General features: G+C 36.1%; 6 protein-coding genes and 1 pseudogene across 7 annotated transcripts; 5 read left to right on the forward strand and 2 right to left on the reverse strand.

Moving 5' to 3' along the window:
• Positions 1–12322: 12322 nt before the first annotated feature.
• On the forward strand, positions 12323–14173 carry LOC140818479 (protein Brevis radix-like 4). The gene is made up of 4 exons (XM_073178438.1): positions 12323–12522; positions 12616–12962; positions 13610–13915; positions 13989–14173. Exons 1-4 carry the CDS (start codon positions 12427–12429, stop codon positions 14065–14067), a joined length of 828 nt encoding a protein of 275 aa, XP_073034539.1. The 5' UTR covers positions 12323–12426; the 3' UTR covers positions 14068–14173.
• Positions 14174–16508: 2335 nt separating this feature from the next.
• Positions 16509–22818, forward strand: LOC140818179 (omega-amidase, chloroplastic-like). Its single transcript, XM_073178066.1, has 10 exons — positions 16509–16857; positions 17225–17341; positions 17819–18043; positions 18139–18232; positions 18454–18528; positions 20219–20297; positions 20973–20988; positions 21456–21536; positions 21674–21756; positions 22182–22818. The coding sequence occupies exons 1-10, from the start codon at positions 16582–16584 to the stop codon at positions 22267–22269; spliced, it is 1134 nt and encodes a 377-aa protein (XP_073034167.1). The 5' UTR covers positions 16509–16581; the 3' UTR covers positions 22270–22818.
• Positions 22819–22929: 111 nt separating this feature from the next.
• LOC140818180 (protein BIG GRAIN 1-like A) lies at positions 22930–24783 on the forward strand (annotated as a pseudogene).
• A 3336-nt stretch (positions 24784–28119) lies between these two features.
• Positions 28120–31133, forward strand: LOC140818235 (vacuolar protein sorting-associated protein 2 homolog 1-like). Its single transcript, XM_073178138.1, has 5 exons — positions 28120–28355; positions 29342–29472; positions 29657–29761; positions 30549–30809; positions 30905–31133. The coding sequence occupies exons 1-5, from the start codon at positions 28319–28321 to the stop codon at positions 31040–31042; spliced, it is 672 nt and encodes a 223-aa protein (XP_073034239.1). The 5' UTR covers positions 28120–28318; the 3' UTR covers positions 31043–31133.
• Positions 31134–31617: 484 nt separating this feature from the next.
• LOC140818749 (RING-H2 finger protein ATL52-like) lies at positions 31618–32133 on the reverse strand. Its single transcript, XM_073178800.1, has one exon. It carries the CDS (start codon positions 32131–32133, stop codon positions 31618–31620), a length of 516 nt encoding a protein of 171 aa, XP_073034901.1.
• A 3296-nt stretch (positions 32134–35429) lies between these two features.
• On the forward strand, positions 35430–35991 carry LOC140817795 (uncharacterized). The gene has a single exon (XM_073177584.1). The coding sequence runs from the start codon at positions 35517–35519 to the stop codon at positions 35871–35873; it is 357 nt and encodes a 118-aa protein (XP_073033685.1). The 5' UTR covers positions 35430–35516; the 3' UTR covers positions 35874–35991.
• LOC140817794 (replication protein A 70 kDa DNA-binding subunit A-like) lies at positions 35842–39007 on the reverse strand. 2 transcript variants are annotated; one of them, XM_073177582.1, is made up of 2 exons: positions 38650–39007; positions 35842–37783 (listed from the first exon to the last, which is right to left on the reverse strand). In XM_073177582.1, the coding sequence occupies exons 1-2, from the start codon at positions 38907–38909 to the stop codon at positions 36109–36111; spliced, it is 1935 nt and encodes a 644-aa protein (XP_073033683.1). In that variant the 5' UTR covers positions 38910–39007; the 3' UTR covers positions 35842–36108. The 2 variants fall into 2 exon arrangements, with proteins under 2 accessions (XP_073033683.1, XP_073033684.1); XM_073177583.1 differs by lacking the exon at positions 38650–39007 and adding an exon at positions 38114–38614.
• Between the last annotated feature and the right edge of the window lie 33082 nt (positions 39008–72089).

Here is a 72089-nt window from a genome sequence, read left to right on the forward strand (position 1 = left end):
AAAAATTTTAGGGAAACAAGAACAAATTTTAGAGAAAAGAATGAAAATAATATAATTATTTATAGCTTCTTGCCCTTTAAAAAAAATAATAATGGGAGCAGCTGCACCACCCACCGTCCTCAATAATTATTGAGGTTATATGACTAAGGACGCATCTAGAAGATCTCTTTATCAAATAAGTTCTATTCAAAAAAGGCTCTCATCAGTTACTTTTGGTTAAAAACTTATGTGAGACGGTCTCACGGATCTTATTTGTGAGACGGATCTCTTATTTGGGTTATCAATGAAAAAATATAAATTTTTATGCTAAAAATATTACTTTTTATTGTGAATATAGGTAGGGTTGACCCGTCTCACAGATTAAGATCCGTAAGACGGTCTCACTCTACTTCAAGTGCTTTCCTTTGAGCTAATCATCTTGCAAGATTAAGGTTGAATATTCAATAAGTTATAAAACACACAATATATATATATATATATATATACTGCATTTCCTATCTTCCGTCAACAACGACGGTATATGTTGGAGTACCATTTGCTCAAACTCAATATGCAATGTAAGTTTAAAATTTTTAGTTTCGACATTTGAAACGTTCATTGGGCGTCCTATGAATTAAAACATTCATAGGATATTTAGAATTGTTAACATTTACGTATTTAACGTCGGCTCCGAGCATTCCGGTTTTTAAGCGGATATAACAGTTCTTGTAAATCTATTTGAAAAAAATCTTCATCCTTTTTATCCTCTAATCAGGTCCACGATCAGAGACCGGATTCCTTGTTTATATCGCACTAGATATCTAAACAAAATTTGTGTTGAGACTAGGTCGTTGAAGTTTCAGAGATCGCGATGATGATGGCCGTGAAATTTTTCTTCAAAAATTTCAAGGTGGCCGAAATTTTGAGCGTGGAAGGAGAGGGAGACAATTTTTGGTAAACAAAATTTGTGTGCAAAATAATCTTGTTCCATATGATCCTCAATGAAATATTTATGGAGTTTTTGATTCACGTTCACATCAAAAGTCCTTCTCCACTATGATTCATAATCTTACTCCCATTATGATTCTTTATTTTCATTAATTAAAATTTTCATGTTTAATATATCACGCAAAATCAACTCTGGATGATGCATGATATATGTGTGTGTGTGTGTGTGTATTTATATTAATGTATCTATACATAAATATACACACATGTACATGTATACACATATGTAAAATATTTAATTTATCAATTAATTTTAATCAATTCTAGATCCTTCTAGAATATTCCATGTAGTAGCCCGAATGCCGAATTGGGTAATTAACGGATTAATGGTGATTAATCATGATCGGAAGGTCCGAAGATGGTTCGGAAGCACCGAAGAGTTCGGAAGGTCCGAAGTGAGTTCGGTGGATCCGATCATTAGGTGTCAAGAGTTGATCGACACGTGGGAGTTCGGACGTTCCGAAGTGTAGGTTCGGTGGATCCGATCATGAGGTGTCAAGAGCAGCTGGACACGTGCATGTTCGGACGGTCCGAAGTGTATGATCGGAGGATCCGATCATGAGCTGTCAAGAGCCAGTGGACACGTAGCGTTCGGACGTTCCGAAGTGGTGTTCGGAGGATCCGAACATGGCCTATAAATAGTGGTCGGATTTCCTCATTTTGACTCGCCAATTCAGAGAATTTCATAGCATTTCAGTCGTTTCTGACAGGTTCTAGTCGTGTTCCGAGATTTGGGCACTAGCGGGGAGCTGCTGGTCTTGTAGCAGAGCTGTGCTCTAGTTGGGAGCTAGCGGCATCAGCGGGCTAGCGACGGACGAAGGTTTGGAATTTTATCAGTATTTATCTCAGGATTATCTAGTTAAGTCTGGTAGATAAGTTTAGTGATGGTTTTCACTTGATGAATAGGCTTGGATTAGACCTGTTGTCTGGTTGTTCCAGTGGATTAGGATTGCTGTGATAGAGGTACGAAAGTACTATCCGAGATATCCTGGTTGAGTATACATTCATATATGTGTTGCATGATTATGTGGTGCATTGATATATGTCATATGATGCATGCTATTATGTCACGTTTATTACTGCACGTTGCATTTCATGTTGAGCCGTATCTCCTTCGAGATAGCCTTTGCTGTTGAGCTGTATCTCTTTCGAGATAAGCTATATCTTGGGGCCGCTCAGCCCTGTCTTGTGGACGCATGGACACCGAGAGTACACAGTGGCCGACGGGTCGGGAGGGCTTCGGTGGTCCGGGACATTTTAGGTCCACGTCTGTCTTGTAGTGGATGCAGTGACCCAGAGGTTGGACCGCGTGGCACTATCCACTTGGCGCCTCTAGACTGAGCATTGTTGAGATCCTTTTGTGATTCCTGTTTCTTGACTACCCCGGTATCATGATCATAGCATGTGCATTTCATATAGGTCTGTATACTCATACTTTTGTACTGGGCGTTCTTATCGCTCACGTCCTCGGTTTTGTTTATCTTGGACACCCCCATTCCCTCGGGGCAGGTCTCAGGTTGGATGGTTCCGGAGGAGCAGGAGGAGGACGTTGAGTAGCTGGTTGGTTTAGTTTCGGTATCATTTGATTCGATATGGTTGTACCAGATATTCTTTACCTTATTTTGAGTTGTTCTAGAGTTCGTTTGGGTTGTATAACTATCATTTGTTAGTTGTTTCCGCTATTATCTCTGATTAGTAATTATTAAGTTAATTGCATGCTTAGTTTTCAATTAGTAGGTGATTCTGGAACGGGTCACTACATTTATGGTATCAGAGCATGCGTATGATTTTGGGATATAGATTTTGTTTTGGGATTTCCGTTGACCATTTTTTCCCTATTCTATCTTGTAGCGATGGCTGACCATTTTGATGACGGGAGTAGTCAGGGGAGTGTAGGTCGATGGGGTGACCAGGATGATCTTAGGCGTCACCATGAGCATCGTCATCGTCGGGATGGTCCTAGGCGTTTCGATATGCATCGTTTCATGCAGATGGGGCCTAAGCCTTTAGTTGGCGGTGAGACTCCCGATGATGCGGAGGATTGGTTAGAGCGCATGGAGAGTTGTTTCCGCGCATTCCAGTGCACCGATGAGCAGAAGATGGAGACCCTTAGTTTTCTTCTTGAGGGCCGTGCTCGCAGGTGGTGGCGATCGACTTCTGCGCCGATAGTTCAGTCTCAGGGTAGAGCGACTTGGGCCGATTTCCGTGCAGCGTTCATGCAGCTGTACTTTCCTCCAGCCCTTCGCCAGGCCAAGACGATTGAGCTCTTGAACCTGAAGCAGGGGAGTATGTCTGTTGATGAGTATCAGCAGAAATTCTTTGAGTTATTACCCTTCGCTCCTCATATCAGTGGCAGTTCTGAGGCCAAGTATGATCATTTCCTCCAGGGCCTTAATCAGGAGATCTTTGATCGAGTCACTGTCTGTGATAATCCTACTTCGTACGATGGGTTGGTGAACCGGTGTCGTCAAGCAGAGATCAGTCTCCAGCGTGGTAGGGCTATTCTTTCTTCTAGACCTCCGAGTACTTTGAGGCCTCGATCTCAGTCGTTCAAGAAATCTGGTTCGTCTTCTTCTGGATCTAGATCTCGATCTAGCGGTGTTTTCCGCTTTGGTAAGAAGAAGGAGTCTTGTGCGCATTGTGGGAAGAACCATCCATCGGAGCAATGCCGAGTAGCCGCAGGAGCTTGTTATCAGTGCGGAGAGATGGGGCATATTAAGAAGAATTGTCCTCAGTTGCGAGGTGGAGCAGGATGTGGTTCTGGATCTCAGGCGACTGTTCAGCAGAGGAGGCAGGGTCAGGCAGTGGGTAGTTCGAATCTTCGACCTCGTGCCCAAGGTCAAGTTTTTGCGTTGAACCAGGATCAGGCTGCAGACGAGACCGAGAGAGTCATAGCAGGTACTTTTTGTTTATGCGGTATTCCTGCTTTTGTTCTTATAGATACCGGAGCATCTCATTCATTCATTTCTGCACGATTCGTTAAACGTCATAAGTTACCGTATGTTTCTCTAGACGTCATTCTTTCTGTTTCTACCCCGATGGGTCATTCGGTTTTAGCCAAGCGTCTAGTGATGGGTTGTCCTTTAGATTTTGAGGGTAACGAGTTGACTGCGAATCTTATGATTCTGGAGATGGAAGATTTTGATTGTATTTTGGGTATAGACATTTTGACTACCTACCGAGCTACTGTGGATTGTTACCAGAAGCTTGTTCAGTTTCGTACGACTGAGAGCTCTAGTTGGTTTTTCTATGGTGAGGGAGCGCGACCTCCGATGCCAGTAGTATCTGCTCTGAAAGCCTGTCGTGCTTTAGAGGCGGGCGGGGAAGGCTACCTCATCTATACAATTGATACGTCCACAGGTAGTGTTGGTATAGAGGATATTCCAGTGGTTTGTGAATTTCCTGATGTATTTCCAGAAGAGATTCCTGGTTTTCCTCCGGTTAGAGAGGTGGAGTTTGGCATTGAATTAATGCCAGGGACTGCACCGATTTCTCGTGCCCCCTATCGTCTGGCTCCGTCAGAGATGAGAGAGCTGAAGCAGCAATTGCAGGATCTTCTTGATAAGGGTTATATTCGCCCGAGTGTTTCGCCTTGGGGAGCTCCAGTCTTGTTTGTCAAGAAGAAGGATGGATCGATGCGGTTGTGCATTGATTATCGCCAGCTGAATCGGGTGACGATCAAAAACAAGTACCCATTACCCCGTATTGATGACTTGTTCGATCAGCTTCAGGGTACTTCTGTTTACTCCAAGATCGACTTGCGATCAGGTTATCATCAGATGAGAGTCAGAGATGATGATATTTCCAAGACTGCATTTCGTACTCGTTATGGGCATTACGAGTTTCTAGTTATGCCATTCGGATTGACGAATGCGCCAGCGGTGTTCATGAATCTGATGAACCGAGTCTTCCGAGATTTTCTGGATCAGTTTGTGGTGGTTTTCATTGACGATATCTTGATCTATTCTCATAGTGTGGAAGAGCATGTCCGGCACTTGAGGATTGTGTTGCAGATTCTTCGCGAGAAGCAATTGTATGCTAAGCTGAGTAAGTGCGAGTTCTGGATTGATCGTGTAGTATTCCTTGGTCATGTGATTTCCAAGGAAGGAATTTCTGTGGATCCCAGCAAGATTGAGGCAGTGCTAAATTGGTCACGACCTACGACGGTGGCTGAGATCCGTAGTTTTCTAGGTCTAGCAGGGTATTATCGTCGCTTCATCGTGAATTTCTCCCAGGTAGCTAGACCTTTGACGCAACTTACTCGGAAGGATGTTCCATTTGAGTGGTCATCTGAGTGCGAAGATAGTTTCAGAGAGCTTCGTCGACTTCTGACTTCTGCACCTGTTTTGGCGTTACCGTCAGGATCTGATGGTTTCAGTGTTTACACCGATGCCTCTTCTCAAGGCTTAGGGTGTGTGTTGACGCAAAACGGTCATGTGATTGCTTATGCTTCCAGACAGCTGAAATCTCACGAGGAGAAGTATCCTACTCATGATCTAGAGTTGGCAGCTATTGTGTTCGCGCTGAAGATTTGGCGTCATTACTTGTACGGGGTTAAGTTTGAAATCTTTACTGATCATAAGAGTCTGAAATATCTGTTCACTCAGGCTGAGTTGAACATGAGGCAACGTCGTTGGATGGATTTGCTGAAAGATTATGACTGCGAGATCAAGTACCATCCAGGATCTGCAAATCTCACAGCTGATGCTCTTAGTCGCAAAGTGAGAGTTTCTGCACTTCAGACCAGTGCTATGATTAGTACTATTCAGGATTGTTGTTCGTTGGGATTTAATTTCAAACATCGGAAAGGTATGGAGAGCATTCGTGTTGCTACCATTTTATCTGAGCCAGCCTTGTTCGCTCGGATTCGAGATGCTCAGATGTCTGATCTCAAGACTCAGAGATTAGCTCGGTTAGCGGGTGGAGATAGCGGTTTCCATTATCAGTCTAATGGTCTTCTGTGTTTGTCTAATCGAGTTGTAGTACCAGAAGATGATAATTTGAGGGAGGAGATCTTATCTCATGCTCATCGAAGTAAGTTGAGTATTCATCCAGGAAGTAATAAGATGTATAAAGACTTGAGGACACGATTTTGGTGGAAAGGGATGAAGCGCAGTGTTTATCAGTTTGTTTCCAAGTGTCTTGTTTGTCAACAGGTTAAGGCAGAGCACCGTCGACCTGGAGGATTATTGTTGAATCTACCTATTCCTGAATGGAAGTGGGAGCATATCGCGATGGATTTCATTACTCACTTGCCATTATCGTCGAGGAATAGTGACGCTATTTGGGTAGTGGTGGATCGACTCACCAAGTCTGCTCATTTTCTGTCTTATAACCGGGATTTCACTTTCGATCGTATGGCTCGATTGTACATTCAGGAGATTGTACGTTTGCATGGAGTGCCTGTCAGTATTGTCAGTGACAGAGATCCTCGTTTTACCTCACGGTTTTGGGGTAGTTTCCAGTCAGTTTTGGGTACTACACTGAGTCTGAGTACTGCTTATCATCCGGAGACTGACGGTCAGTCAGAGAGGACTATCCGTACGCTTGAGGATATGTTGCGAGCCTGTGTTATGGATTTCGGACCCGCTTGGCAGGATCATTTGCCTTTGATTGAGTTCGCGTACAACAACAGCTACCATCGTAGTATTGGTATGGCACCATTTGAGGCGTTGTATGGGCGACGTTGTCGTACTCCTTTATTCTGGGACGAAGTTGGTGAACGACATGTTGAGGGACCGGAGTTAGTCCAGCAGGCTATTGATAAAGTTGCAGTAATCAAGAAGAGGATTAAGATTGCCCAGGATCGACAGGCTAGTTATGCGAACACCAAGCGGCGACCTCTTTATTTCCAGCCAGGTGAGAAAGTGTTTCTCCGAGTTTCGCCTTTTCGCAGGATTTTGAGATTTGGTCTCAAGGGTAAGCTATCTCCGAGATTCATTGGTCCTTTTGAGATTCTAGAATGTGTGGGAGATTTAGCTTACAGGTTAGCATTACCTCCGTATTTGTCCGGTATTCATGATGTGTTCCACGTATCTTTGTTGAGACGATACGTAGCAGATGAGTCTCACATCTTGCATCCCTCTGAAGTTCAACTTGAATCAGATTTGTCTTACGTGGAGCGACCAGTTCAGATTCTCGATCGCAAAGACAAGGTGTTGCGGAATAAGATCATTCCTCTTGTCTTAGTACAGTGGCAGCGCAGAGGCACTGAAGAAGCCACTTGGGAGTTAGAGAGTCGTATGCGTTCAGAACATCCAGAGCTCTTTTGAGTTTTGCTTTGTATATGTTTGTGTTTTTCAATTGTAATCGAGATATCAGTTGTATTCAACAACAATTGAGATATAATAGCGATGTTGTTATTTCGTTTTGTTCATTCTCTAAGCCTGATTTCGAGGACGAAATCTTTTAAGGGGGGGAGAATGTAGTAGCCCGAATGCCGAATTGGGTAATTAACGGATTAATGGTGATTAATCATGATCGGAAGGTCCGAAGATGGTTCGGAAGCACCGAAGAGTTCGGAAGGTCCGAAGTGAGTTCGGTGGATCCGATCATTAGGTGTCAAGAGTTGATCGACACGTGGGAGTTCGGACGTTCCGAAGTGTAGGTTCGGTGGATCCGATCATGAGGTGTCAAGAGCAGCTGGACACGTGCATATTCGGACGGTCCGAAGTGTATGATCGGAGGATCCGATCATGAGCTGTCAAGAGCCAGTGGACACGTAGCGTTCGGACGTTCTGAAGTGGTGTTCGGAGGATCCGAACATGGCCTATAAATAGTGGTCGGATTTCCTCATTTTGACTCGCCAATTCAGAGAATTTCATAGCATTTCAGTCGTTTCTGACAGGTTCTAGTCGTGTTCCGAGATTTGGGCACTAGCGGGGAGCTGCTGGTCTTGTAGCAGAGCTGTGCTCTAGTTGGGAGCTAGCGGCATCAGCGGGCTAGCGACGGACGAAGGTTTGGAATTTTATCAGTATTTATCTCAGGATTATCTAGTTAAGTCTGGTAGATAAGTTTAGTGATGGTTTTCACTTGATGAATAGGCTTGGATTAGACCTGTTGTCTGGTTGTTCCAGTGGATTAGGATTGCTGTGATAGAGGTACGAAAGTACTATCCGAGATATCCTGGTTGAGTATACATTCATATATGTGTTGCATGATTATGTGGTGCATTGATATATGTCATATGATGCATGCTATTATGTCACGTTTATTACTGCACGTTGCATTTCATGTTGAGCCGTATCTCCTTCGAGATAGCCTTTGCTGTTGAGCTGTATCTCTTTCGAGATAAGCTATATCTTGGGGCCGCTCAGCCCTGTCTTGTGGACGCATGGACACCGAGAGTACACAGTGGCCGACGGGTCGGGAGGGCTTCGGTGGTCCGGGACATTTTAGGTCCACGTCTGTCTTGTAGTGGATGCAGTGACCCAGAGGTTGGACCGCGCGGCACTATCCACTTGGCGCCTCTAGACTGAGCATTGTTGAGATCCTTTTGTGATTCCTGTTTCTTGACTACCCCGGTATCATGATCATAGCATGTGCATTTCATATAGGTCTGTATACTCATACTTTTGTACTGGGCGTTCTTATCGCTCACGTCCTCGGTTTTGTTTATCTTGGACACCCCATTCCCTCGGGGCAGGTCTCAGGTTGGATGGTTCCGGAGGAGCAGGAGGAGGACGTTGAGTAGCTGGTTGGTTTAGTTTCGGTATCATTTGATTCGATATGGTTGTACCAGATATTCTTTACCTTATTTTGAGTTGTTCTAGAGTTCGTTTGGGTTGTATAACTATCATTTGTTAGTTGTTTCCGCTATTATCTCTGATTAGTAATTATTAAGTTAATTGCATGCTTAGTTTTCAATTAGTAGGTGATTCTGGAACGGGTCACTACATTCCATGAGAATAATGTACATGTAGTAGTCATCAATACTAACATTATTATTTAATTAGTAGATTCTAAATTTATTAAATAAATAATTATGAACTCATTATAACCTCGATCGACGATCAGACAACACCGAAGTACTGATGATACAAATGTAATTCATATAATAAAAATTAAAATTTCAAAAATTAATATTTTATTGATCCATTTTTGCAGTTGCTTGTTTAGTAAACTCTTTCACAAAAACAACTAGCTCAACTCTCCTCACTTAATTAACAGTTAAGCTAACTTTCACAACTTTCAATATATGGATCCACTTATAAACTCTTTTATAAGCAATTTATTTGATCTCAATCAAACTACAGTCGTCAAATTCAACTCTTAAACTTGACTATCTTAACGAAAACACAAAATTCGATATTTATGTGACCCTCAACGGTTCAGAGATACAGATAGCTATGGGTTCACAACTTCTTGTGATTCAAAATAACATTTATTCTTATTCGAACTTACTCTGATTAGCCTCAATCTTTTCATCAACTCCTTGATCAAAAATGTCAGAACTCAAATTTGATTGCAGCCATCGGATCACGATAAAAACATTTAGTAACATCGTCCAGTGATCCACTAGGTATCACTGATAATGCCTGGAAGGACCTTAAGTTATATTTAGAGTACAATACGGTATCTTCAACTCATATATCTTGATCGAATCTGTAACTATTGGTATATCAAGAGTTGCATTTGAATTCGATAACGATGTGATGTATATTTGAGTCATAACAGTGACATGATATGTGCAAATGAGGAAACACATTTTCAAAATGTGCACGTCTTAAATTGTCCAGTGATTTTTTACACTATTAACTCGTTAGATTATATATGATATCTTGTCCGCAGGCAAAGGATGAATCCCCAACTATAATCTATTGACCCCTAATTATTTCGAAACTACAACAAACCTCGCCACTTGGTGACATTCAATGGAATCGTTAAACGGATCAAAGTGCATGCTAGTGCGTAGAGCCTCTACGTTGTCTCGAGTCAAAAGGGTTAATTGTGTACAACCATAACTGCGGACTATTCCACTCGATAAGTGATAACCACTTGGACAGTCCGATGGAGGGTTGTTCAGTGCATCATCATATTATCATTCATCTGTAAACATGATGTTTACATCACAGATATTAGTCTCAAGCGACCTTTATCCTCATTTTAAATGATTGATTCAACTATAAACCTGTTTAGAATATATGAAATACTTCTAATGAGTTTAATGATCTTACGGTGTGAGGCAGACCTCATGGTACATTTAGTACATTCAAGGACCTTATCTATGCAGCTTACATGAGTATACAGATAAAATAAATATCAAAATTTGATAAAACTATAAAATGTTATTAAAACAAATATTGTTTTATATAAGAGTCAATAAAACTCAAACCACAAGTTGATTCGTCGGGTGCTTACTCTAACAATATATTGTCGGCGTGGCGTTTTTGTCTTCTGGCAACGGGGGCGACAACGGATAGAGAGGAAGTTGGGTAATCTTGTGTGTGAAAAATGTGTTCTGAATGTATATATTCCAAATTTAACTGCGGTTATTTAAAAATTCCAAACTTAAATTAGGGACTTTAAGTAGATCGATTAACCGTTAAAACAGTTTCTGTATGTTAAATTTCGTCTCTAATAGAGAGAGAATGATTTTTAGAAAAAATATTTGCTAAATTTTAGGGACAATTTAATAATTCCTGTAATTAATAAGTAGCCGAGAATTTCCGATTAAAGTTTTCTGCATCTATTAGCAGTTAGCGATGATTTTACTATAAATGACACAAAAATTAACGACAGAATTAATAAAACCGTAGTTACTAGCCACATTTTCTTGTAGTTACACATGAAATAAAATTGAGATAGTGTATGCAACTTTTGAAAAATTGATTTAATATGTAGGGCGATTAACTGGTGTAATAGTTACAATAAAAAATATAAAATAGTATAATGATTGCTATATAAAAAAAGTAAAAAAAGTGGGCATTGTATTTTAGATAGTGGAGTTAAACTATAAATAAATACAAAAAACAATTGAGAGAAAGATGTGCAAAGATATTTGGATTTTGGACGTGGAAAATATTTTTTCTCCGTTATGTTAATTTGTTTTATTTTGAATTTTGGTTCATTATGTATTTAAAACTTAGTTTTGTTGCAATAACTTCGATTGATTTTGACTTTTAGTCTTATTTTTTCGGAATTTTGATGTTTAATAAGAAAATACCAATGTGTGGGGCCAAAAGACGTTAGTATGACATTGAAAATTGCCGAATTATCTAAAAATAATTAAAAATTAGTAGATTAAAAATAAATTTTGAATACTTATGGATGAAAACCAAAATTAGGCAAGTTGTGGATTAAATAAGTTATTTTCCTTTTTGATGTTGATGCAACGGTGGTGGGATCTTTGCATGCACTAGTCGACAAGTTTTGTTTGTTTGTTTGAGAGCATAAGTATGGTACTGTTTCAGACCAAAAGATATAATATAATTGTCTGTACTACTGATGTGACTTGAGCATGGATACGAGACATGCTTATCTCGGGAAAGAAATACAAAGAAACAACTAAATCTATCTAGATAAATCAGGAAAAAGCACAAATTAACAATACGACTCGAATCTGAAACCAACAAGTCTCAAGGTCAATTGAATCAACTTAGCTTTAAATATTTTAAAAAAATATTCTAAAATTATATAATATAAACCATAAATACAGTATGATCTCAAATATTTGATACCGACCGAGTACCAATATAATCAAGATAGTTTTCAAACAATTTAAAATCAACATATTAAAATCAAAATCAACCTATTCGCATATTATTAGACGGGGCGCAACTTATTTTTTTCATCTTATTTGATCATCATTTTTATTAAATTTTTTCAGGGAAAATAACTTTTTGAGTCCACTAATTTTTCTCATTTATGGTTTTGGTCGATTAAGTTTTCAATTTTGATTTTAGTGCACTACATATGATTTTTTTGACTTCCAGCCATATTTCATCGAGGTGCTGGCATGACAAAAAAAAATATGACGTGACACTAAAAAATATGACATCATCCCGAAAAATTGTGGTGTGTAATTAAAAAATACAATTGGATAAAATTAACAGAAATTAAAAGTTAGTGTAATATCAAGACCAAAATTTGAAATTTAATGAAACAAAATCTAAAATTGGACAAATGAATGGGAAAAATAGGAAAAATAAATATATTTTTCCCAATTTTTTTATTGCCATTAGCTCAAGATCCGGATGTAGTAAAAGGAAGCAAAAATAAAAATAAAAGCAAAAGGCCAAAAAATAAAAAGGAAAAAGAATGACCTAAAAAAGCCAAGCCTAAAACTATATATTATATAATATACACATGAAAGCAGGCCATTTTGAAACTCAGCGCCTTTCTTTCCTTCTTCACCAAGGACCTATTCTTTTCCACTCATCGCTTATTCTATTTAAATCAACTTGGTATCTTCCATTATGAGTTGATTCTCAGAAAGACATGAGAATGCCGATCGCATGCATGTCAAGCTCGCGTGACGGCTCGTCGGAGGATGTCGAAAAACTCAAGAAACCCGCAGAAAACCTTGCTTCTCAGGTCAACGAATGATCATTTCATTCATCTGTATGCTTATTTTAATCTACCAAACGTGAAATTTGATCGGGATTCTTTTATGCTTCTGTTTCTCAGATCAAGCGCATGGCTTTGAGTGCGTACGGTCACTGTACTCCATGCAGGAGACAGCCGGCTGAGCTGCAGCGGAGGAACGGAAGCTTCAGTGATGGCGTGGAGTTGGACGAATTCCGGAGGTCGAATTGTAGCTTTACGGAGGGGATGAAGGAACTGGAGGGGAAAGTGAAGGGAATTTGCGGCGGTGGGGGGATACCGGCGGTGGCCAACGATCGACGGGTGAATCCGGTGGTGTTCGAAGAAGAGAGCGAGCCGAAGGAGTGGGTGGCTCAGGTGGAAAGTGGTGTGCTAATTACTTTTGTGTCCTTGCCTGGTGGCATCAATGACCTGAAGCGAATTCGATTCAGGTGACTATTTTGGTAATTTATGGGCATAAATGTCTTCTTTTTGAGGAATAAAATTATATGTCCATATATGCCTAATAATTATCTTATTTTCCTCATATATATATATATATATATATATATATATATATAGGGACGTAGCCAGAAAAATTTTTGACCTATGATTGAATGACTCGATAAACAAAAGTGACATTAACTAGATATATTACTCGCTAAGTTAGTAAATATAATTATTTTATAGATTGGATAAAACTTTAATGTAGGCAAAAATTACATATATATTATAATTATTAATAAATTTTTTTTTTGATCCAGGGCTGGAGCCCACCCCAGCCTTTGGGGTGGCTCTGTCCTTATATATTACACTTTTATATTGACGTGACAATTTTATAAAAGCAACAGTATATAGAAAGGATATCAACTTTTTCTTCCAACTTTACCTTTTTATGATACTAATATTACATTTTTGTTCTTTGGTTTGTTTTTTTTAAATTTCACATACTTTTTTTTTTCAACAATTCAAATATCAATTTAGTTACTTCATAATTTGTCAAATTTCACTTTAGTCTCTCGATAATGATAAAAAAGACTGTAAAAATGCGTGTGCGCAGAATAACTAGTTCTAATAATAACTCCATAACTTCTCGTAGTAAAGAGATGTTCGACAAAGGGAAAGCCGATAAATGGTGGGCTGAAAATTCTGAAAATTTGATGGAATTATACAATGTGAAGAGACAAACACTACTACACGGACCAAATGAATATCGCATCCCGGCTTCATCGGATAACTCGATGCAGTCCCCATCCAGTACCAATCTTTGTGGTATTTTCTCAACTCGAACCAGTCTCGCACACGATTCGGTGTCCGAGTGGGTGGAGCAGGACGAGCCCGGCGTATACATCACCATACGAGCTATACCCGATGGCAGAAGAGAACTCAGACGTATCAGATTCAGGTTAGTTGTTTCAACACAAAATCTTTGCCAGAATATTTATGTATATATATGTTTTGAGTATGCAATTTTTCAGGCGAGAAAAATTCAGGGAGAAGGAGGCGAGGCTATGGTGGGAAGAGAATAGAGAAAGGATCAAGAAAAAATACTTGTGATTCAATTTGGGCAAAGTTAGCAGTGATAGTTCTTCATGGAATCAGAAGATCAAGCCAGTTCAGTATGGAGGAGAATATTCAACGTATTTATTATATATATATATATATATATATATATATAGAGTGTTTTGATATGATGCACACCTACCTTGCACACCTATGTGAGCATCGATGAGGTGTCATTCATCTATTGGATGCACGATTTTTCTATATTTCATCACATCCAATGGGTGAGTGACACCTCATCGGTGCTTACATAGGTGTGCAGCATATCAAAACTATATATATATATATATATATATATATATATATATATATATATATATATATATATATATTGGAAGGGAAAATTGTATAATTATAAAAAGTTAGAGCACAAATTTAAAAAGTACTCAATAAAGGGTCACTTTTCATCGCACTAATATATAGTCAAGTTCAAACTAGCCAAAACTCGAACAGAATTCGAGTCAGGACTCGAGCTCGAGTTACTTATTTCAGTCGAGCTCGAACTCAAAAACATCTATTCAATTAAGTTTGAACTTTTAATTATTTTCAAGATCAAATTTTAGTTCTTACTAATTCGTAGTCTATATATGGTTTGAGAAAAAAAATTATTTACTTAATTGGCATCCAAAATGATACTAGAATTAAATAACTTTTTTTAAAAATCATAAATGAAAGAAAGAATAATATTTATCTCTTCAAAAAAGGTTTATAGTTTTGAGTTAAAAATAGATATTTATTACTAAGTAATTCAAAATTTTAAGTGAATGATTATGGAAAAGAATGCGAAATTAAGATAACGGCATACGGAAATAAATCGATCGCTAATAAATTATATTCCAACATTTCGCACAAAGCACGAATAGTCTTAATCTAAATTGAAGAAAAAAGCAACTTTTGGACCATTATGGAATAATTTAAAAAAAGTTTCCATAACAAAATTATATGATATTATTTAAAGCTCCTTCGAGAGTTTGACTTATTTTATATGATAATATTCCAAAATATACATGATATATTGCGATTTTTTTATGATCACGTATTTGTCACGTTATTTTTCGATATATAATAAGTAAATTCCAAATTAACACTATGGTGTACCAACAACATATATATAACCGGGGCCGTACCTTTTGTGAGATGAGAGAGGCCATCGCCTCAGGACCTAGCACTCACAGGGGCTCAAAAAAAAAATCATTGGTCTCATGCATGTTGTTGAGGTCTACACCTAAATAATATGTACATTGGACATTTTTTAAAAAAAAGAGACATTGGCCTATTGAAAACATGATTAAATATGATGATTGTGGTTATTGAGATTTTTAATCAAATTATGTAAAGTCCAAACAATAAAGCTACATGCCTCATTAATTAATTTTCTAAAAATTTTGTATGCACAAAATAGTAATATTTGTCCAATATATTCATTATTTTATCTTGTGTCAATTCATGTGTTAAACTTTTATACTTTACTTGTCGATTATTTGGTCTTTTTTCTTGAATTTATGTAGTTGAACCTGTTTCAAAAAATAAACACAAAAAATTGTGATTCTTACCTATCTTACATATCTTTATTTTCTATTTTCTTGAATAAAAAATTATAGTTATTATTTTAAAAAAATCATATATTTTTATAATATTAATTCATTATATTTATCATTTCGTTATTTTGATAGTTTATATTGATAAATTTCAATTTTAGCAACATATCTTACAATTTTTTTTCAATATAATTGTTATATTTTCCTCATATATATTGTTTTGTTATTTTAATTTACAAACTGAGCTTTACAGTTATTCATCACAACAAGATTTTTTTTAATATATCGTCTCAGAACCTGTAAATCACAGGTACGACTCTGCATATGACACATATATTGTGATTATTGAAACCAGATGAACTTTGATTTATAAAAACTGCAGGTGAGGGGAATAATTTTAAATGAAAGAACAAAAATATATTCAAATCGCTTCTATAGATGAATAATAAACATACATAAAAAATTGTGAAGCGATTTTATGAGTTAATTTTGTGATACATATATTTTATTTAGGTTATTCATAAAAATATTATTTTTAATTTCAAAAATATTAATATTTATTGTAAATATGATTATTTGATGTAGAATAAATATTCTGTATGATAATCTCACAAATTTATAAAGACAAAAACTTGTATGAGAGGGTCTCACATGTCGTATTTTGTGAGACAGATTTTAATTTGGGTCATTAATGAAAAAAATTTAATTTTTATGATAAGATTAATACTTTTTATTGTGAATGTCGATAGGTTAACTCGTCTCACACATAAAAATTTATGAGATCGTCTCTATAAATATGAAATATATGGATCGGATTCATATTTAAGAAAAACAAATATTTTTAATATAAAATATAATATTCATAAATTGAAATGGATATCAGTCACATGTCATTAATTCGACTTTCCAGTTTACCCGAATCAAGAATCTTTACAGATTTCCAAAATTGAATGCCGCCGCCGCCAATAAAATGCTCTCTTCACCTTCGCACCAAAATCACAGTCCCCATTTCCCAATTTGTTCTCGCCATAGATCTTGCTTCTCTCCCGAAATTTGTTTCCTCCCCGCATTATTATCCTCCAGAAATCTCGACAGCGGCAGCATTTCCTTCTGCAAAAGGACAATTATGACCAATTCCAGCGGTGGAATTTCATCAGTAGCAATGGCGAAAATGGAGTCCTCATTCAAGCCAGAGGAAGCTAGAATTCCTCCTGAAATTCCATTGTCTATACCTCCCATCACCAAAGTAATGTTTCTGTTTCATGCATCTATCTTCTGTGTGTATTATCTGTGTTCTCTTTAAGTGCAGCGATATTGGAAAATTCGTGTAAATTGTATATCATTAGCACGATTGAAAAATTTGTCCTTTTCTTGCTAACTGTTCGGGATTTGAGCTCCTGGGTACCTGTCAAATTATTCATGAATTGTGAAGAATCTAATCCGGAGAGTTGTTTTGATAGACTTTATTTTTAGTTAGTAGTATAGATAAAAACACTCGCAAATATGGGTTTTTTTTTTAAGACACCTACCTCTTCATTCTGTTTATAAATTGTTTTTTTTTTGTTTTATCAATTTTATAGAATTGTTGGTTTTTGATACATTTTGCTCTGCAGTTTAAAATCGCACTTTGCCAGTTATCAGTGACCGCTAACAAGGAACGGAACATTGTGCATGCTCGGCAAGTAATTGAGGAGGCTGCAAGGAAGGGTGCTCAACTGATTCTTCTTCCTGTGAGTAGGAATTATGAAGATATAACATTCGTCCTCTTGGATTAATTATTTGCTTATTCTCTTATATTTGCCATGTCCTGCGCGTATTAATGTGATTTGAGTAATTGAGTTCACTAAAATATTTAAAAATGACCATGGAAAGGAAATCTCAGCATGATTGAATATCATTTTGGTAGCTGTGCTATTTAAAACTCCACCTTTTATACACCTAAACTAACCTTTATCATTAGGAAGCTCTCCAGACCATCTTTTCCAGACATATAAATGATCAATTAAGTAGCCGTATGGCTCAATAGCTAACAAAATGCTAATTCTTTTTTAACTTCTCTCCTCTGTCATGACAGGAAATATCTTTATCATTAGGAAGTTTTCCAGATCATCTTTTCCAGACATATACGTGATCAACTAAGTAGCCGTATGGCTCAATACCTAATAAAATTCTAAATCTTTTTTAACTTCTCTCCCCTGTCATGACAGGAAATATGGAATAGCCCGTATTCAAATGATAGTTTTCCAGTATATGCAGAGGATATTGACGCAGGTGGTGATGCATCTCCTTCGACTGCGATGTTGTCTGAACTTTCTCGGACACTGCAGATTACCATTGTCGGTGGGTCAATTCCTGAAAGAAGTGGTGATAGGTTGTATAATACGTGTTGTGTCTTTGGAACGGATGGAAAGCTTAAGGCTAAACACAGGAAGGTCTGACAATTTTTTTAAGAAATAATCCACGTGATTTTAATATCAAATGCATTCCCGGTCTCCTAGTAATTTCAGGAACCTGTTGTTATTTACAGATTCATCTTTTTGACATTGATATCCCTGGTCAAATGACTTTTGAAGAATCAAAGACTCTTACAGCAGGGGAGACCCCAACCATTGTGGACACAGGTTTTATGCGCTTTCTTTGACACATCATGAAAATCTTAGTACTATATTTGAAGCATATTTAGGATTTTTTTTGGGTGTTTATTCTTGAAGGAAAGGATATCATGGTAATTGCTAATTGCCAATTGATTGAGAAATATGTTTTTTTCCCAAAGAATGAAATGATGATGCATATCAGGTTTTTGGTACTGCACTTGGAATATGATTGGTGCCTGTTTTTGTAGATGTTGGTCGTATAGGTATTGGCATTTGTTATGACATCCGATTCCAAGAGCTAGCAGCTATATATGCAGCCAGAGGTTTGGTTTCTTGTTCATCTATCAGTTGTGTGGTGTTGATGCTTTTATTCTGCTTCTCTAGTTAAACTTTCAAATGTTAAATTTGATAAATTGGTGATGAGTATTTTCCCAAGTATAGTGTTATTTTGAAAAAAGAATGTGACGCACTTGCCTACGTGTATGATGCTATTTTGGCACGTATACCTCATGATTTATGGGACTGCAATGTCTGAAATTCTTATCCCAAGGGATCGTCAACTGTTATATAGAATGGAGGCCGTGATATTGCATCTTATTTATGAATGACCTAAGGATTCATTTTTGTACATACCTGGTACTAGAATTTGCGCTATTGGAAAGAAGAAACTTGTTTTCATTTATAGCCCTGATGTACGCATAATCATGGACTTAACTTGAATCATTCAAGTCTCCGCAAGCATCATTAATGGACAAATAAATTTTTTTATTATAATACAATCATGATTTCTCTCTAGCATCATATTCTTTGTTCATTCCTTCAAATTTATCAGTCTTTTCTGTTTTTCTCTATCTGGTTGTATTCAATCTAAAATTTTAATGACTTTTAATGACTTTTTTTAAAAGGTGGACTTTTGTGAAGTTGATGGATTTTGATTGACTTTTATAGAATCTCATGGAATTGTAAAACATATTTCATAGACTTTTATAGACTTTTTTTCAAGATTTTTGTAGACTTTTGTAAACTTTTATAATTGTGATTTATTATTTTATTAATTTCTTTTAAATAATTATTGGATATGTATAACCTATTAAATTTTATTTTTTTTTTATTTATGAAAATGTAAATAAATTTTACTTATTTAAAGGTTAAATAAATTTAATTTGTGAAAAACGACAAATGAACTATCCAATTTATTGAAATCAAAATTTCAATTCTTTATGTCAATTCAACATATTAATGAACAATATTTTAATAAGTTCATAATAAAATTTTATTAAAATGAATAATTTATGAAATATAATAATCATAATGATTCAAGAAAAAAACAACAATTCATCTATTTTTACACATAAATATTGGCAATATAAAAAATTCAAGATTGACCAAGCATACCTTTGAATAGAAGAAATTTTTTTGAGAGAGAGAAGAACCCTAGAGATGGCTTGAGATAGAAGAGAGATAGCGTATTTTTCAAAAAAGAAAGTCCATCAAAATCTTTGGTATAGGTGGAAGAATATTTTAGATTTTCTGCAATTGTACATAAGGCTTCAAGGTTTGTACATGAATAATAAAATAAGAATCCTTGAAAATCTATGGATTTTTTGGATACCTCTTGACTTTTGTAGAGTTTTAAAAAGTCAAGTTTGAATACCACATGACTTTTTAAAACTCTACCAAAATCCATGTTGAATACCACTAAACATATATAGAGTCATTAAAAGTTTAGATTGAATACCTCTAGATTTTAAAATTCCATAAAAGTCATTAAAAGTTTAGATTGAATACACCCCCCTTAATGAATTCAATGGAATAATCTTGCTTTGCTAGTTCTCTTTTCTCATATTCTTATTCTAATTTATATTCCTTTATCCATTGAATTGCATCAAAGTAGCATGTTACTTTAATTCCTTTAGACTCTTTACTTGAATGGTCTCAATATAAAGAAAGCATCCATTTTTATTAACATGGCATTAATGTTTCTAACTGGCCACTATCTTGTTATATTATCAGGTGCTCATTTGCTTTGTTATCCTGGGGCTTTTAACATGACTACTGGTCCATTGCATTGGGAGTTGTTGCAGCGGGCAAGGTAATATAATTCTGTTGCTTGTGCCTAGCTTAGAGCTGTAGCCTAGGTAAATATTAGTCTAGAAGTTTGTTTTCATGGATTACCATATTGCTTTAAATTATTAATACTATTTTGGTTGTGTTTCACATTACTATGCTTACAAAACGGTTGCGGCCAATAGCGTGATTAAACATAATCTTTTATGGATGGAAATTCAACTAGTTGAAGGCGGGAATTCCTTTATAGTCTAAACTGAAAAAGTCATTGAGCAATTCCTATGCTAAAAAGTTGGATTCACTATCTGTCAGTTTTTCAAGTGGAAGTACCTTTCGGGGTAATGTTATTTAAGGATTCCTTCTTTGACAAGGTTTTATATTATCTGATGTGATTTTATTTCGTTTGTATGAATCCAAATACTTGAATATCTCTAATATTGTTTTGAATAAATGGAATAAGATTTGATCTAATAACAATACTTGCTACTTGAGATGGTATGATTATAGGCGCTTGATGAACACTTCTTGACATGGTCACTGGCTTTTGTATATTCTTCATCCTTGAAGTTATTGTTTTTTATACCGACATTTTGGCCACATCATAATGAGTTGTTCTTCAATCTTTCTTGTCTATCCATTTTATATTATAATTTCACTAATAAAACTCTATTGACATTCATGTTTGTCTTTTGATCTTCAGGGCAGCAGATTGTCAGGTACTCTCTCCTCCATTTTTTACTTTCTGAAATGGCTTATCAGCTTCTGGTTTGAAAAATGCAACTACTTCTTGGATATTTTCCATTATTTTCCCTAATGTAGTATAGCCTTTCAATTTAAAAGGAAATATGAAACAGTTTACCTGAAGACCTAGATCCTGTACTTAGATTTAGGATCCTGGAGAGTAAAGTTTTGTGCTTAGAACAACGTCAGTAGATGCATGGGAATAAATTTGTTTACGCCATGATAGTAGCCTATGTATTGTCACTTAATACATTTACTTAAATGCGATGAATCGATGAGCACATTTAAACTTGAACCGTAACCCAAAAATATATTCACTACTTTTTAGTGAATCAAGTTACTGATCCAACTTCCATGGTATTTTCTTCTCAATCATGGAATTGACCTTCCGCAAATGCAGTATATTGCATCTTATACTTTACCGCTGCTGCTGGTCTGACAGCTTTATGTAGCAACATGTTCGCCTGCTAGAGATACTGGTTCAAATTATGTGGCTTGGGGGCATTCTACTCTAGTTGGCCCTGTGAGTATTCGTTTAATATTGGCTGAAGTTCTTTCAGTAATTTTATGTGATGCAGAAAAATAGTCTCTGTTAAGTTTTTCTATGGATGTCCTGAAAAAAATGACTTCCTTTATGGAATTTCTGGAACACTATGACAGTTTGGCGAAGTGCTTGCAACCACAGAACATGACGAGGCAATCATTATATCGGAGATAGATTACTCAGTTACTGAGCAAAGAAGGTAAGAATATGTTCATGGACTCACACGTCAGTAGATTTAAATTACCTTTTCTTATTTCCTTTAGTGCCTGGGTATATATGTGCGTATGTGTATATTTTCTATTGTGTCTTCATTTTAACCTTGACAATCATATTCATTATGCATCCTGCTGTATGTCTTCCTGAAATACTAGTATATTGTATTTGAACGTAATGATGTCAGTTCATCCTTTTTGCCCATTTTTCTTTCTTGATTCCGATAGAGCAGTTGGGATTTAAATATGAATTAATCCATCTCTCGGTGCAAGTTTAGTTCATTGGCGTTTATTATTACGACAAGTATTTGAATTCAGTAAAAAGCCTAATAAAACTCTGACCTGTGAACAAATTTTTAGTCCAGATTTTAATCTTGACTTCTGATTACCCATGTCGATTTTACTTTTGCAGAATATACCTTCCATTTCAGAGGCAACGCCGAGGGGATCTTTACCAGCTAGTTGACGTTCAGAGGCTGAACTCCACAAGAACCACTTGACAACCATCTGTTCACATGAACCATTTGAGATAGCTGGTAATGAAAACATCAGATTCGAAACATATAGCCTTTTCCTTCAAGTTTAGGCCGTATGATGCCCGTTTTCGGTTATTCTTGTGCCCTTTTTCTTTGCTGACCGTAACACATATAAGTTACTAACACAAAAACTGCGGGAAAAAAGAGAAAAGAAAACTACATAGATAAATATTTGTAATTTTTATATCTTAGCAAAAGCTTAGTAGTTAAATATTGCTGCAATCTAGATTTTATGGCAGTGGATCGAACAATATCGTGTTTCTAATATTTGCCCATGAATCACTTTCTTTTTGGGGGACATGTAGATTCGAAATAAAGGGTGTCCAAAGGCCAACAAAACAGCAGCTTGTTGGCCACTCTGACTGAGTCTGTACTCATGCCAACCGCACGCGTGGTAATGCAGCTTTAACAACCGCCACTATTCTATGTTTCACTTCACACTTACCTACAAAGTACAAACATTTCGAGTGTCTTCTTTTGAATCCTACATATTCACACATATTTTTTTTCTTTTCTGGCTTTATTTGTTCTTCCGTACAAATTAAGAAAATAATCGAGAAGTAAAGTTCACAAACAAATATCGTATTTTATCTTTATTTAATTCATTAATATTTTTCAATACTTAGTTAACAAAAATATATTAGTAAAAAATTAAAAGAATGTTATAAAATCTAACATTTGGGTTACATATTTTGAGATAACCGAAAAAGGAAAAAAATCTTATATAATTGAGATGGGAGTAGTATTATACAATGTTATAAAAGTTATATTATTATATTGAGATGAGAAAATGAAGTAAACTATGCCTTTTTCGTAGAAAAAAGTGGTAAAAAGAATACCATAATCACCATTGTAAAGGTACAGTAACACGATATTGGGTACATTTCAAATATAACAAGATTTCCACGCTACCCGCGATTCGAATCGGATACTTGTGTTTTTAATATGTTTTTCAAGAAAATTTGTATGTAAAATTTGATTGTTATTTTTCAAAAATAATTGTACTCGTTCCTCATATTATATATGACATAGCACTTGTTTCCCTCCAATTATTTTAATCCATGATCCAAGCCGTGGCATTTGGCTTTTCTCCTTTTCCCCCCATTGCTTTTTTTTTTTTTTTTAATTTCTTTTTTTATGAAATCCTACTGCCTTTCCCCCCTTGCTTTTCAATTCTAGTAAACATCAAGAATCTTGTCACCTATCATTCCATGTTCTTTTTATTTTCTATGGCTTCATGTACTCGCACACATTCAAGTTCTTTACTTTCACATGATTCTCCTTTCCATCCCCTTCAAGTGTTAATAACTTGGCTGAATGCCTGAATTCGCACTCGTGCAACAGAGCTTTGTGTTAGATAACATGCAGCAGTCCTTTTCTTCGTCTGTACTCGATGCCATGTACCGGTCTATGGACGAATCGAGACGAGCCGGCGATGAGCGACAGGAAGAAAAGGGAAACTTTGTTCACAGGAGAAACAATTCTGCACAAGTAGAGGAAGAAATCGAAAGCCTCAGACGAGCTATCATTGTCGAAAAATGGATGCAAAGTCACAGAAGCAGCACCATTTCCACGAGGCATTTGCCATCAAATTCAGGCTCATCGACAGATTCAAGCATTTTCTCATCTTCGGAAACGGACTCCTCGGCTTCAAGATCCACCCCAAAATCATCACTTTTCCCAATTCAGAAGCCCAAACAAACTCAAACTCGACTCGTCGACAAGCCTGAGGCTACGCCAAAGCGTGAAGGGCGATTTACAAGACAAAATCCAAGGCAATGAAGATATACGGAGACTTGAAGAAGGTGAAAGAGCCCGTTTCACCGGGAGGTAAACTCACAAGTTTCTTGAATTCCATCTTCAGTCCAAGAAACCTGAAGAAAAATAATCAGAGCCTGGAAGAATGGAGCTCCATGAGGAAGTCAAGATCCATGAAGGACACGAAAACCACCTCACTTTCCTCAAGTTTAAGCAAAAACCCGTCTTCCAAAAGTAACAAATCCAAGAGATCAGTTAGATTCTGCCCTGTTAGTGTCATTCTTGATGAAAATTGCCAACCCTGTGGACAGAAAAACGTACACGACGACGAACATTCAGTCAGCGCCTCCATGCCTAGTCATGTTGGTAGCCAGTTCATCAAGAAAAATATCGATAGTTTTCGAGTCTACGAGGGGAAGAATACTAGACAGAAAGAATTTAGAGAGTTCCATGAGTATGATCATTGTGATTTTGATGATACAAGTTGCACAAGTTCCGATCTTTTCGAGCTCGAAAACATTGGCAGGGTTGGGATTGAAGCCTATGAAGAAGAATTGCCAGTTTATGGAACTACTGATATTAAAATGAATCAGGCGATTGCTAGAGCAAATTCACATTTATGATCATTCATTTAGGCTTCAAGCATCTGTTTAGCTTGCATTGACTCTCTCTATGTCTATGATTTAACAACTCATTTGCATTCCAATTGTTCTAATTTTCCATCTCTATGCAACATTAGTTACATGCAATAGTCTTTGTTAATTTTTTAGCGTCTACACGTTTCGTGCGTGTTAAAACTGTCGCATAACATAAAGTATTGTATATCAATCCATCGTAAAATTATTTGTATTCGTATACATACGACTGAGTCGCGAAAAATTATACTAATTGAGTAGAAAGTATTTGATCATCCAAAGACTGATGAGTGTGGAATTTTCATATCAAAATGTGACGTATGAAACATGGATTTAAATGACTTTGAATGTGACAAATTTTACATAAAGCTTGGTGATTGCTTTGTAGAGTGTAATGCACTTGTTAGTGTCACGAATTCTTTGAACTTAAAGGAAGAGAGGTGAAAAACGTGATCGAATAACGGAAAGTTATGTTGATGTTGAAAATTCATTGTTCCTTTGGATTCAAGAAAATATTATATGATTTTGATTCCTATTTTGTTGCAATGTGGGCCATGATTCACCTTGTTCATGTGCCATTCCCCATTCACACTTTCTTTATATATATTGTTGCAAAAATTGGTCTCACGGGTCGTATTTGTGAGACGGATCTCTTATTTGGATCATCCATGAAAAAATATTACTTTTTATGCTAAAAGTATTACTTTTTATTGTAAATATCGGTATGGTTGACCCGTCTCACAGATTAGGATCAGTCTGTGAGACGGTCTCTCACACACACACATATATATATTTGAGATATGTCTGAATTAGTAAAACAGATGAACATTTGATCAATGGTCGAATTTATCAGTTCGAATTGGATTTTTGAGCTAACAACTAACAAGAGGTTTGTTAAAAGTGGTATATAGCTGGGGAGAACGAAAGTCTTGCAAAAAGCTAGAACTCCATTATGTTGTCTACTAAAAAACGTGAAACATCCAAGCAAAATTGTCAAAGCACCACTACCAAGTAAGATACTTACGATCATAATGCACTTGAAAATAATCCCAAACAAATTAAGGGCCAAAATATTATTCTTGGACAAGTTGATGACTTATATCTCAAATGACATTTAAGGTCTCAAATTTGGTCGGGTTTGATATTTAATTGTAGGCAAAAACTTGTGTGAGACGGTCTCACGAATCGTATTTTGTGATACGAATATCTTATTTGGGTCATCCATGAAAAAATATTATTTTTTATGCTAAAAATATTACTTTTCATTGTGAATATCGGTAGGGTTGATCCATCTCATAGATAAAGATTCATGAGACCATCTCACAAGAGACCTACTCTTAATTATAACAAACCCTTTCCAATTAAATAAAAGCATTGGACGATGAAAAATTAAGTGGAGAATCCGCCCAAAAAGTAGTATTGCATTAATTTGAACAACTCTATTTTATAATACCCAACATGGCATTCTATTTTGTTTTCTCTTTCCTTCAAAGGGGAATCAAAGAAAAATAAACCCTTTTCACACATAATTTTGGCATAAATTTATAGAAAATCAATCTCAATAATTGCCAAGAACACTCCATAATATTCATAAGTGGGGTAGAACTATTTCATTGTAAGTTTATTATTGAGGAGACATGATCAAATATAATGGTAGCTGGATTATATGTCTCTCAAATGACCAACACAAATTGATGAAAACTTTATTAAGCAGTATACGATATCGGGTTCGAGTCTTAATTATCGATTAATTACTTTATGATATATGATGTTATAATTGATCGTGCCACTAAAAAATAAAATGAAAAATTATGTGAAAATGTAATAAACATATAACAAGCACGAAAATTGGGGATTTTTTTTTAAAAGAAATTATGTTTTGGATTTTTCAAATCCAACTTTTGCACCATATAAATTTATATAAAAAGTTGATTCAAATCCAACTTTTGCACTATATAAATTTATATAAAAAGTTGATTAGGATACCATCTCTTGTACCATTTTCAAGCCTACTACTCAAGTAAATTATATTTATATATATATTCATTCGGAAAACTAATATATATTTACACATTTTCAAAGTTTGGTCGGGGTATGCATACACTAGCAAACAAAGGGTTGGTTTGGTCGGATCAAAATTAAACATTGACGGCTATCAAAAGAATTTGATTTGTATGCTATAATTTTAAAAAGTGACAAATTTCTTGGAAATTTGGAATATGATAAAGAGTAATTGTAATACTTGTCTTTTTTATAATTTCAGTGATTCGATGAAAGTCAAAAATATGAGAAAACAATTAAAATTATTGTGGTCGCATCTTTGAAAGTAGGTTTACCTTTCAAAATAGAAGGGAGCAAAGTATCAATTGTAACCATATATGAACTCACTTGAGGTATACACAGGGGGAAGGTCATGTTGGACTTGGAGAATTTTTATCTATTGGGTTTGTTCATTTTGAATGGAATATTGGACAAACAAGATCTTGATAAGTAGTTGGTAAGTGGGAATTTCTCACATAAGAAAATAATAATAGCATTAGTGAGCTTATATTGAGTTACACTTTGTCAATGTGTAAGAATGATTGGTCAGAGACTCTCTATCGAGCATGCCGGCATAGGGGGTGAGAATCATGTGCCCGATTTGCACTTAAAAAGGCTTAATTTGTGTACAATCATACGAGTGCGATTTGGGTACTGTCGAATGTCGGAGGAACCTTGGTGTGTCAAATCATGAAAAAAATCAATTCCAAGTATATTTATTATTACTTTTTTTATTTTTAATCGGAGGAACCTGAAGCCTCTATTTTTGGTGTACTCTAGGTAAACCTGAGCTCATTTATTTTATTGTCTAAATGCAAAATGTCTCATATTAATCTTATCACATGTGTGTGTTTATATATATATATATATATATATATATATATATATATATATATATATATATATATATATATATATATATATATTATATTATTAAGTGTGAGGACATGATAATAACTATTTAGAGAGGACACCAACTTTTTTTTTGGGGTCATATTTTACCTTTATATGATAATAATATTACACTTTTGTTTTAAATTTCAACATACACTTTTATTATTATTTTTTTTATTTCAACAATTCAAATATCAATTTAGTCCCTTTATAATTTATCAAATTTCACTTTAATCCATCGATAATGATAAAAAAAATTGTACATATACATATCACGTGTGCAGAGTAACTAATATATATTAAAAGGTTATATCCTCCTGAATGAGTTCCCAGACTATTAAGGCCCAATATGTGTTTTAAAATCCAAAACCAATAAGTTGAAGGCCCACATTGCGATCAAACGGATCTTTAGTCGGCCTAATTATCTAATAGTTTGCCACGTGGCCTACAACTGTAAATAATATCTGACCGTTGGATCGAGAAAGGACCAAGTTGAGCAACATCTTCTCCGCGTTCGTTGATTTCCGCACATATTCGCATCTCCAACCGCGTTGATGTGTGCAAATATTTTTGGTTAAAAACCTTTGTTTTGGAACGATTATTCATTTTGAAGCTTCTTGTGATTCCGACTGTAATCGGGAAGTTTTTTTTGCCGGAATCGATAGACCAATTTATCATACATCGCGATGAGCTTCCTGTTTGGAAAGAGGAAAACTCCCGCAGGTAGATTTTCGTTTGAATTTGTACTTTTTGTAAGGATTGTAGAGATTGGAGTTTATGCAGTTCGTATAAATATGGATCGCTTTCCGATGTTATTTTTGAATGAACAAAAAAAATATGACTATTGAATTTTATGAATCAGCTGAGGTATTTCACTTTGGCAAAAATATTTTGGATTTGATGATATGTTGGTGGGAATTGAAGGTCTGATTTTGTGGAAAGATGATGAGTGTTTTTTTGTATTGTAAGAGATGCTAATATATGATGCAGAGATATTCAAAGCGATCGAATGCATGATCTGAGCTTAATAATTAAGATTGATGCATGATATATAGAGTTATGTTGAAAAGCTGAGCTTTTTAGGACTATTTTCCTCTCGGGTTCTTGGTTAATTTGGAAAAAGGATCTTTGATGATGAATCTGTTGAAATATATTAATTTATTTATCGTCTCTCTTAAGAAATTCGCCTCTTTTGAGGTTTTACTAGCCTTCACCAGCCAGATTCCTCTTTCTTTGAGATGGTGTAAACATTTAACAAGAGATCAGATGTCATTAGTTTATTTTTCACTTAGATCCTAACCTGCGAGTAGAGAAATCTTGGCATGGTAGTTGCCAAAATTTGGTTATTGTTGGTTGTAAGATGTTGAAATACGTGTGGAGTCCGTAAATCTTGGGGGTGGACAGTACGTGGGAAAAGATTAATTATTCCTTTTTCTAAAACCCTTGTTAGGTATTCCACCTCTAAAATGTCAACACAGAGATATATTTGTTTCGTTTTAATCTGTTGAGGCTTTGGAAATCTATCTTTTTCTATGTTTTTTATTTATATTCTTATGACTTCTAAATTTTATGAAGGTAAGAATGAGGTGCACTATAATAATTCTAGACCTGATTTTGGACGTTAAGCTTTAGTCTTGGAATGCACAGATTTTGGTGATCTCTGTTTTATTTCTTAGCTGCTTTCTCATATAAAATCATGGTATTCACAGAGCTTCTGCGGGAAAATAAAAGAATGCTTGATAAGTCCATTCGGGAAATTGAGAGGGAGAGGCAGGGGTTACAAACACAAGAGAAGAAACTTATTGCCGAGATAAAGAAGAGCGCAAAGCAGGGGCAGATGGTATGTCACTTCTGCACATTTTACCTCTCTTATTGACAAGCAACAAGAGTTTAGATGTGGCTAGGTTGAATCTAGAAGCTGTGAAAGCATTTCAATTTCTTTTATATTCGTCTGGACACATATTTTCTTACTGTTTGTGTGGGACAAATTGCTCAAGGACATAATTGATTTCAATTTGTTACAGGGAGCTGTTAAGGTGATGGCCAAAGATCTTATCAGAACACGACATCAGATTGAAAAGTTTTACAAGTTGAAATCTCAACTTCAAGGGGTGTCCCTCAGAATTCAGGTGTGTCATGAATTGGTTTCTTGGAGATTTCCAGAAATATCTGGCGATTTTGTGATTATTTTGAGTATCTTTTAATTTTATCTAAGTCAGGACTGTCACGAGTTTTTATTAACTTTTACCTTCCTTTTTCTCTATTGGGCCTCATTATATTCTGTGCCTAAACTTGATACTTAAACATGTGAAATGGTAGTTTATTTTGCTGCGTATATTAGGTGCTTCTAGCCACCATAATTTAGTGCCATTGTTTTAAGTGGTAAAAAGTGTATATATGAGGATAAAAATGAGGAATTTGCATGATTCACTATTAGTTCTGTTGTGGTCCCACATTAACTCCTGCAGTTGCTTAGTAAAGAGTTTCCTTGGTATGGTTGTTGGCGTGCCTCAAATATGAGATGGGGCTTTTATCTATATGAAAGCTTTCCAATTATCTTTTCGGGTCTTTGAAAAATTCCTTTACTTTTGAAATCACAACCCCATTGTACTTGACCGGTATCTTTTAGAATTTGGCAGTAGATACTGGCACATCTGTTTTAAGCAAGCTGTTGGTCCAAGTAGTTGGATTCTGTGGATTTGGTGGTTTAATTTTTGTATCTGGGTTCTGTTAATTTTATTTGTTGTTCTCCATGATTTAATTTCGATGCTTTTCCATTATTGTAATGCTAAAATTCACCGTTGATTCAGCTAAATATGCAACGTGTAGTTTCAACTTTCACTGGCATCTGCTTTACACAGCATTGTTTACCTCGACATGCTAACTGATATAATTGATGAATATAATTTGTTTCAGACACTTAAATCGACACAAGCAATGGGGGAGGCAATGAAAGGCGTTACAAAGGCTATGGGGCAAATGAATAGGCAGATGAATCTGCCATCGTTACAGAAGATAATGCAAGAATTCGAGCAGCAAAATGAGAAAATGGAATTAGTTAGTGAGGTGATGGCCGATGCTATTGACGATGCATTGGAAGGAGATGAGGAGGAAGAAGAAACAGAAGAGCTGGTAAATCAGGTTCTTGATGAGATTGGCATCGACATTAATTCTGAGGTAAATTTCAACACTTTTTATTTCCTTCTTTGAACCTTTAAGTGCTGGAACTCTTGCCTTGCTGATGAACTAATGGCTTCTTCTTTATGCAACAGCTCTTAAACGCACCTTCCTCGGCTGTAGCTGCCCAAAACACAAAGAACAAGGTTCCACAAGCTGAGGCAACAGGAAATGATGATGGTGGAATTGACAGCGACCTGCAGGCCAGGTTGGACAATTTGAGGAAGATGTAATTGACTTGTATAATAGAATCTTCTCGTGAATTATATATGGCTTTGTAAAGATACGGCTTGAAATTATTTAATATATGTGGTTCTTGCAGTATATTATCATTGTGGTTTTTGATGTTTCACCTACAGTCTTTGATATGCTCAAAAAGAAAAACTCTCTGCTTGAAAAACTGCCTTGGATCTATTCCATCTGAACATGTCACTAATCGATCTTAGATCTGTATCAGCGATCACCGCGCTTCACTCTCGCACATCCATGGACAGTTTAAAAGAATAATCGCACAAAATACACAGGTAGCATCCATCAATTTCCGACGTAGAATCGCCTTAATGTAAGACCTAACGAATGAGTGGATCAGGTATGCATTGAAATGTAACCTGGAGTTCTTGCAGGCATGTTGATCTTGGTCGGTTGCCTTGTGTATTCAGATTATTTTGGTCTGCGAAATCTTGAATACAGCTGATATAGGACATTTCAATTCATTTTGCTTTAAAATCAATTACATAGATCACTATAATCAAACGATTTGCACAAAAATTGTTGTGAAACTGTCACAGTACAGGTTGGAAGGCATATTCTAACCTAAGGTGCGTGGAAACAACAAATCTTCTCTAGAGTTTACAGGCTGCTCGAAGACGAGACGACGCTGGCCGCCAGGCGGCTCGACCGTGGAACGACAAAGGGGACAATCCATGTGCGAATAGAGCCACAAATCAATACAGGTTGCATGAAAAGAATGCTTGCAGTTAGGCAGCTGCCTTATTTCTTCACCTTCTTCAAACACACACAAACAAACTGCACAGCTGATATCATCACCACCACCTTCATCTTTCTCGTAAATGAAGCTGGTCACAAAGTTTACATGCAAGTTACGAAAGCCCCGGTTCGACGTGGGTCCCGGATCGGTTGTCGAGGCTAAGTGGGATCCATGAATGTTAAAATCAACACACCATCGAACGATAACAATCTTATACAGTGTAAGAATGATTATCACTGTTCCGACCACAACCAGGCCGTAGTAGAACATGGTAAAATTCGATTTTTGAGCGGAAGATGGTGGGGATGTTAGCTGAGGGCTTGGAGGGTCTCCCATGGCGGATTCTTTGGAGAAATAGGAAGAAGTGTGATGTCAAGTTTGAGGTTTTATGCGATGAAAATCGACAAAGCAATGCGTTACATCAACTTTAATAGATTATTGAAATATATGAAGTGCAGACAAAATTATTTAAGACACGATGGAAATAATTTGATTAAATTGAATTTTATAACCCTTTCTAATCTCTCCTATTATCGTTCTCGTCATATATTATAAGATACCGAAGAAGCCAATAAAATGCTTTGTTATGATGTAGCTATCGCAAAATAATATTGTTTTGCAAGTAAAAGATCTCATACATGACTTCCGGCAAGTACTCGGTAAAGTTTATACAAGGAAAAACGGACTAGTACTATATAAAATATTCCCTGTCTGCAAGCCAAGTCTAGCATATTTCATATCAGAAAGACAAGTTGATTCAGTTTATTTTTTATAATAAAAAATAATATTTTATCATAAATCGAGTTATAAATTCATCTCACAAATTGACCAGACTTGTGAGATGGTCTAAATTATGTGTTCATTTTAATGGACACTAATGAATTATGTAGTGGGCTATGATTAATATTGTGGTTGAATTTATTGTACCGACTGTCATGTTAGGATATTTTTGAGGCAAAAACTTGTAAGACAGTATCACTGGTCGTATTTTGTAAGACGAATATCTTATTTGGGTCATCATGAAAAATTATTACTTTTAAATTTTTATGCTAAGAGTATTACTTTTATTGTAAATATTGGTAAGGTTGACCCGTCTCACATATAAAGATTCGTAAAACCATCTCACAAGAAACCTACTCTATTTTTGGTTCAATGTTTCGATTTATTCCATAGGTACTCTTTGTTAATTAAATTCGATTCGGAATAATCTTATACATCTTATACTTACGTACTATTTGCAAATGAGTTAAACAAAATAATTATTGACTTTTCATTTACAAAAATGTACAACTTTATCAAAAAAAGTCAATAATCATTTTTTTAAAACATTTACAAACACTGCCTTAATCAACTAAATACTCCGGAAAGTTCATCATCCGAATGATGAAATTACTCAAATCAACAACTAATGATCTAATGTGAGATATACCGCATACGTTTTCTTTTTTTTAAAAAAATAATAAACTCACGTACATTTTATATCTTGTAATTTCATTCTACATTTGGACTTGTTTATATCTATAACAGTAAAAAGAGTGGAAAAATTGACATGCTTAATATTTTAAGATTTAAATTTGGACAAGTAAGTTGTCAATCAATTTACAATTTTAGTAAAATTCTGCAAATTAATGATTTTTTTTCTCCCAATTTCGCAAATGGTTTTGCTCACAACAGTACTCATATAATTACTATCAATGTAAATTTTCCCACGTTAAAAGATTAGGATAATTTATTCTCATTTGAGTGGGACCAAATCAAATCACTCGATCATATCTAGGTTAAATATTAATAAAACAAAATCGTAAAATGACTATTTTTTGAGTAAAAGAAAGAAAAAGTAAAGACAAGATTGAATCGAGTTCTTTGGTCATCCTATTTAACAGCGACTCCATTCAAATAAAAGAGATCGCTAGAATCAGAGGGGCCCTCTCACCACCACAATCAAAACATAACAAATCAGGGAAAAGATCAAATCGAGTTAATATCTACAAAAATCTATGGCAAAAACTTGTGTGAGACGGTCTCACGGGTCATATTTGTGAGACGGATCTCTTATTTGGGTCATTCATAAAAAAATATTACTTTTTATGCTAAAGTATTACTTTTTAGGTAAAAACTTGTGTGAGACGGTCTCACGGGTCGTATTTTGTGAGGCGGATCTTTATTTGGATAATCCATTAAAAAGTATTACTTTTTATGCTAAAAGTGTTACTTTTTATTGTGAATATGAGCAGGGTTGACCCGTCTCACAGATTGAGATCCGTGAGACGGTCTCACATGAGACCTACTCTACTTTTTATTGTGAATATGGGTAGGGTTGACCCGTCTCACGGATTAAAATCCGTGAGACGGTCTCACATGAGACCTACTCATCGAGTTAATAGCTACAAAAATCTATGGCAAAAACTTGTGTGAGACGTTTTTCGGGTCATATTTGTGAGACAGATCTCTTATTTGAGTCATCCATGAAAAAATATTACTTTTTATGGTAAGAGTATTACTTTATATTGTTAATATGGGTAGGGTTGACCCGTCTCACAGATTAAGATCCGTGAGACGATCTCACATGAGAACCACTCAAAATCTATTATTAAAAAAATCATTAAATTTCTGCACTAAATAGTGTGGAAGTAAGCTAAGAATTTCGCTTATGGTAAGATTGAATGTATCCCTCTTAAAAATATTTATACAAATAAAATAACACCTTTATACAGAATGAGGAAGAGTGGCTGTTTTAGAGTAAGCAATGACGGGTAGAAAAAGAAGTCAAGCCTTGGACTGCCGTATGCTTTCACCCCGCTTTGCAAGTCCGTCAAAAACGCCTATGTTCTTTACTAAAATACTATTTCGGATGAACGGAGAATGTGACTATTTGATATGCAGAATAGGGCCAGGAGTGCCCGGTTAATATTTCCACAATTATATTAAAAAACCTGCTCTATGAGATTTGAGAAGATGGTAATGTAACTAAAAAGCAATAGAGATTTGAGAAGATGGTAATGTAAAAAGCCAAATTGGTATTGAGTACTTCAAATTTCGGTTATTCATTTGAAATTGGTTGAGTATAAATTATAAAAAACTAACAATATTAAAGAAGTATAATGTTATCTCACATAAAAATATAGTTCCACAGAATATTCGATAACCAAATAAAGCATCCGAATCGGCATTGACGGGTGATGTATAATGAACAAGACTATGAAAATGGAGCAATTATTTTGTTTGACGGTCAAACAGATTTGTACATGTGAGACAGATCGACCCGGTATATATTTGTATTGAAAAATAATATTTTTAACCAAAAAATCGATTTTTTTCATTGATTTGGTCATATGAGAGATTCATATATCTGTAATACGATCTTATAGGAGTTTTAGTAATGAAAATATACATATGGGTATATTAATTGGTTCCGCTTAATCTTAATACCCTGGCTAGTTCTACTTCTACCAAAAAATAAAAGTCAAATTTCAAAACGAAAATGAGATGTTTTTTTGGCCTTTTGATATGGAAATTGGTGGCAATGGAAAAGATAAGCTTATCCACCAAACCGAGTGGAGAAGCTGCCACGTAGATTGGGATACCCTCAATTTTCCACCTCTCATTCTCCCCCCTTCTCCACTCTCAATATCCAGCACTATAATCTTTTACCAAGAAACATTCATATCAAAATCATAAGCATTTAACCCCAGGAGAAGAGACTAGCCTGAGTAAGAAAAATGGCCTCCACTTCTGCTGTGTCGATGGCGATGCCGCTCACTCCTGCCAGCCAGAAGAGGCAGCCGAGTGCCGATGCCTTCCTCAAGCCATTGCCTTTGAGGACATCAAAGACAATTAAGGTTTCAAAGCAAGCTGGAAAGTTTGAAGTCAATGCTTCATTGAAGGAGAAGGCGATTACCGGATTAACAGCCGCTGCTTTGACCTATTCCATGATTGTTCCAGATGTGGCTGAGGCAGCGGTTTCCCCGTCTCTTAAGAACTTCTTGCTCAGCATCGTGGCTGGTGGTGTTGTGCTCTCCGCCATAGTTGGTGCAGTGGTCGGTGTTTCCAACTTTGATCCTGTCAAGAGAAGCTGAGAACCACACTGATATTATATGTTTTCATGTGTTCAAATATGTGTATCCATCAAACGTATTCATGTATTAATGTTACTGAAGAGATGGGTTTATTCGCTATAATTCTTACGGGTAACAATCCGTGTCATAGTTCCGTGATACAACTTTGCCATGTACACAACCAGTAAATGAAGTAAAAATGGTCAAGAAGCCGACTAAATCACGAAACTTTCTAAGAACAAATAAAAGAATTGTCTTAACATCTCCTATCACTTATTTCATTGTATCTTTCGGTGCGATGAAATTTTGAAATCATATCGAACAAGAATCTACTCTCTTCTGAATAGTTCACCTTCTCTGCCTTGACAACTGTGATCTTCAACTTCTGTTCATCACCATATATCTCCTCTTTAATCTTTAGCTTAAGACGAAACTCTGTAAATAGGCAGTTTCGAACAATTTCAAGAAATTTCAATTCATCTTCGGTTTCATACTTCACCATGTATAATTCCTTTGCCGAGCAACCCAAAATCTCTTCACCAGCTTCTTGAAAAGCCGTCACCCATGTCAAGCCAGTATGATCCTGAACTTGAACTTGAAGAAGGTATCTGTAATCGCAGTCTTCAAATTCTTGGTTGCACCTATCACACAGCCATCGTGAGTTCCCTGATTTAGTCACCTTCTTGTTGCACTGTCTATCCCCAATCATTATTGGGCAGGCCGTATAACAAAAAGTATCGGTTTTGATGAAAGATATGGTTGCCTTAACAGTGATCCAGTCAGGCTTGTCCGATCTTCCGAGCCCTTCATCCTTTATCTGCGTAATGGTCTTGCGTATCTCATTTTTTGATCCTCCAGGCATAATTTCCCTAGATATAGAATGAGAAGCTGTATCTTTACCTCCATGATCAAACCAATCTCTTAAGCGACGAGCTTCTGGAAAATCAGGATTCACAAATAACTGTGTAGCAGATATGGTGCCAATGGACTTCCCACTAAAGTCGTTAACTTTTCCAGCTTTGACAGCCAAGACGGGGGATAATCCAGTTTCAACCATTTCTTGCAGTTGCTGTCCTTCCCTGTTGCAGAAATCTCCCCATAATGTCAACTCAACACTTCTCCCAGACTGGTCCTTCAAGTTCAGAATTCTTCTTTGAGTTTCCATACCATTCTTTCTCAAGATAGGGACAGACGGGTTGACAGTTACAACAACACCAATGACATCTAATATAGAGTTATTTTCTGCATTTTCAATTTCACCAATTGGCCTAAAAGAGAACTGTTGCTTTGGTATGGATGCATCTTCATCTGTACAGAGATCCACTGATGATGTTGCTTCCAAGAATATCTCCCACTCATTCTTCAGATGGTTGAAGTTCTTCTGGGCCGGTTTCAAGTTACCTTTTGATATCACATATACTTTTCCAACTTCAATTGCGTCATAGAAACGATCAACTACAGCATTGAAGCATGTCACCCGAATTTCCCCTCCATCAGAATCAAGAAGATCAAATGAGAACACCTTTCCATCTCCTTTGGCATTGTTGTAACGTCGTAGATCTCCTTTTGCTGTCACCCGTGCTTTGATAGCCCATCGGCCTTGATAAGGATTCAAAGCAGCGATAGGGATGATGCGTGCTGGGGCCTCATTTCTCATGATAGCCCCATGATTTTTATAGTTTGGAGGTGGTTGATATGGGGGTTGAATGGTGGGAGGATAACTCTGGACACCGCTGCCCGAATTTTGAAAGCTAGCAGGTTTTCCATTACTGAAGTTAGTGCGCGCTGAACTATGAACACTGATATTATTGTTTGCCAATGGTGGAGGTGCTGAATTTTGAGGCACTGAATCAGATTCAGAAAACATTTTTGGGTTGCCGATTATCTCGCAGTCAGTTATGATAGTTTCCATGTTTAAAATCACAATAATCCTGCAACCAAAATACAGAATATAAGTTCCAAGATTAAAGCAAGAAAAAAGAGTAGTGTGAACAGACAGCTTAGACATGTTATCTTTGAGATCTAGATGTTCAAGGTCATACTTTCCCTTTAAGATTGAATGTATCTACTGCTGCATTGACACTATGAATGGAGCTTTGAACATGGAGAAGAGACAACCATTCCAACTCAGATCAAAACATCGATTAAACTCTTGATGTTATATCAAAATGAGGTTCAACATGCAAAATGAGATCCAACACAAGAGAACTAAGTAATATCACAACCTTACGGAGCTTATAAGATGTTAGACATTGGTTAACCTTCACCCACTTAATTTATGTGCGCCTTAAAAAATGGTTTCTGGAAGTGGTAGGCAAACAACAGTCTGAATGATTTGCATCCAAGATCAATTCGTCAACAGCAACTTGAATTTCATAAAGAAAGCAATCATACTTTGCATTTAAAGTGTGAAACAATAAAAATCACAAATTTCTGTACCTTCAAATGATCATATAACATCTAGAAACTACAAATAAGAAAAACCTCAGTGTCAATTCACACTCCTTGCGCTCAAAAGGAAACAAAAAATAAATATTTCACTGGTGTAGTTTTCGTGCAAGCACGAGGCAACTAGAAACCAATCTGTTCAACTCATAAAAACACAAGAAAAAAGGTTAAAATAAACAAATGATTAATAATGAATCTTCAAACCAAGCCTCAACTCATCCAAAACTATGAATTAAAACAAAACATGAAACGAAGAATCATACACACCAAACAATCAGGTACATTAACTGAAACATGCTCACAGTTTAATGATAATTTTCGGTATGTAGTGAAGGACATATATAATTACTTGCGATTTTGCACGGTGCTGCAGATATAATCGATGAGCTGGACAACGGATCCACTGCGTACTAAGGCAGACTTGACACGGTCGTTGAGCTGAGTAGCGAGCATCGCGTGCTGAGTCGCGACTGAATCAGAGAGGAGGAGGCGGTAGCGCTCCTGAGTAGAACCGATCAGCTTGATATCCAACACCTGCACCAGCGGCTTCGAGTTCACATCGCCGGCATTGATAGCCGATATGGCATTCGCCGTCAGATTCACCGGCATTGAGTCCGCGTCACGCAATTTGAATGGAAGAATGGAGAAATCAAAACCCTAGAGAATGAAAATTCGGAATTGAATTCTGAGGCACGGAAAGGAAATCTTAAAAGAGAGGATTTGGCTCGGGGGAGGGGTAATTTGGGAAACGTATCTCGGTTGAAATGGCGGGTCGTAGAGCTGGCTAATTACTCTTTTGCCCTTACTGTTGATCTCTCATTTTTCTCCTCAATTCAAACTAAATTTATACTAAAATAGCAAATTATGATTATTATTTATTTTAAATTTAAACAATAGCTTAGTAATCAAAAAATATTATAAAAGTTTGTGTGAAATAGCATTGTAAACAATGCTATAAGGTAGCTACAATCCAAGCATAGTCCTTTTTAGAGTAGGGACGTTCTTATGAGACGGTCTCACGAAACTTTGTTTGTGAGATGAGTCAAAACTACCGATATTTACACTAAAAAGTAACACTCTCAGCATAAAAAGTAATATTTTTCTACTATTTTCTTACCTTTTTATTCATATTTTTTTATCACGAGTTTTTTTAATAAATTGTTTAATAATATTATATAATTGTAGATATAATTTTAAAAAGTAGCCCACTTATAAAAATTGCTATAAGACATTATGTATCTTTATTTTGGTTTGTACTGATTAATGTTATATCAATTTTCACCTATAAGTATGAAAAATAGCTAGCTGCATTAAAAATAAAAACCTAAAAAAGAAACCAAAAAAATAAAATATTAGAAAAATATTGTTATTAATGATTTATTTATTAAATCGAAACCAAATAAAAACATCAATCAAACCATAACATAATTTCATTCACAGGTTTTTTGGGCTCATCTAAGGGTGAATAGTATGCGGCGACAGTGAGATGATCAGCGGCGGCTTCCGCCACGGATTGATATCGGGTGCCGGCGAGGCTCTTCTTCAAGAATTCGAGCTGTGTCGCGATGACGGGATTGTTCATCACGCCGTTGAATCTCCGGACGACAGCGAATTTGCGTGGGGGCAATTTTGCTAGCCGCACTTCGTTCGAGAGCGACGAGGGCGGGTTGTTTTGACACCCTCGAGGTACGAATAAATGTACTATATAGTATTGATAGTCTTGGATATCAACGAGAACTGGTGCCGTCATGTTGAGTTTGGCTCCTTGGCTGTTGTTACCTAGGAAGTAACTGTAGGCACTGCAGATTATACAAATGGAGAGAGATTGTGAATATGTCAAGTTGTGATTTGGTTAGTTGTATGACTAATCCTTTATTTATTAAATGACGTGAAAATTCGTAATCGTTATGGTTCGATGTACGTCAGATAAACTTTCGAACTGACACAATAATCTATAAATCACGTTAGTAAATCAGGTAAATGTAAGTTCAATGTGACAATCTTATATCAGAAAATGTTGATAAGAGAATCGATATGTAATACAAGATCTTCAGTTTTTACGAGTCGGCTTTACTTCCGTTTTCTTACTTTTAGGAACTGGAACTCAACCGGGTGGAAATCAACGGGTTCTGGTTTTGTAATTGAGACCAAAACAAGTCCGACTTCAATTTTAAAGAGAGAGATTCGGGTCTATAGATGGCTGACATTTAAAGAAAATGTCGATAAAATTATTTTGACTGAACATAAAAACAAAAATTCACGATAAATTGGCAAAATTGTTTATATTTATAAAAATAACTTTTCATTTTCCAATTTTTTTTATATACATACTTTTCATCATAAAACTTTTACAATCACTTACGCAGATAATTGATTTAATACATCGAGGATTTCCAAAACCACAGATTTGGAATGTATCAACAATAACACACAAACTCAAACTCATGTGATATCGTCTCACAGATCAATTTAGTAAAACAGATATCCGATCAAACTCATGAAAAAAAAATACTAACTCTTTTGTCAAAAATATTACTTTCAACTATAAGTATGAATCTGGTCGACCCGTCTCACAAAAGACCTACTCCAAAACAATAGAAAATGATATAGAACTTGCAACTTACATTGTGAAACCCTTTTGAGCAGCATATTCATAGGTGTAGGAAGTGACATTGGGACTCGAAATCCAAACAGAATCCTTGTAACTCCTAATTTCAAAAGCATTATTTTCATTGTGAACAACTTTATATTCAGGGCACTCTAGTTTTGCACAGCTTGTTGCTCCTTCGTACTGCCCATTACAATGTGACACAGATATGCAAGAGCATAGAAACAAAAACACTAGACGAAAATCGACCATTCGAGCTAACGTCATAGCGAGGAAAATGGAAGAATTCGGGATTTCGATGCCGGATTTTGTTATCTCTCACGGCCATCTTGTTGATGAATGAATGGTATTTAAAAGGGCGAAATCAGTGTAATTAAATTATGTAAATCCAAAAATGGGATTTCATGAATTGAATGAGTTGGTGTTACAGGTGTGAATATTCAATGTGTGTGCGCGCTCGCAAAGTTTTTTATGTATATTTTAAAAATTAAAAGTTTTACCTTTATTGGAATTACAATAAATTTTTAACTTTACTCGATATAAAAATTGAAAGAACTTTTTGAAAAAAAATATTTAAACTTAGCTAATGCTGTCCATCCTCAGACCATTCTTCGACCAAAAACAAATAAAAAATAAAAAAATGACATAATATTAATTCAAATATTAATTTGTCATGCAAACACGATGACAACTCAAAGATTGGGATATGTATAATAACAACAAAAACTTGTGTGAGATGGTATCGAGTCGTATTTTGTGAGACATATCTCTTATTTGGGTCATCCATGAAAACATATTACTTTTTATTGTGAATATCGGTAGGGTTAACTTGTCTCACAGAAAAAGATTCGTGAGACCGTCGCACAAGAGACCTACTCTATGATAATTAATGGAAAGATACATTGTAGTATATGTTAAATAAAAAAATCTTTCGAGTAATTTTAGTCAACAAGAATTTAAAGATGAGTGGGTCTCATGTGAGACCGTCTCACGGATCATAATCTGTGAGACGGGTCAACCCTACCCATATTCACAACAAAAATTAATACTCTTAGCATAAAAAGTAATACTTTTTCATGGGTGACCCAAATAAGAGATTCGTCTCACAAATACGACTCGTGAGATCGTCTCACACAAGTTTTTGTTTTTAAAGATTTACAATATTTTATTACTAAAACGATAAAAGAATATTAGACACATTAAAATCCAATTACTGATTACCACTATATATGTTCACTGGTTCGTGAGTTGTTGTTTTTTTATTTTCACTTTATTTTTAAGAAATTCGAATAATCTACAATATATTTACTAAAATTAAATTCATAAAACTTTGATAATTGTTTATTATGACGTATATTATTATAATATATTCGTATATAGTACGAAAGTCAATCTAACTGCAAACCAGTTTATGATGATACACAACAATTGAGTTTCTATTGTCTTCTCGATTCTTTTGAAAGATCTATTTAGAGGTAACCTACACATTTGTGTTGGTCTTAAACGATAAAAATTATATACGCACAGGAGCATGTCAAAAATTAATGTTGTGGTGAAATAACTATCCATAATTGAAGAGAGATCTAGGACAAATGGGTTACAATACGATTTAATAGATTTGATATGGTAAGAGGTGAGTGATATGGTCGTCACTCGATAAGTGGAGTCGAGCACATACATAACAAAGATACACGATATTCGAAAAAACGACGTATCATGCATAACATATTTCGTATCATATATCATAAACATAAGCATAAATTGACATTGACACTGAAATTACTCTATTTTTCATAGTTTACTGATATCAGACCCAAATTTTTATTCTTTTAAGAGGATAATGTAGTATATCGGTTACATTCCCACCGTGTAAGGGTCATATACATATCTCATATTGTGATTCTCACCTATATCCAATTGAATCTTCACAATGTCAAAACATAAAATATACGATAGTCATATCAAGAAGGGGTAGAAGAAGAATTGCGATCGACTGTAACTTTCGAAAAACGAAACAATGCATAACCGAAATTTATACTTTTAAAACAAGATTGAAGAATTCGAAAATAGCATAAGAATCATGCAAATGACACTTCCAAAACGCAACAACACTTCGACCTGAAAATCAGTCGTCTCGTAGAATTATTTGTGACTTATTGCACCATTGGATCGAGCTTAAATTTCACACTATGTTCAAACTTATGTCAACTAAATTATGAATGGTGGAGATCTGATCTAGAAGTCTTTTTGACCTGTTTAAGGAGAAAAAACCGTAGGTATATTATTCTCGCATAGAATCTGAACAGTTTTCTTGCAAAGACTATATACAAAAAATTAATTGTTGGGTTTGGCTAAATTTTGGAGACAATGTTCATAACATATGATAGCGTATTTTGAATAGCGGTGATTGGATTTGAATAGAAGCTTCAACTAAACATATCACTCGAAAAATGGATAGAACTTCGCCTTGAAAAATATTCAAAAATGCTGCATCACTTGGAGAGGATTTTTGAAATATAGAGTGAATTTGAAGGTGTGATTTTTGAGAATGAGGTGATGATATTTATAGGTATTTATGTGAAAATCTTGTCATAATTCGTTGATACTCATTCCATAATTTTGAGATGCTCCTTTTATAAATTTTGAGATGTTTTTCCATAATTTTGAGGTGCTTCATTGTTGAGAAAAACTGTTATGTATATAATATTTTCTTCCAAGTTTGGTGGATATCTCAGCCTTGATTCGAGATTAATATATGTTTTGTATTGGATTTTGAATTTCATTTATTTATTGACTTGGAATTTTGAATACCATGTAATATTTAATGTTTTCGAATTTATTATTTTTACAATAATACCATAATTCAAGAATAAACTTTTATACATGTCTATATTTAAATAAATAACTACATGTCCAAAATTTTGGATTCTCACATACGAATATCATATTTTAAAATCATATCCTGTTTTATGCCTTTTTTTCAGAGCGTACTAGGTATCTGTTTCAAGATCATGCAGGAAAATAGGGCCGACGACTCTTACCCAATGTTGTCACAATCCATACTCCTAATAAAGAAGAATTCACAAGGCCGACCATTCCAAGTAACTGAAAATAGGGTTCTCTATATCCATTTATCATTGAGTGAAGTGATCACACGATCTGGGAGCTCATACGAATGGAAAGCACCTGAAATCAAGAATAGGAATGTTAGAAGGGGGCAGTGTGATCTGAAGCATCTCCCCCGACGTTCAAGTCAAATTCCGGTTAGAAAAGATTTAGAGTGAAGATCATAAAAATTCAATCCCTAAATTAAAAGTCAAACCTGATATTTACTGGGAAAATAAGTTACCAAATGTCCAAAAGGCTGTTGGTTTTGTCAATAAGGAGGGGTGGGGCAGTTATTTGCTCGTGAATGATGCTTGTCTCCTTCACCAGTCTTGTGTTATGTGCACATGACGTGGGGAGCTGAAGACTTTTCCTTATATGGATCGAATAGTAAAAAGGACAATTTTGCATCGATCACATTTTCTAAATTAGTATGACGCAACCCTTAGTTGGATCAATTTTGACTTGTCCGAGGGGTGGCACCTCTGAAAACGGTTGTCAGTAACATTTGGGTCGGACATGCGAGCTTTAGTATATTACGAACAAAGTTATGGTACACGAGAAATGGGGAGAAAAATATATGCTCTGTTATTCATTCCAGAATAGTCAATATGGAACATATACAAGTGGGTTGAGTACAACTGTCAAACTTGATAAACAAACTTAAACTAACTAAATCAATATATAACTGACTAACTAACATGAACATGTGTGTAAAACTCCCCTTAAGGTGGCTCATAAAGATATTTTATAGCCATCTTGGATAGTAGAGGAGTTAAACGAGCAATAGGTAAGGGCTTGGTAAAAATATCCGCCAGTTGATGTTGCGAGTGTATAGGCAGTAGCTTGATTCTTCCTTCATGTAATTTTTCTCGGACAAAATGGCAATCGATTTCAATGTGTTTTGTGCATTAATGGAAAGTTGGATTCAACGCTATATTCATAGTAGCGTGATTGTCAAAGTAAATGGTTGCATCATCAGTTAGAGGAGTTGAAAAATCGGAGAGTAACTGGGTCATCCAAACTATCTCACTGGCTGTTGAAGCAAGTGCTCGGTACTCCGCCTCTGCCGATGAGTGAGACACGGTTGTCTGTTTCTTGGCTTTCCATGACACAAGGGAATGACCAAGAAAAATACAAAAACCAGTAACCAATTTCCGAGAGCCCTCATAAGCTACCCAATCAGCGTCACAGAAAGCTTTTAGTTGTAGGGGAGATGAAGCTGAGAAGAAAAAGCCCTGTCCTGGATTCCCTTTGATGTATTGAAGGAGATGATGGACAACTTGTAGATGTGGGGTGTGAGGTTGAGACACAAACTGACTTAGTTTGTGGACAACGAACGAAAGACCAGGCCTTGAAAGTGTGAGGTACATTAAGCGACCCACAAGATGCCTGTATTGTGTAATATCCTCGAGAAGCTCACTATCAGTTGAATTCAGACGAGCAGTAGGATCCATGGGTGTCACAACATGCTTACTAGCCAAAAATCCTATGTCAGCAAGAAATTGCAAAGCATATTTGCGTTGAGATAACACAATGCCCGTGGAGGATCGTGCAACTTCAACCCCCAGGAAATATTTGAGGTTGCCCATATCAAAAAGTTTGAACTGGCTGTGTAAGAACTGTTTTAAGGATTCAATGAGCGTAAGAGACGATCCAGTGATAATGCTGTCATCCACATATACTAATAAAGCCACAAATGATGAACCTCATCCTTTGGTGAAGAGAAAATAATCAGATTTGGATTGGACAAGGCCAAACTTGAGTACAACTTGGGAAAACTTGGAGTTCCATTGTCTTGAAGCTTGATGGAGTCCAAATATAGACTTGTGAAATTTGCACGCCATATGGTTCCTGTTAGCAACATGCTCCCCCTGAAGGTGATATCCTTGTGGAAAATCCATATATACTTCTTCAAACAATTCACCATTTAAGAATGCGTTACATACATCCAGCTGAACCAAATGCCAACTCTTACATGCTACCAAAGCAAGAAGAACTTTAATCGTGACCAATTTTGCGATATGTGAGAAAGTGTATAAGAAATCAACGCCCTCATGTTGGTTAAATCCTTTAGCAACAAGCTTGGATTTATGCCTTTCAATCGAGCCATCTGCATGAAGTTCGAGTTTATAGACCCCAATCGACTGTTTACCAACTGTAAGAGGAACTATCGACCAGATATTATTACTCTTCAAAGCTGCTAACTCAGTGTTCATGGCATGCTGCCACTCGAGGTATTTGATGGCTTGGTGATAGGATTTTGATTCCAAAACAGAGGATACATGAAGTAAAAAGGCTTTGTAAATAGGGTTTAATTGGTCATATGAAAGATATTGAGATAGGGGATATGGAGCCATTAATGAGAGCATTGAGGCTAACTTGGAAACCATCTGGCTCAGAACCAATAAAAACATAACTTGATTTTTGCAACGATTATTAGCACTGTACTTCTCATCACAACTAAATCAAAGCCTTTTTGCAACAACTCAAATTGTGAATGCACTTATTTGATATATCAAATCTGTGACTTCTCAGACTTTCTCATTCATGTTTAATAGACACTAGTTACTCTGCACACGCGTTGCGTGTGTGTACAATCTTTTTTATCATTATCGATAGACTAAAGTGAAAATTGACAAATTATGAAGGGACTAAATTGATATTTGAATGATTGAAATAAAAATAAAAGTGTGTTGAAATTAAAAAAAAAAGCAAAAAAATAAAAGTGTAATATTACTATAACTGTAAGGGTAAAATTGGAAAAAAAAGATGGTGTCCACTTTGGCAGTTTTTATAAGGTGCTCAGCCTTAATAAATAGTATAGATTAAATGCATAAGAATGCATAATGATTTTTTATTTTGTAAGAACATGTTTTGTGCTCGTAAGTTTATTATACAATGCATTAAATTAAATTATTTTAACACATCCAAATGTCTCAAAAATCCCATGACTCAAAACTTGTATAAAATCTCATTGAACAAAAGAATGCTAAAATTCAACTATCACACGATTCTCACATGAGAGAACCAAAACTTCTTTATGCATGAAATACTTGAAACCATAAAATATTCAATCCCCAAACTAATGTATTAAAACGTGAATTCAAATAAAATGTGCATAACATAACCAAAATACATAAAGTTCATTGACATAATGGACATAAGGTTCTCGGACAACCGTGTCACGTAATCATCTTGCCTTCTCAACTACTCAGCCCCATGATCATCGTTCAAATCGTAACTTCTTAGTTCTCACCTACAGCATCCAAGCATAGTGAGTCTAGAGATTTCTAGAGACTCAACAAACATATTCAAATACTAATGAGTACATAAATCTTAAGAAATTCGTAGGACGCGATCATAACTTAAATTATAGCATTCTTAGCTTTGTGTGATGAATATAATGCAAAAATGGTATCCACCATTAGAGCACATTCATTGAGTTTCAAGATCATGTAAATAGTTGCGCAACCTAGGTATATCATTTGACACATCCCATAATAGCCGAAGCTAATATGCGTACTGTCAGTTCTTGTTTGGAAAGGCCTCTGGAGCTCATCTCGGGGCACCAGTCCCACACTATCACCAGAAGTATACATAAACATCAAAATTAAAGTTTTCATGCTCTTCATTTCATGCCCATAAACATTTGTGCTTGAAAAAATGATTCGTATCATTTTAAAAAAAAGGAAACATGTCCCATGAATTTTCATAAACATCATGCTTTCATACTTAAAATAACTTTCATGTAAAGAAATACTTAGATCTTCATGAATTACGTATAATTAGGGATCTATGCAACCCGTTCTCGACGAAAATTTCATTCATCATGCATATAAGACCACACTCAGACCCTCACATGCATGTTATAGAAAAAACTTAACTAAAAAAAAATTTAAAACATCTGTCATACCCACATGGGGGAGCATGCCCGTGTGCCCCATCGCGTGGGTAACTTTGGTATGGGCTGCCCATCCCACGCAGGGGGCATGCACGCTTGCCTGCCTGCGTGGGTTGTGCAGAATTTTTTGCACGGACTCTGCACGATTCTGTACATGCTTAATACTCTTCCAAATGCATACAAACACACAGAAACATGATATCTCTCATGAAATAGACATCAAATACGAATCCAAACACCTTTTAAAAAATTTCTCCCCCTAATTTTGACTCCAAAAACACATCTATTGGAACATTTAGTTTTGTGTTTGATTAAAAGATAACATAATTGATCACTAGCTCAAGCAGAAACTAAAATCATTAACCTAACTAATTGCTAGCCCAAACTGAACAAACTGATTAAGGGACTTCTGATTTAATTCAACCCGAAAGACTATCACTTTTTATAAGATCGATACAAAGACCTTATCGATTAGTGATTAAGGATCAGGACCTAAAGTCATATAACTTTTTGTTTACACCGATCAGTGTTAAGGATCAGAATATAAGTCTCGGTCAGAAGTCAACCGATACCAGAAAAGACGATGAATCAGCAACAAGTACATTTGCAGTCATGAACATATATTTTTTGTACAAGTTACTATTGAAAATTGGGACTATATATGAGATTAGTTGAACCAGCCAAAGAACTCTCCTCGACCAAAAGCAAAAGTCAAATCTCTTAGCAGAAACATTACAGTCAGATTAAAGAAGAAGCACACATTGATTCATTATTTATCTGGTCATTTTAAGGATCATATGGGTGCAAAAATTCTTCTGTGTAATTCAGATAAGCTGTGAGCAAGGAACTCTAGTGCTCTAATTCTTCAATTTCACTGAGAGTTTCAGTTAGGTAGTGTCAAGCCTTAACTGAAGTGGTAATTTCAAATCACTTGTAATTACCAAATTCTTTTAGTACAAACCTTCCTTGAGGAAGAAGATGTGACGTGAGAGTATTTAATTTTCCGAATATCAATTTTCAATAAGTCTTCTTCCGCACAATTCACACTAATAAACTTGCTGTAGACTCTATTGACAAGAAAAAGTTTCAACATTGTTAAGACAATCAAAACTACTCAAAAGAAAATTGATTCACCCCTCCCTAAATTTCCTATCTCGATCCTGATAACATCAAAACACTTTCTAAATAAAAAAAAAAAAAAAAATCAGATTTTAACTTTTCAAATTATAAACCCAAACTATGCTTCTAAATCGTCGAGAATATTTTACGCTTCACATGTACACATCATCATATGTTGTTCTTTCAAAATATTAAGATTCCTTGCAAGAAAACACTATATAATTAGAATACACACATCCATATCAAAATATCTAATATCGTTTGGAAAGTGCTTTCAAAATATTGAATAAAACTTGCATTTTTTTTTGTTGGTAAGGAATAATCTGGAATCCGGGAACATGATTCTAGTCTCCGTAACCAAGAACGACATAATAATCTAACTAAATTTTGAGAGAAATTTTTTTGAAAACCTAGGGGGAAATTAGAGAGAACGACGGTTACAACTTGAAAAGAATGAATGAAGGTTTCTTATCGGATTTCGATTTTTTTTTTATTCTATCTAAGAATAAGAATGTGGGCCTAATACTAATATAACGGAATAATTAAAATCTTTTTGCATCTTTTAAAATTTAAAAATAAAATCCTACAGATTATTTTTATAAAAACTCACGCATAAACTTTTCTTAATGTAAAAATCATAAATCATGCTTGTTGTCAAGTCTCGATTCACTTCGTTATCAGAATTATACACATTCTTGAAAATCATTAAAACTAAAAATATGCATAAAAATTCATGCTTTAAACATTTAAAATCATGGATTTTCATAATAAAAAATTATAAGCATAAAAAATTTTAAACCATATGAAACATAATAAAATATTTAAAATAAAATTGTGAAAGTGTTCATTTATATTTTTCGGGTACATCACCCCTTTGAGGAGAGAACATATAGGGGACTGATATCAGTTTAGCCATGAAATTCACTAACGTGTTCAGTGCTTACTAATTCTGATTTCTGTTCTTAATACTGTGATTTCTGAATTCTAATTCCTGTTCTGGAAATAAGAGTTTTCTGTATATTATTGTATTTCTGTTTCTGTAAAAATGATGTTTGAAAATTGGGAGTTATTCCCGCCCATGCTTACTGAGTGACAACCATATCACTCGCCCACCAAACCCATCTCAGATAAGACCGAGGAAGAAAAGCTAGAAGAAGAAGAGCAGATTCAATTCTGGGGCTGGTGAAGGAGACCGTTGTTATCAGTTCTAATTTATGTTTATTCCGCTGCATTTGTTAAGACGATGTTATAATTGGTTTTACATTTCTGCTGTGAAACATTATTATTTGAGTTGTATCAGACAATGAATATTCAATATTATAAATAAAAGACTGGTTTCTGAAATTCTGTACTTCTGAAGCTTGTTGTTTTCGAATGTAAATTTGAGAGCAACGACGGTGTCAACTAACCCCCGTCCGGGGCGTGACTTCCCTATCTTTACGAGTTTACCTTTTATAAACATTTATTTGTGAATCACAATTTGAAACGAGCTATGGCGACTTAAAATCCTGTTTTACTCTAACACAAACTTGAGATTTTTTTTTCACAATTCTTAGTGTCATATATAGAGGTCCAAACTTATTATATTAGACTTTTCTTAATATCCACCAATATCTCAAGACATCTATATATTAAATGCTTGTCTATTTATTATCCTAAAGCAATAGAAAATGTTAATCCCGAAAATATCATTTCTTAACTTTATTTCAACCAAGATATTCTTAGGTTCTACTGCAAAAATTAGCAATTTGAATTTGAATAACCCCCAACTTAATTAATGTTCACAAAATGACAAAATGAGTGACTTACCTAAAAAAAATTTATTTTGGAATAATAAAATTGATTTTGAAATCTTATGTCAACCACATATTATTGTTCCATAATTAATTTAATATCCTCCAATCAAAAATTCACCTTACGCCGACTCATTAATCTAAAGTAAATACTCAAATATAGAACGCTTGCACATCTTAAACTTCGAGTACCGTAAATCTATAAAACCTCAAAACTAAGTATAATATCAATCTCTACGTATAAAATGATGCTTTCTAGCATCAGATTATGATTAAATTATTTTCTTCCCAAATCCGAGTTTAATTGAAACTTAAAGCAAATACTTGTTTCAAAGCTCCAAGTTTAATTGAAACTTAAGGCATATAGACTTTCCCATTGGAACGAGTGCAGTATTCTGTCAGGTACCCATTTTTAAATAACAGTATCATATAAAGCTCAATAGGTAGTTCTATATCATTGTCCTACTGAATCTAATAAAATTCGATAAAAACTTTTGTGAGACGATCTCACGAGTCGTATTTTTTGAGACAAATATCTTATTTGGATCATCCATGAAAAATTATTACTTTTTATGCTAAGAGTATTACTTTTTATTGTGAGTATCGGTAGGGTTGACCCGTCTCACAGATAAAGATTCGTGAGACCGTCTCACAAAAGACTTACTCATAAAACTTTGGGTTAGAAGAGGTATATTTGTAGTTTTTGTATATTATATTAAAACAATTACCAATTTAATAACCAGTCTACTTATAATCCATATAATTATAGAATCCACAAAATCAAGGTACTAAATTACTTACCTAATAAAACATAATACTTGGTTGATTAGTCACAAATGCAAGGTCATCACATACAACTAGTACTTTTTAGTTTATAAAACACCAAAGTTTTGATCTCTCATAACCTTGTAATTCAAAGTTAACACAACCCAAAGAGCCTTAAAGAGCATATCCAAGCATATATATCCACTCAATCCTAGTATCATGACAACGTTTGTACTCTCAAATCCCTCATCTTTGTAAGGTACTGTACGTAGTATCTAAATTCTAGACGAGTACCATGCAGATTACTTCCAAATATAGTGATTGTTACAACACTTTTAACGACATGTTTTCCTACATCCACAACCATGACCGCTATTTGACTTCTTGCATCAATCTCCAATAGTAGTCTGATAATCAAACCTACGCCATTTGCATCTCCTTTCGGAAAAAAAAAAGTACTCCAAAATGTGTAGGCCGATAATTTCATGCATACAAGACCACATTCAGACCCTCACATGCATGTTAATTATAGGACAAAACTTGACTAAAAAGAAGTGTAAAATATCTGTTATACCCAAACAGGCAGGGGCGGAGCCAGAAATATGGCTCTGCCCGGACTAGAATTTTAAACTCTAGAATTTTTTAATATTTTAAATTGATATACCCGGACTAATATCATATTATTCTAAAATTATACAAAATTTACCTATAAATTTTTTCAAAAAAATTTGGGCCACCCGAGCTTAAAGCCCACGTAGCTCCGCCCCTGCACACAGGGGAGCACACCGTGTGGATAACTTTGGGGGACGATGTCTAACCCACACAGGGGGGCATGCCAGCTCAGTGGGTTGTGCAAAATTTTCTGTGTGAACTCTGTGCGATTCTGCACATACCTATACTCATTCCAAATGGATACACACTCGTAAAACATGATATCTCCCATGAAGTATACCTCAGATACGCATCAAAACACCTTTCTAAAAATTTATCCCCGTGATTTTGACTCCAAAAACACATCAAAATCCTTCTTCTAAATAAAAAAATCAGCTTTGAACATTTCAAACCATAAACCAAAACTCATGCTTCTAAATCGTCGAGAAAGGCTTACGTTGTCAGAATTTTTCTCAAAAATATCATGTTTCTACGTATATATGAAAATGATAAACAATATGCGGAAACGGATCGAGTGTTACCTCCAGCCATTGAGAAATTTGTAAGTTTTCTGATTTCTTTCCAGTTGAAGCCTTCTAAGCACTCAAATTCTCTTCTTAGATGTTGTATTTTTACTTATGAGATGTGTGCTTAGAGACCTCAATCACTGGTATTTATAGGCCTCTCATATCATCAATGAGTGATAGCGAGAGCCTTACCGTTTGGTATCAAAAGTTTTTTGATTAAAAAAATGTTTTTTTAAGTTGGCTTTTAAAAGTGCTTTTTTAAGTAAAAGTTGTGTTAATATTGTGTTTGGATGAATAGATAAAAAGCACTTTTTAAATTAATAAATGTGTTTGGATACATATAATTAAAGTGCTTATTTAACTCATTAATTTTTATATATATTTTTTATAACGGATTTCTAAACAAGTGTGATGTATAAATATAAATAATTAAATCCATACCAAAACAATAGGGAGTGTTTAGAAAACTGTATAGTGGCAATGAGACCTCTTTTCCCCCACTCTCCCTTCTTTTTCTCTTCCAGTCTTTGTATACCCCGTTTTGTTTAAATGTTTGGTAGACTTATTGCCGGATTCAATTTCTTCCTCACAAATTTTTAAAAATATTTCGGTATTCTGATCAGTCCAATCCACCTTATTATTCCCATCAGCGACAAATCCAGGTTCAACAGTCTCAATCATATATCTAGATAATTGACTTGGATTTGATAATCCTCGTTTAGTAGCTAACTTCGAATATATTCTATATTCAAAAAATAAAACATAAAAAAACAATAGGGAGTGTAGATTCTGCAGCAAAAAGAAAACAGAAAAAAATGAACGAACAAAAACCTCGACGAAAAAAATAATTGTACCTTGTAGAAGAATGGAGAAAAGATTGAGAGGAGGCTACTAGTGGATGTTTTTTTTAGGTTATTAAAAAAACTAGTGAAAAAAGCTCTAAAATAGGGCTTTTAAAAAAGCTCTAATTTCAACTTAAATAAGTGCTTTTTTAAGCACTAGAAGCCCACCCAAACAAGTTAAAAATTAAAAAAAGCACTTTTTTTTTAAAAAAAAAATGCTTTTTAAATTGTAGCATCTTATATTAAACGGTTGTCAAAAGAAGATGGGCATGTGTGCCACAATTTTCTAAAGTTGAGGCGGCATACACATCTTTTGTCAAAAGTTGTAGACAATGATCGTCGTAATTTCCTACACGTTTATTCTTCTTATGATATAAGCCATTTTTCTTACATACGTTTTGCACGACACATCATCATACGTTGTTCCTGAAAAATTATTGAGATTCCTAGCAAGATAACATCTTATAGTTAGAATACACACATAAATATCAAAATATTTAATATCGGTCAGATAATGCTTTCAAAAGATTGAATAAATTGTCTTTTTCTTTGTCTGTAAGGAATAATATGGACTCCAAAAACACGATTCTAGCCTCCATAATCAAGAACGGTACAATAATCTAAATAAAATTTGAGAGATAATTTCTCGAAACCCTAGGGAGAAGGGAGAGAGAACGACAACTACATTTTGAAAAGAATGAATTCAGGGTTTTCTTTCAAGATTTTGTTTTTTTATATATAATATCTAAGAATAAGCCTGTGGGCCTAATACTAACATAATGAAATAATTAACATCTTTTTTCACACTTTAGACTTTAAAAATAAAATCCTACATATTTTTATAAAAAAATATGCATGATTTTTCTTAATATAAAAATCCATAAATATTGCTCGTCGTCTTGTCTCGAGTTCTTTCGTCACCCGATTTATATCCATACCTGAAAATCATCAAAACTAACTTTTTGGCGTATAAATTCATGCTTTAAACATTTAAAATGATGGAATTTCTTAATAAAAATTAAAAGCATAAAATATTTTAAACCATATGATACATAATAAAATCGTGAAAATGTTCGCTTAGATTTTTCGTGCATCACAAAATCTCTCAATATATATCAAATATCTCAAACTCATAAACCACAATTTTCAACATATTCTCTAGTATTAAGGCACATTGTTTCATACGGAGAACAAAGCGCGTGATCGAGCGAGAAAAAAAAATCCTCTTGAGAGTTATATTTAGTCATCACAATCTAATATAAGCCCTCAACTCAAGAACTTTGGTGAACCCCAAGTTATGTAGCCGCACCCAATCAAGCACCTCTGATCTCCCAATAGTAGAGCTGTCAGGATCGAGATAAGAAATTTGGAAGAGGGCGAATAAGTTTTCTTTGAATAGTTTCGATTATGTTAACAATGTTGTACCTTTTTTCTTGTCAATAGAGTCTTTAGCATGTCACCTCTGATCTCTCAATAGTAGAGATGTCAGTATCGAGATAAGAAATTTGGAAGGGGGTGAATATATTTTCTTTGAATAGTTTTGATTGTGTTAACAATGTTGTACCTTTCTTCTTGTCAATAGAGTATTTAGCATGTCAATCAGTGTGAACTGTGCAGAAGCAGGCTTACTGAATTGATTTGAACAAATGACTATTCAGTTGGGTGGTTAAGAGAAGATGGACTAAATGATAAATGAACGCAAGAAAGTTTATGGATGTTTGAAGATTTCAATACTCCTACGTCATCCCTTCTTTCTCAAGGAATGTTTGTACTAAAAGACTTTGGTAATTACAAGTGATTTTAAATTACCCACTTCAGTTAGAACATAACACTGCCTAACTGAAACTGAAGACTTAGAGCAGTAGAGTTCTTTGCTCACAGCTTATGTGAACTAAATAAAAGAATTTTGTGCACCGATATGATCCTTGATATGATCAGATAAAAAATGAATTATTGTGTGCTTCTCATTTAATCTGATTTGTAATATTTTTGCAAAGAGATTTGGCTTTGTTTTCAGTTGAGGATATAAGGGGAGAACAACTAAGGATGCAACTGAAAAACTTCTTCCAAAATGGCAACTGAAAAAGGGCTTCCTCTCCCGGCTCCTTTCTAACAGTCTTCTTTGTGATTTCAGGCTTACAGCCAATTCGAAGCCTGCGCTGGACTAGCGTCACCTGCTGGATTCATACTCTAAATTTTCATTAGTATCACTTGGCGCCGTCTGTGGGAAGTTTGAGTTGAGAAGTAGAGATGGTAGGTAGGAGAGGGAGTAGAAAAACTAACTCAACATCATCGCGTCCTTGGATGGGACCCGAACAACCTCGTCTTGAGACGAGACAAAAACAATCTCGTCACGAGGCAAGAGCTGAACAACCCTGTCACAAGACAAGGTCTGAGCAATCCCGTCTCAATGAGAATTTGGGGAACTTGACCCTGGAGCAGTTGGACCAATTTATTACCCGGACAGTAGACGAGGCCATGAAAAAGAACCAAGAGTTTATGTTTGTAACGACCATGGGTTATCCCGATCTTGGGCTCCCTCGGGGGCCTTTTCCCATCTTGGGTTCCCACTGGGACCTTTTCCCTCACGGACTTTCCCATGCGCCATTACTCATAGGACTCTCCAAACCAAGTCTCTTTGAACTATGTACTATGCTAGGAGGTCATGGGTTCAAGACATGGGGAGATACCACTCCACCATCCTGGTGTGTAGAGTCTTATGAGTAATGGCGCATGGAAAAGTCCGTGAGGGAAAAGATTCCAGTGGGAACCCAAGATGGGAAAAGACCCCTGAGGGAGCCCAAGATCGGGATAGCCCATGATCGTTACAATAAAAGGCGCCTTTTATTGTAACGACCATGGGCTCCCTCGGGCGCCTTTTATTGTATGACCATGGGATATCCCGATCTTGGGTAGCCCAACTGGTACCAAGTCTCTTTGAACTATGTACTTACTCCAGGAGGTCATGAGTTCGATACTTGAGGATGTATCACTCCACCAACCTGGTGTGAAGATTCCTATGAGTAATGACGCATAGGAAAGCTTGTCAGGGTAAAGGCTCCAGTGGGAACCCAAGATTGGAAAAGACCCCCGAGGGAGCCCAAGATCGGATAGCCCATGGTCGTTACAATGTTTGCTGAAGAACAAGCCACTCGCCAAGACCGAGAGGAAAATGCTGAGGGCCTCCAGAGTAAGTTTGAAGAGACACAGACCCTCCCAAGTGAGGAGAATATTGAGATGAGAGAGATGTGGAAGGAAATATGAATGTTGAGGCAGCAGTTGGGAAGTAAAGCGCCGGCACCCAAGAGAATAATGCCTTTTTCACTTGCCATTTTGGAATAAGGGCTTCTTCCAAATTTCCGACAGTAAAACGTGGGAATATGACAGACATACTGACCCAGAAGAACACTTGGGGAGGTTTGAGACTGTGGCTCTGTTGCATCAGTATTCAGATGGAGTCAGGTGTAGGGTGTTTCTGGGCACGCTGGTGAGGTCAGCCAATGGTTTAACACCATACAACCCAACTCCTTACAGTCTTTATAGGATTTTTCTACGACTTTCTTTCACAGATTCGCTAGCAGAAAAAGGCATCAGAAAAATTATCTGATCTTATTCGTGATGAAACAACAAGTAGCTGAAAGTTTGCTAGAATTTATCCAGCGTTTCCCAGCAGCTACCCTCGACATCATGGTAAGTGCCTTCACATAAGGACTGAGGGGAGGATAATTTTCAAATCGCTGGTCAAGAAACTTTCGTCGAGCTATGATGATCTGTTAGCTCGGGCATAAAAATATGTAAATCTAGAAGATGCACAACGGCACAAGAGGATGGAGCAGCGGCTTGGGGGACGAAGGGTTGAGGGAGCAAAGAGAGGAGGAAGGAAGAGGGGTGGAGGTTAAAGGGAGGAGGACAAAACTAGAGGTAGATAATAATTCTCATCACCTATTCTCTGAATAGGAATTAGGATAAAGTGATGGAGGTGAGGGAATCAGGTGTAACGTACCGTACTTTTGCTACTTAAAATTTACGAAAAAATTAAAAACTTTCTTAAACAAAACATGAACGTTCAAAATTTGATAAAATAATTGTACGTCTCCACCATTTGTTGCAAACAAATGTCTAAAAATAGAGTTTGACAAAATTGTTTGAACATTTTCATAAAAACTTCAAAACATGGGCGGTCCTCGGGTTTAGCCTCCCGCTCAGTCCAAGCCAGCTCCTCGGTCAACACCTTCAGCCTCCTCATAAACGTCCTCACCTGCATCGATCAAGTCTAGTGAGTCTAAAGACTCAACACGTATAAACTGGTAGTAACGAGTAGTACATAATAAAATCACATGTGACTTTAAAATAGGACATACATACTTTAAAACTTGAACTTGCTTGATAAACCTGAGCATACGTACATAAATACTTAGACGTGACATAAACTTTTCTTAAACAAGCTTGCATTCTTGAACATAATTGAACATACATACTTCATCATTTTGCGTAGAGGATGTTTCAAAGCAAGTGACCCATAACATATTTCGCCTGATCAGACTAAACCACAGTACTGGGATGACATGGACGTATCCACTGCCACATACATGAGATCCCCGTTCATAATTTAACGGGCTGATTGGTCCACGTTCATGATTTAACGCTTTCCAATCACGATCTAAACCCGTTCATAATTTAACGGGGTGTAGAGGTCCTCGGCCACGTGCACCAAATTCCAAACCCATTCATAATTTGGTCACAAAACATTTAGCATACCTCAAAACTTAAAATATTTTCTTGCACGTCAAACATACTTACTTGGCGTTGAGGGATTCGTTGGACTTCGATCGGGGCCGTTGCTGAACATACTAAATGAATTTAAAATACTTAACTTGCATAACTTAGACGTAAATATAAAGCTTACTTACGAGCTCATTAAATTCCTTAGGACGTTCTAAATTCCCATGACTCGACTTGTAAATCATGGAACTAAACCATGGCGTCAAACCTCAAACATGCTATAAATTTTTTCCAAAAATATGAAGGACACAGACCCCGTGCCTGGGTCCGTGTAAGGGTCCGTCTAGACTCTGTAAAAAGACACCGAAAAAAAGTGAGGGCATGGACCCCGTGCTAGGGTCCGTCTACGGGTCCGTCTAGTCTCTGGAATTTGGCACCGCGAAGGAAACAAAGACACGGACCCCGTGCTCTGGTCCGTGAGGGGGTCCGTGTACCTACGGGAAGTGCAAACTCACGAAATTTCAATACACGCGATACTTATCACTCTAGACTCAATTGTACGGACCATGAACCGACACCCCGAGACCCATCCTAGCATGCCATGCATCAAACCAAATGCGTACAAACACCCAAAGCACCGACGTTCACCCTACGACACATACAATTCAAAAACGTGGCAATTGACACCAAAATCGTTTCTTACGACTTCTAATGAATTCAAGTGTCTATCGACACTAACCAGCATACAAAATACCAACTCAACATCATACTAATCATACCTAGATGCAGCAACGATCACCCGTCGATCCCCAACGAAGCCTACAACAATAAAATCTCAAGAACACATCAATACATAATTTTCTGAAAAACGCAGTTTGAGCAGTCCCACGAAAAACATCATAACTCACTCAATTTTTATCCAAATATTTCGAATTTACTGTCAAATCGAAGGTATCGAAAAGTTTTACAATTTTTACAAAGTTTTCTCAGAATCATGACCAAAAAGTCGCAGTATATAAAAAGACAGTAAAAACGTGTTAGGATCGGTTATTGACTAATTAGTGTTTAGAAGGGGGGGTTGAATAAACACTTCTAGGAAATTAATTATTTTTCGAAAAGGATAGTTCAGTCTTGTTACAAACTGAACTAAATATCCCGTCAGTCAATATCAACCAGTTAAACTGAATAAGCAGTTGCGGAAAATAAACTGTTTGATAGATAGAATTTATAACTGAAAATGAAAAGCTGAAGTAAGGATAACACGGTATGTTTATGGATGTTCGGAGAATTGAATAACTCCTACGTCACACCTTCTATCTCAAGGATAGGATATTTACTAAAAGACTTTGATCGAGTACAACACTTGTACAGACCCACTTCAGTTAGGACTTATCTATTGCCTGAACTGAAACTCTTAGTATAATACAATGATTTCTGTAAGTAACTGAACTTAGCACTAAATCGAATTTTCAATATTTCAGAGTGCTAGTTTGCTCAATGTGTAGCCTTGATCGCTACGAATAGATCTGATACGAGTGAGCAGAGATTTTGACAGAGTAATGGCAAGTTTGAGACTGGTCAATCACACATATATGTTAACTGCTCTTTTGTCATATTTATAGACTTCTCTTTCAACGGTAATTTTGAATTCTCGTATCCGTTGATTGCCACTTTATCATTTCTTGGACAATGTTCTTGATTGCCGCTTCATCATTTATTGTAAGACGGCGTATAAATCTTGAAAGCCGAAATTCGTTGTTCTATGCAGTGCGGCTTTCCACATTCAGTTGATGTCTGATATGTCTTTTTGTCTGTTTGAATGATCTTTCCCGAGGTATCTTCAGTCGAGGAGCTTTAATGTATACGGCTGAATGTTTTACTGATCAGTTCTCAACTGATCAGTTTGTGTCAACTGATTTTAGTTGAATGTTTAGCTGCCGAATATGCTTTCATGTATTAGATGGTTTAGTCGATTGATTTATGTTTTGTCAAACTCCAGAATTTAGTTTCCAACAATTTCCCCCTTTATGGTGTTTGACAAAACCAAGAGATTTGACTCAGCTCTTTGTTGATAATAGATTATGCAACTGAATCATAAGATAACAGAATTCCTTGTAGATAATATAACTTCTGAGAGAATAACATCAGTTTGAGAAAATAACATCAGTTGATAATAATCTGATAATAATCTGATTTATTCAGATAATTCTTTAGCTGTTTTCCCCCTTTTTGTCAAATACCTCCATTTTGTCCGATAGCTTTTGAACGTGAAGGGAGAGAATTTTGACATCTGATGTGATGCTTGAGGCAATAGTGGTGAAGGAAATCTGTAGTAACTCCATTTGCTTTGAAACAAAGGCTTCCAGTCGCTGAAATCTTTGACTGTTTACATTTTGTTCTGTAGATAAGGAATCGAGTAACCCCTGCTTTGTTTGATCCATAGTTGTGACAAGAGAGTCCATTTTGACTCTAAGAGCATTCATTTTCTCTAAGCTGGACTCTTTTAGATGATCCAATTTTAGAGTATGAGATAGTTGCGTGTTCTGAATTTTAGAGATGATAGAGATCATTTGCTCCATATTATTGTGTAAATGCTGAACTTCTTCCAGAATAAGATCAATATCTGAAGCATTTTGAGGAGAAGATTGGTAGGATGATCCTGTTTCTTTGGTGATGTGTTCAGAAACGACTAATGTGTGATCAGTTGAGACTGGATCATCAACATTTTGAATCGAAACATCAGTTTCAATTATTTTTCCTTGAACTGTAAGTGGAGGAGATGAATTCTGTTCAGTAGAATGACTGGTCTTAAGAATAACAGATGGTGGAGAGTTGAGAACCGGTTCTTGTAGCGGAGGATCTTGACAAACAAGAGGGTCGTCCGTTGAAGTATTCATGTCAGCAGATGAAGCTTGCTGAATTGGTTCTTTTGCAGAGATAGGAGCCTCTTCATCAGTTTGATCAACTGGATGATCAATTTGTCATTTGTAGATTTACTCAAGTGAGAATCCTGAACAATTACTGAAATGATCTCGTCGATGTGAGCAAAAGAAAGCTCAGCTTCGGTGTATAGTTGTTGTTCAGTCGGAGGTGACTGAAGCTTTTCTATAACTGGTACGTCAGTTGTAACAAGGGCCAGTTCAGACGATGGTTGTTGTTGTTCAGTGAGTGATTCGTCATCTTCATTTTCATCATCAGTGTCTGAGTTTCCTTTATGAATGACTAATTCCTGATCCATTTCCCAAAATTTAATCTGAGATAGCAAACCAACCAGATCAGAATCCAGCTGAGTGATCACTGCTTGATCAGCATAGGCAGTTGGATTTGTGGGAATATAGTTGTTCTTCAATTTGCTGATAATATGAGCCAACTTCTTTGCTCGCACTTGATCAAATAAGTAGTTTTTCCTTTCCATAGCCAGAGTAATGGAGGCTGCTTTTACTGTCTTTAGAACATAATCTTCAAGTTTAATAAATTTATTCAGTTGAGATTTGTTCTTCAGTTTCTTGGCAAAAATTTCAGTTCGGTAGGCCTTCCAATCATCATAGACCTGAATTTTTGAAGCTGCAAAATCATTAACCTTTGCCCAAACAAGGTCAATGTGGGTTTGAATTGGATTTGTTGGTCGGGGTTTTTCAATCATCTTCCCCTTTCCTTTGTCAGAACTCATGAGATGTGGAATTTCTAATCCAGTTCGAGTTGAATCCACCATTTCTACAAACTTGATGCCTTTCGGGCGTGCGGGCGCGACACCAATTGGTCGAGATATCTGAGTTAAGAGAGCTGTGGCCCTAACTGATTCCCTCTTTGTGCTAGCTGAATCGTCAGGTGGAATGATGTTCAAGGGAACAGCTTCTATCGGTTGCTGACCCTCTGTAGTTATTGACTGATCAGCAACAATGGTGACTTCAGCAACCGATCTCACTCTTTGAGTTCTTGTTCTCTTGACAATCTGAGGTGATGGGGTTCTCTCTGAATCAGTTGTACTCAGAATCAATTTTATTTTAGTAATCTTCCGTTGAGGTAGATTTTTGACTTTCTTCTCTGATTTTGTAGTCGCGTGATCAATTCCAATCTCCTTCTTAATCTTGACAAATTTGGCAGGAGAAATGTCCAGGGTGATTTTTGGTGGCATGGTATTCTTTGCATTGAACACCTTGAATTTCGATAATCTTTCAGAGTCAGCATCCACTAAACCTTTTACTTTCAAAAGATAACTGATTTGTACGGCAAAACCTTTGGATTGTTTTGACGACAAAAACATATTCTTCAGTATGTTGAAGATGAGCCGTTTCCAGTTGAATTTTTGATCAGTCATAATAGCAGTAATGTCTTGAAACTTTTCTAATGTAAGGGCAGCAAATGATCATGCTTTTGCTAAGAGCCCTTTAGCAATTATATCAGCAAGCAACTGAATTTCATGTTTCAGTTCCTTCTTAGGATCGGAAACTTTAATTTTCCGTCCATCAGCAGATAAAAGGATTTGCATTTCATCAATATCAGATGCTTTGACATCCGACAGTTGTGCTAATCCGTCACAAGGTAAAGAGAATAATTCCCCAAAAGAATCTTCAGATATAGTCAGCGACTGATTATTGACAGTAGAATTTATGATACCTTCTGAGTCAACCTTGCCAGAGGAATAGAAATCTTGAAGTTCTTTTGGATATATATCGTGCGATGATTGTCCCAAAAATTTTCTCAGACCAGCACTTTCGAGTTTTTGAAACACCTTTTTGACCTCATCATCTCCGAAAGATAAAATGGATCCAAAATTGATTGTCATAGCATTAAGCATGTAAGCGGGAATCTGAGTCGTCATTTCGTGCTGGGTGATTTGCTGAAAGAGAAATTTAGAGAAGATATTTGATCTTTCTTTCGTTAGTTTGTGAATAATCAAAAAGTAGAACTGAAATGAAGCGGGCAATTGTACATATGTTTGTGACTATTCAAATTTTTGGACACGTGTCAGTCCGTAAATAATTTGTGTTTTTCAAAATAGTGTACGCGTGCCATGTGTGTGCAATTTTGAGTGGTTAAAAACGTGTACACGTTGTAAACTTAAATTCATCATGATTTAGCAGATAGTCACATCATATGATTTGGAATATAATAGGTTTAATTTATTAACTTTGATGAGAAGATTAGTAGAATTTTCAACTGAACGATCAGTTAGGGAAAACTGAGTCCTTTCAGTTAGGAATTCACTAACAACTGTCTTCTCAGTTAATCTCTTAAATCATCATTCCCCCTAAATAAATGCATTATAGAAAAATGACGGCAATAGACAGTAATGATTAAAGACGAGTATAGTGCTTGGCATATCAAACGTCGCAGAGAGAAGTGTCCTTTCGTTTTCCTTGTCCTGGCCTATAAATAAGATTGAAAAGTTAGTCACAAGTATCAGCAGAAAACTTTTAAGAAGAAATGGCAGGAGCAAGTAGTTCAAGCGTCGTTCCAGTTTCACTTGAGGCACAAAAAGCTGCGATAGAAGACGAGGTCTTCTATGCTAGTCTTCCCTACTGGGAAGAGTTACAGGAGCTAGAGCTCCTGTACAACTCAGGAAGGGTCACCACCTTTAGGCGGATGGCCCAGTTAAGAGAAGTGCGAGAGCACTTAAAAATTTCTGCAGAGGTGGATGCCTTCAAGGAGGGCCACCTTTATGAATTGATGTTGCGTAAGGAGTTGGAAACTCTTAACAGCATCGCATCTTCACATAGTTTCTGCAAAACTTCTTCCTCAGCACTAGCTGTTTGGATGAACATGTGGATAACTAGTGTGAAGGAAACTTATGATCATGTAATCTTGTCCAATATTTATGGATAAATGAAATATTTATTTTGATTAATGTATCATTTTATTTTGTTTTTGTGCACAATGATCTGGTATAAGATATAAACACTTAAACACTAACTGATATCAGTTGTGATAAACAGATAAACTGATAAAAGATTAATTTTAATAAGTTGATAATAAGATTCAAACTGATGCGAGTTATTAATTATTAACTAATAACTTAAATTCATTGGTAAATAGGAAAGACATATTTAATGACTTAAAACTCTTCGGCTTCTTCATTTTCCTATAAATAGTGATCACAATATGATATATTATCAGTAAAAATTTCAATATGTCTGATTCTGATACAGGCAGTAGCATTCATGTTCATGTGACTAATCAGTCAGCCCCTCGTTTAGCTGAGATTAAAATAAAAATGGAGAAATATGTCTTTCAAAAGGTGTTGACAACTTGGGAGAAGATTCAAGAGTTGAAGAATGTGAGTGACAGTGGTGTCATTCCTACTCGTGCTCAGGAAAGAAGAGCACTGAAATATCTTGCTCGTTTTGAGGTTAGCCATGTTAGAGAGTTGGTAGAAGATAAATGTATTTTAGAGGCACTGCTGTGGAAGGAGTGGCATGTTGTTGATAAAATTTCGAAGTCTAGGGCATTTGCCAGAGTTCGAATCTATGAGTTGAATGATTGGGTTAGAGAATGGCTAGATACAGTTGGATCTATGATTTCTTCTGTAAATTGGGAACGTTGGTATTCTTAATAAAATATTATTCTTAATTTGTTGTGTTCTTATTTTCTGTATTTAATTCTGTTATAGAAGTTATATCAATTAAACCAAGAATATTTCTGAAATAAGAAAACTTAGCCTCTGGTAACGGTTTTGTGAAGATGTATGTTGCTTGTTGTTCCGTTGAAACATACTCCAATCTGATGTTCTTCTTCAGTGCATGATCCCTGATGAAGTGATGTCTGACATCTATGTGCTTGGTTCTGGAGTGAAGAACTGGGTGAAGTTACCATGGATAAGCTTACCCTTACCCACAGTTTTACCTTTGGAGTTGTCCCCAAAACTGATGTTTGGACCATTGTATTTGACCAGTTGGGACAATAAGTTTGAATCTCCTGTCATGTGTCGAGAGCATCCACTGTCCAGGTACCATATTGATCCAATGCTTGTTCCTATTGTCTGCAATTAAACACAAAATAAGATTCTGGTCCCCTTTTCTATTTGGGTCCATAGTTGATTAGTCCTTTTGGAATCCAGACTTGAATCAGTCTAACTGACTGTCCTGTTGCTGTATTCCATATGGTCCTTCCCTGTCTGTGTGTGTTTGGTGTATATTGTGAGGATGATATGACATGTGTTTTGTTCTTTTTCAACTGGTTGTTCAGCCGATATCTTTTCTGAACCGGCTTACTGTTGTGGTAGTTTGAGTAGCCATATGAATATTTTCTGCTGAGAGTTTTTGGTTGCTGATTCCATGAATCAGTCTTACCCTTTGGAGTATATCCAATTCCACATCTCATGCCTTTATTCATATTCTGAGATGGCTGTTCAATCAGTTTGCTCGACTCTTCTTGATTTTGTACCATAACTGATTTTACAAAGCGAATATATTTCCCTTTGTTCGTATTCAGTTTTGGTTGAGTATCTTGGGAAGACAAATCATCGTTACTACAGAATCCTAAACCAGTTTTATCATCAACTGATTTCTGAGAATTCTGTATATTAGTTAGAGCTTTTGATGATTTGTTCCAAACTTGAATGAGCTCATTGAGCTTTGTATTTTCAAGCGACAATTTTTGAATCATTGATTGATTCCTGCTTCTTTCATCAGTTAGTTCAGCAATCTCCCTTCTTAGACTCAACATTTCAACTGATTCATCAGTTTTTGTTTTATCGTCTTTGGGATCATCTTGCTTTGCTCTGAGTTTTTCAAATGATGAAGCAAGCTTTTGATACTCATTGACCATGTCATGAAGAGTTGAAATGAGTTCTTCTCGTGTAAAATCAATAGAGCTAAAATCAAATACCTGCTCGCAGCTTGATTGATCTTCTATGTTATCTACCATTAAGCATGTTACTTCTTCCTCATCACTTGAACTGCAAGAGCTTTCTGGATCTGACTCTTCACTGTCAGTTTCTGCCCATTTGACTTTGCTTTCTTCAGCTAGAAGTACTTCATGTTTCTTCTTGTAAGGCTTCTTTTTGTCCTTAGATCTTCTTTTGTGCTCATATATCTTCTTCTTTCTTTCAGTTGAGATTTGATTGTCCTTTTTAGGCTTTGTACAGTTGGCAATAAAGTGACCGGATTTGCCACAGTTGAAACATACATTAGATTCTTCTCTGGAGTTGTTTCTTTGATAATTCTTCTGAAAATTTCCTTGATTTTTCCTCATGAATCTTCCAAATTTCTTAATGAATAGAGACATGGAATCATTGCTCAGCTGATCAGCAGTTGATTCATTTCTAACAGCAGTCAAGGCAGTAGTTGCTGCTGGAGTGGATGGTTCACCTTCTCGAGTTTGAAGTTCAAACTCATATGCTTTTAGATCTGCAAATAAATCATGAAGTTCAACTTTGTTAAGATCTTTGGATTCCCTCATTGCCATAGTTTTGACATCCCATTCTTTGGGAAGTCCTCTGATTACTTTCAACGCTACTTCTTTATTTGTATACACCTTTCCAAGTGCATTTAGTTCGTTGATAATACAGCTTGTTCTTTCATCATACTCATCCATTGTTTCACCCATCTTCATTCTGATGTTGTCGAACTTCTGCACAGCAACTGAGAGTTTGTTTTCTTTAGTTTGATCATTTCCTTCGCAAAGTTGAATTAACTTTTCCCAAATTTCTTTGGCGGTTTTGCACATTTTGATCTTACTGAACGTTACTTTGTCCAGTGTCTTATACAGTATGTCTTTTGCAACGTTGTCTAGATTTGCCTTTCTCTTGTCCTCTGTAGTCCACTCATCTCGAGGCTTTTCAATTCGGTGAGGTGCCCCTTCAGTAATAGCAACAGGTGTGTTTGCTTTCAAAATTTTCATGGGTCCATCAGTTATGACGTACCACATGTCATCGTCTTGTGCAGCTAGATGAGCCTGCATTCTGATTTTCCAATCATCAAAATCTTCCCTGGAGAACATTGGAATCTTATTGAATGGAGACATAATGATTAGATTGAGGATAGATAATCTTTGACAGGATATGCCTTGCTCTGATACCACTTGTTAGGATCGGTTATTGACTAATTAGTGTTTAGAAGGGGGGGTTGAATAAACACTTCTAGGAAATTAATTATTTTTCGAAAAGGATAGTTCAGTCTTGTTACAAACTGAACTAAGTATCCCGTCAGTCAATATCAACCAGTTAAACTGAATAAGCAGTTGCGGAAAATAAACTGTTTGATAGATAGAATATCTAACTAAAAATGAAAAGCTGAAGTAAGGATAACACGGTATGTTTATGGATGTTCGGAGAATTGAATAACTCCTACGTCACCCCTTCTATCTCAAGGATAGGATATTTACTAAAAGACTTTGATCGAGTACAACACTTGTACAGACCCACTTCAGTTAGGACTTATCTATTGCCTGAACTGAAACTCTTAGTATAATACAATGATTTCTGTAAGTAACTGAACTTAGCACTAAATCGAATTTTCAATATTTCAGAGTGCTAGTTTGCTCAATGTGTAGCCTTGATCGCTACGAATAGATCTGATACGAGTGAGCAGAGATTTTGACAGAGTAATGACAAGTTTGAGATTGGTCAATCACACATATATGTCAACTGCTCTTTTGTCATATTTATAGACTTCTCTTTCAACGGTAATTTTGAATTCTCGTATCCGTTGATTGCCACTTTATCATTTCTTGGACAATGTTCTTGATTGCCGCTTCATCATTTATTGTAAGACGGCGTATAAATCTTGAGAGCCGAAACTCGTTGTTCTATGCAGTGCGGCTTTTCACATTCAGTTGCTGTCTGATATGTCTTTTTGTCTGTTTGAATGATCTTTCCCGAGGTATCTTCAGTCGAGGAGCTTTAATGTATACGGCTGAATGTTTTACTGATCAGTTCTCAACTGATCAGTTTGTGTCAACTGATTTTAGTTGAATGTTTAGCTGCCGAATATGCTTTCATGTATTAGATGGTTTAGTCGATTGATTTATGTTTTGTCAAACTCCAGAATTTAGTTTCCAACAAAACGAGTTTTCAGATCTAAAATTATTTCAAAACTGGTCCAAATCATTTTCTGCTCAAATGACAAACGTCACACATGAATTTTTTACGCATAAAATAACACAACACATAATATGACAAGATCGATGCAGAAATTACAGAATATACGTGCCTTTGATGATTAGAAATACCGTGACGATGATACCGAAGCGGAGATGACGTGAGGATTGATCCGAGACGAACGTGGCCCTAAAATCTTGCAATGAAATTAAAGAAAAGTTGCTGGAAAATTCAAAGGAGAGGGGCAGCCGCTTCCTAGATGAAGAACCCTAGGTTTGCTCTCTCAAAAATAATAAAAATCTGAATGTGAAGTGAGTGTGTGTGTTTAGTCGTGTACAGGTGTGTGTAAAAGTGTGTGCGTGCGTGTGTTTTAGTAAATTAGGGAGAGTAAAATTTGTTTAATTAATAATTAGCAACTAATTTAAAATACTAACTGTTCCTTAACTTTAACACAAATCTCTAATTAAAAATAAAGAGGTACAAGTGCTAGACTTTAAAAGTTTAAAATTCTAAAATTCACCTAATAATTAAATTAGGTTTTAAAATACTAACAACTTAATAAATTATTTAAAACGTCCCATTCTTGACTAAAAATTAAAATATGATAGGACTCGTTTTTACGTGTTTTTAGTGTTGGTTTCGAGTCGCATTCATACATCATATTAGGTTGTTCTAGTTTATTATTGCATTTTGTTTGCATTATTTAGCATATGACTGATCTCGTGTGTTTTGTGGTATTTTGTAGGAATGGAACCAAATATGACAGAAAATGGGCACAACAACGAAGAAGCCTCGCTAGGGCGGTCAAAACTGACCGCCCCAGCGAGCATTCTAGTCTTACCGAGGATTTCGAACAGAAGACCTCTCGCTAGGGCGGTCAAAACTGACCGCCCCAGCGAGACTGCTAGCCTGGACAAGAGAATTTAACAGAAGATCTCTCGCTCGGGGGGTCAAAAGTGGCCGCCCCAGCGAGACTAGAGAGAAGGCTAAAGATTTTTATTCGAGAGTCACTCGCCCCAGCGGTCAAAACCTACCGCCCTAGCGAGTCACGCGATCCAGCAAGATTCTGCGAGATTTGTTTCTATTTTCATGGACTCTATCCAAGACCACTAACCTAATACACGAGATTGGGCGCCTCTTAGAGGAGGATTCATCATATTTTCATCAATTTTTCTGGGAGAGAAGGCTAGGAGTAAGGAAGACTTTTGAAGAACTCGAGAATTCCAAGCGTCGCAGCCATCTTCCATCGTCATATTTAGTATTTTATTATTCAGTATTTTATTCTCTTGCATAGATTGTTGATTTTTAGTATGAATTTGGTTGGCTAAACTCTAGATTTGTTGGGATTTGAGGGGATCCTACCCGTACTCGTTGTTTAACATTATTTCTTGACGTTTTTACAAGTGATTTGTTTATGCTATTGTTATTTCTTGTTTCAAGCGAAGCCTAGCTATCTTCCTTTGATTATTGCATGTTGTTAACGATTTCGACAGACTAATTAACAATAGGATCGCATAGTATAAACCACGGACTTACAATTTTAGTAGACATACGGAATTGGGTACGTGTCGATAGTAATAGTTCACCCGGATAAAAGCTAGAGGATTCCATAGAACGTAAGGCGATCTTAAACTGTTAAATAATTGAGGACACTTGATTACTGCATGTTTATGATTAGTGTTAATATAGCTCGACAGAGTATATTGATTAGTCTAGGGAATTCCGTCGAATGCACGAGTAAGAGTCGAGGGTAATTATTAAAACACGAGTGGTAGGTGAACTGATAATTCCCAACAAATTCATCTTTCATTTGATTTAATCCAACTTAATCATTGCATTATTGCATACATTCTCTTTGCGCTTTAATTCTTTTAGTTATTTGATTTACATTAGTTTAATTACCAAACCACTTTATCGTTGCTAAAGAAATTTTAATTGAGAATAAAAAAAAATATTGTAACGCAGTCCCTGTGGAACGATACTCGTATTCACGTACGTCTATTATAACTTGACTATCGTGCACTTGCGATATTTAAATCGAGCTTTCATATATAAAACAAATTTTGGGACCATTCACTGTGCAAGTTTTGCTCGATCAAAATACCACATTTTAAGTTGCTAAAAAAAATCATCACCGGTCTTTTCCTCGATCCCGTCTCGAATAATCTTCTGAACATAAAACTCGAAAAAAAACATTTTAATGTGCATCACATAGACATAATTAATTTAATATAATACATTTAAATAAAGCATGAATGGCTAAAACTCATTTTAAATTAAAATAAATATTTATCAATTAAATAAATGTATGAGTTATACGTGTACTGAATTTGGGCACTACATCAGGGTAGAGGGTGGAGTGCAGTGCTAGGTTTCCGTCGCTGGACAGGCAAGAAGAATCCTAATCCGTGAGTAAACCGAGTTTTTGCCAATCCCCTAGGCGAGGTCGAGCCCTCCATGGATAAATCATAGGTTCACCGAGCAGAGAAGGGAAGGTCGAGGTCAAGATGTCCCTCGGGAGCCTGTCGAACCAAGGAAGAGAATGAATGAGGATAACCACCCTACAGAAGAATGATTCACATGATCTCAAGGGGTGCTACTGATGGAGATTTCGGACGAGCTCGGAAGACACATGAGAGAAGGTTCGAGAACTTCGAGATATCTACGGGTGCGGACTTACCCCAGGATCCTGTCATCAGTTTTGGGCCGGAAGACCTCCGAGACATTGTGGCTCCACATAACAATGCCTTGGTGGTGACAGCCACCGTTGCCAATTATGATGTGGTACGAGTCTTTATCGATAATGGAAGCTCCGTGAATATCTTGCTCAAGAGCACTCTGGATCAGATGAAGGTGGAAGGATTTGAGTTCGAGCCGATCTCTACTCCTCTGTATGGGTTTGCAGGACATGTCATTCCGCCGTTGGGTCAGATTGTCCTTCCTCTATCTTTGGAGCTTGACACTCGGCGGGTAACAAAGATGATAACATTTACCGTGGTGGACACCCCATCAGTGTATAATGAAATTCTGGGACGGCCAGCCCTAAAATATTTCAGAGCTGTAGCTTCCACATATCATCAGAAGCTGAAGTTTCCTGTGGGAAAGGGGGTTGGAGTCTTGTGCGGAGGCCAAAAAGTCGCGCGTCTGTGTTATGAAGTAATAATGAAGGAAGATGGAAAAAGGACGCGTGTGGAGGTCAATATGATTAGAAAGGGAAGAAGCGGGTTGTCCATAGTAAGGAAGGAGATTTTGGAGGTGATGGATGAAGAGCCAGAGATCATAGCATTTGGGTCCGAAACGAAGACGCTCAGAATAGTCCCTGACCTTGACCCAAGGGTCAGGGAAGAACTCGTTACTTTTTTACAGGCTAATCTCAGCGGGTTCGCTTGGTCGGCCCAAGAACTCACAGGGACGACTCCAGATGTTGCAGAGCATCGGTTGAACATCTTGCCTAATGCTCGCCCTATAAAACAGAAAAAAAAAAGACACTTCAGGCCTGAGAAAGATAAAGTTAGGCTGGACACATTCAAGAAGTGCAATTTCCTACTTGGCTATTAAATGTCGTCATAGTTCCAAAGAGTTAAGTGAAGTGGAGGATGTGTGTGGACTTCAGATATCTCAATAAAACGTGCCCTGAATATTGTTATCCTTTGCCTCGAATAGATCAGTTGGACTACATGCTGGACATCAATATCTGTGCATGTTGGGTGCTTA

This window comes from Primulina eburnea, chromosome 17 (assembly GCF_022965805.1).
Source record: "Primulina eburnea isolate SZY01 chromosome 17, ASM2296580v1, whole genome shotgun sequence".
In the NCBI taxonomy this organism is placed as follows: Eukaryota; Viridiplantae; Streptophyta; class Magnoliopsida; order Lamiales; family Gesneriaceae; genus Primulina; species Primulina eburnea.

Coding starts and splice junctions, on each gene's coding strand:
- LOC140818479 (XM_073178438.1), top strand. CDS start 12,427: ATGAGAATGCCGATCGCATGCATGTCAAGCTCGCGTGACGGCTCGTCG. Junction 12,963..13,609: donor CTGAAGCGAATTCGATTCAG/GTGACTATTTTG, acceptor AACTTCTCGTAG/TAAAGAGATGTTCGACAAAG. Junction 13,916..13,988: donor CTCAGACGTATCAGATTCAG/GTTAGTTGTTTC, acceptor GCAATTTTTCAG/GCGAGAAAAATTCAGGGAGA.
- LOC140818179 (XM_073178066.1), top strand. CDS start 16,582: ATGCTCTCTTCACCTTCGCACCAAAATCACAGTCCCCATTTCCCAATT. Junction 21,537..21,673: donor ATTCTACTCTAGTTGGCCCT/GTGAGTATTCGT, acceptor ACACTATGACAG/TTTGGCGAAGTGCTTGCAAC. Junction 21,757..22,181: donor TCAGTTACTGAGCAAAGAAG/GTAAGAATATGT, acceptor TTACTTTTGCAG/AATATACCTTCCATTTCAGA.
- LOC140818235 (XM_073178138.1), top strand. CDS start 28,319: ATGAGCTTCCTGTTTGGAAAGAGGAAAACTCCCGCAG. Junction 29,473..29,656: donor GCGCAAAGCAGGGGCAGATG/GTATGTCACTTC, acceptor AATTTGTTACAG/GGAGCTGTTAAGGTGATGGC. Junction 29,762..30,548: donor GGGTGTCCCTCAGAATTCAG/GTGTGTCATGAA, acceptor AATTTGTTTCAG/ACACTTAAATCGACACAAGC.
- LOC140818749 (XM_073178800.1), bottom strand. CDS start 32,133: ATGGGAGACCCTCCAAGCCCTCAGCTAACATCCCCACCATCTTCCGCT.
- LOC140817795 (XM_073177584.1), top strand. CDS start 35,517: ATGGCCTCCACTTCTGCTGTGTCGATGGCGATGCCGCTCACTCCTGCC.
- LOC140817794 (XM_073177582.1), bottom strand. CDS start 38,909: ATGCCGGTGAATCTGACGGCGAATGCCATATCGGCTATCAATGCCGGC. Junction 37,784..38,649: donor AGCACCGTGCAAAATCGCAA/GTAATTATATAT, acceptor TTTTGGTTGCAG/GATTATTGTGATTTTAAACA.